The sequence below is a fragment of the Camellia sinensis genome, chromosome 2, assembly GCF_055761805.1.
Source record: "Camellia sinensis isolate YWXY chromosome 2, ASM5576180v1, whole genome shotgun sequence".
In the NCBI taxonomy this organism is placed as follows: Eukaryota; Viridiplantae; Streptophyta; class Magnoliopsida; order Ericales; family Theaceae; genus Camellia; species Camellia sinensis.
Window position 1 is genome coordinate 187,421,905 of NC_138962.1, and position 72,089 is coordinate 187,493,993.

At 38.8% G+C, this 72,089-nt stretch overlaps 1 protein-coding gene across 1 annotated transcript; it reads left to right on the plus strand.

The window, feature by feature from the left end:
• Nucleotides 1–19,189: 19,189 nt before the first annotated feature.
• Nucleotides 19,190–32,104, plus strand: LOC145819310 (uncharacterized). The gene is made up of 2 exons (XM_082913289.1): nucleotides 19,190–19,367; nucleotides 31,950–32,104. Exons 1-2 carry the CDS (start codon nucleotides 19,190–19,192, stop codon nucleotides 32,102–32,104), a joined length of 333 nt encoding a protein of 110 aa, XP_082769415.1.
• Nucleotides 32,105–72,089: the final 39,985 nt, after the last annotated feature.

The following is a 72,089-nucleotide window of genomic DNA, read 5'->3' on the forward strand; positions in this document are numbered from 1 at the left end:
TCAAATGATATCCCCTTCTGAGTCAGTTGAGTCAACGGTAAAGCAATTTTGGAGAAATCTCTGACAAATCTTCTGTAATATCCAGCCAAACCCAAAAAGCTTCGGACTTCAGTCACATTTGTTGGTCTAGGCCAGTTCACTACAGCTTCGATTTTCTGCGGATCAACGGAAATTCCATCTTTGCTAACAACATGCCCCAAAAACATAACACGGTCAAGCCAAAATTCACATTTAGACAGTTTAGCATACAGTTTCTGTTCTCTTAAGGTTTGTAGGGCAAGTCTCAGATGATGTTCATGTTCTTCTACACTCTTGGAGTAAATCAATATGTCATCAATAAATACAACAATAAAATTGTCAAGGTATGGTTTAAAGATTCTGTTCATAAGGTCCATAAATGCAGCTGGTGCGTTTGTGACTCCGAAAGGCATAACTAAAAATTCATAATGTCCATACCTCGTTCTAAAAGCAGTTTTATCAATGTCATCTGATTTAACTTTCAACTGATGGTATCCGGATCTGAGATCAATCTTCGAAAATACTTTAGCACCCTGTAACTGATCAAACAGGTCATCAATACGCGGCAATGGGTATTTATTCTTTACAGTTACCTTATTCAGTTCACGATAGTCAATGCACAGTCTCAGTGAGCCGTCTTTCTTCTTTACAAACAAAACAGGTGCACCCCATGGTGAGGTACTGGGTCTAATGAACTTTTTGTCTATTAGTTCTTGCAATTGCACCTTCAGTTCTTTCAGTTCAGTTGGAGCCATTTGGTAAGGAGCTTTAGAAACTGGCTGTGTTCCGGGAATCAGATCAACAGTAAATTCAATCTCCCTGTCAGTCAAATCTCCTGGAAGATTATCTGGAAAAACATCTGGGAATTCTCTGACTATAGGAATACAGTTCACATTAGCATTATCATCAGTAGACACAGTCAATACAGAACACAGATATCCCTTACAGCCCTTTCTAATCAATTTTATAGCTTTCACAGATGAAATCAGATACGGGGGAGGTACTGCTCCAACCCCATTTAACACAAATTCAGGTAAACCAGGTGGACGAAAAACTACTTGTTTTGTTACACAATCTATGGTGGCATGATATTTCATTAACTAGTCCATCCCCAATATTACATCAAAATGATCAATGTTCAATGGCAGTAAATCAATAAACAGATGTGCATCTCCAACAATAATTTCACAAGCAGGGTACATGTATGCAAAGGTCATAGATCCCCCAACGGGTGATGATACAGCTAAAAGATAGTTCATGGGTTCTAAGGGTCTATTCAATTTTCGAGAAAAGGCATGCGATACATAAGAATGCGTAGACCCCGAATCAATCAGTACATAAGCATTCTGAGTACAAATAGAGAGAATACCTGACACAACGGTCTCGGTATTCTGGACGTCTCCCGGTACTAGGGCGAACACTCGGCCCTGCCTCATAGGCTCTTTCCCAGTAGCTTTAGGGTTCAGTTTTGGTGGAGCGTTGGATGCTGCGCCGCTGGCTGCAGCTTTACTATTGCCCTGTGGAGCAGAGGGGCAATCTTTAACCATGTGGCCCACCTTGCCACACCTGTAACAGGCTCCAGATAATTTATAACAAACTCCCTTATGGTTTTTACCACATTCAGAACAGGGCGGTATTGTACGGTTTCCTTGACTAGAAGTAGTCGTTGACCCCGTGTTTTGCTTTTTGTTTAACGGGTTGTTCTTGCCTTTCTTGAATTTAAAATTCTACCTTTTTCCCCGCCATTCAGGCAATGGCGTTTCAGATTTCAATGCTTCAATGTTTGATTCAGCCATCAAGGCTCTGTCAAGAACATTTACATAATTCGGTAGTTTCAGAACATTTATTCGGTCAAGAATTGCAACATTAAGGCCGCCTTCAAATTTTCTGGCCTTCTTATACTCAGTATCCACCATATGCGGTGCATATCTAGCAAGCTCGGTGAACTTCATCTCATATTCAGCAACGGACATTGTGCCCTGTTTCAGCTGTTCAAATTCAGTTACTTTTCTGTCCCTAACACACTGAGGGAAGTACTTTTCAAAGAAGGCTCCTTTGAATTGAGCCCAAGTCAGAACGGTATTTTCATCACGGATGAGCATCCACCACCTTCTAGCTTCTTCTTGCAATGTAAAGGTGGCTAACAGTACCTTGTGTGCTTCAGAGCACGGGAAAACTTCAAACAATTTTTCAGTCTCCAGAACCCAAGCTTCAGCTTTTAACGGTTCAAGGCCTCCCTGAAAGGACGGCGGTTTCATTTTGCTGAACTTATGGGTGAGAGCAATTATATCCCCATCATTAGCATTCACATTCTGTTCCGGTACAACCGGAGGAGGAGGAGGATGTGGGGGCTGTTGATTCAGTCTTGCAGTAATCAGTTCCATCATTTGTTCCAGTCTGGCCATTTTGGCCTCAGAGGATGAGGTTTCAGTTTCATTTGCAGTGTTTGCATTATCCATTTCACTAATAACAGTTTTAAACATAAGCAGTCATTTGTTTAACAGTTTAACACAATAGCATATATTCAGTCAGTCATATCACAGACTTATCATGCTCATGAGATGCCCTAATTACATTTCTAGGACATCCTATAGCTCATTTGGACACGTGTGTGCGGTATAACTCGTGGTTAAGTATCGCTCTGATACCACTCTGTCACGACCCAAACCCGGCCCTATGGGTTTAGCACCGTAACCGGCCAGTAATCCAAGATTACCGAAGGCCTGCAGAACCGTAGTACAGTAATACAGAGTACAAGGCCTGGCGGAAGCCAAAACAGTAAATAAACAGTGTCCAATGAGCTGTGAAAGTCTGTATGCAAAAAGATTTTTCATACATTCATACGTAACAGTACAAAACAGTATGCACAATATTTACAATCATTCAGACTAGGGACTCAATCCCTGCATAACAGTACAGTAAACATTCAGTCTATACAGAACAGTAAGACAATACAGAAGGGGGAATTCTAAAACACCCCTAAGCCATAACACGATAGGCTCGAAACCTCGCAGTGAGGCACATAGGCTGGCTTGACAAAACTGGAGTAACCCTGACGCTCCTAGCCATGGTCTGGTGCCTGAACACCTACATATATATATAAGCAGTGAGCTAAAGTCCAGTGAATAACATAATGCGTAAAGGGATTAAGAATGAATGTCCTTACAGTAATGAAAACAGTTCATTGATTCAGTGTTTCAGTCGTTCAGTCAGTACAGTCATATGTGGTACATCCATTAGCATAACAGTACAGTAAACAGTAGGTCTTAAAAGACCGAACAGTAGTGATGGCCATCAATCAGTAAATAGTAGTGGTTCCAACAAGGGAACCGACAGAGATCTCTGTAACAGTAACAGTAAACAGTAGGTGCTAAGGATGCCACAATACAGTTCAGAATATAGGACATACATTCATTCAATTAACAGTATTCAATTCAGAAACAGTACAATTCAGTTGTTCAGAAAATAATCATTTCTTTGAACATATCTTTACACAATCGTTACTCATAGAGTTCTGGGCTACAGTATGCTAGAGCGTGCCTCCCCAGTCACCAACCCTACACAGTTAACAGATTGAACACACTAAGCTACACAGCTGGGAAAGATAATAACTTAATCCCTAATGCCTCGGTGTGTTCTACATCTATGCCCTCATGAAGATGTCTTAAACTAGGCCTAAGAATGCCTAGAATGGGATGAGGATGCAAAGATGCACTTTTAAAAGTATTTTCAGAATTTTCAGAAAACAGAGTCCCGCTCGAGCCCAGGTTTCCCCGCTCGAGCGGTCATGCAACAAAGGTACACGCTCGAGCGTCAACTTTCCCGCTCGAGCGTATTGTAAAAGTACTGGATGTGTGAAATCTCCGCTCGACGGACGCTCGACGCCCGCTCGATCATGAGACACATGCCTCCGCTCGAGCGCCCAATCCTCCGCTCGAGCAGATTGTAAAACAGTGCAGAGAAAATACTAGATGCTCGGATTCCACGCTCGAGCGCCACTTCCACGCTCGAGCGGAAGTGCAAAATCTGGAAAACCCAGATTGCATCTCCAAGCTCAAACCATGTTTTCACAATTCAAACTCGACCTCTTGGGCTGAATTTCCAGAAAACATTTGTAAACACATAGAATATCATGGTTCAAAGCTCAATTTTGAGAAATCAAAGCCCAAGGGTGTTTAATTGAAACCTAATTTCAAACCAATTTCAAGAACAATATGAACTTGCAAACGTGCATGAATTCAAATCATTTTGAAGCTCCAATTAGATGCTCTAAGGAGCCAATTGATCCAAAAACAAGTTGAAAACATGGACCATTACAAAATTATGGACATGCATGCACCATTTTACCATGAAATCAACTCACAACTCAACAATACTAACATGCATGCTTGAATTATGCTCTATTACAACATGCTAGAACTAATCCATGGCTCAATTCTAAATTTGACATGAATCATACAAGAACAAGATAAACAAGAGGGTAATTACTCTACCTTAGGTCTCCAATGCAAGACTAGGGGCTCAATTAAGCAATCTACACTTCAATTACCAAGCAATGCCACCAATGAACTCAAGCTCAACTCAATTCTCTCTCACTCTCTATTTTCCCTCTCTCTAGTCGGTGATGTGCTCAAAGGAAATAGCTGAGCAAATGTTTTGTAATGCATAAGAATGAGTCCTCAAAGTATTAAGTAAGTGACCCACTAGGATGGCAATTTGGCAATTAAGCCTAACTCTTTAATTAGCTTATTTTAATCTAGTTTAATCATACCAAATCGATTTTCAGATAAATATACCATAAAATCACATTAATTATGAGGATCATGAAACATTAATCAATTCCCAGTTCGGCCGCCGATAAGGCCTTCAATTAGCAGTTTAAACATAAAACATGAACAGATAGTCAAACAGTCAAACAGATAGAATACAAATTAACACACATACTCAGTCAATTCGATTCCATTTTTTCAGTCAGTCAGTCAGTCAGTTCAGTACTTTAATCAGTTCAATTATTAGTCATAATCAATCCAGTTATCAGTCATAATCAATCCAGTTATCAATCATAATTAGTTCAGTTTAACGGTAATCAGTGTTTATCGGTAAGCAGTGGTGAGGGTTATTACAACATGAGACCCTCGTCATCTGCATGCAGGATCATGGCTTGCTTATAATGACAGATGTGGTCTGTGGGATCTGATTTTCCGTCGTATAGGGTGAACGATGGGGCCTTGAACATTTTGGGTGGTACTGCCCTTGCGATCCGTCGCACAAAGGGGTCATGTTGGTCTTCTTCGTCTGAATCATTTCTTCTTCTCTTATTCCGTGCACGTGGACTTGCCTCAGAAGAACTGGAGACTCTGACTCCTCCCTTCTTTTTGGGGTCTGGGGATGAGGAGTCAGAATCATTGTCATTATCTCGTCTCCAAGCTGAAGGTCGTAGAATGTCCTTTCTCAGAGGTTTTTCCAGGTCTTGGCGCGCGGCCTATTGGGATTTTTCCATCTCTAAGGCCAAGTCGTGTCGAAGGCGCTCGTTTTCAGCCATCATGTTCTCCAACTTCTGCTCGTTTTGCTTCCCCTGATCCATAATCGCTTGCATTGTTTCATCAGCTGAGTCGAAGTTTAAGGCTCTTCTTGCAGTAATGTTTTCTGGTCCCAGCATGGTACTTGGAGTTGTATCAATTGGTGGCGTAAGGTTGTCAACGACTGCCAAAGGATCTTCCGTCACGCCCGCCATGGATGTGCTAGAGTATTCCCACACACGGCGCCAATTGTGGGGAAGTGGTTTGGAAATACTCTTTGGATCCAATGGGACACTCAAGATCCTCAGCTAGTAACTTGAAAAGGAATGAACACTCCGGTCGGGGCTGCCGGAATTAGCACTCCGATGGATAAGTCAGTGTATACTCTCTTGATTGCTTGTGTCTTAAGCCAAGCATACTAGTTCTCACATACCTCTCTTTGGTTGATGCCCTTCTATTTATATCTTACTTTGGGCCTCAGGGTCGGGCCCACCTTTAATGTACCGTGTAACTATTTACTCGGCTTCTTTTGTTGCAAACCACTCTTCACTCGGCTCCTCGTTCAACTGGTTATGTGGCCGATTAGGATACTTCTGAATTTGTATAAGACGGGGCCGAATACAATATATATATCTCGATTCTCTATGTTCACTTATTCGGCCTCTTTGCACCCCCTAATACTCGGCCTCCATAATGATCATCAAGTCCAAAGAGCGAAAAAGTCACTACACCGCATTGGAGAAATTCTTTCAACGGATCAGAGAATACGGATTAAGGTTGAACCCACAAAGTGCACGTTCAAGGTGACAGCAGGGAAAATGCTAGGGTTTCTAATCACATAGAGGGGAATTGAAGTAGATCTTTTTAAAATCAAGGCCAACTCAGAAATGCCACCACTAAAGACTGAAAAAGAGGTGCGCGGCTTTCTGGGTGAAGTAAAATTCATAAGACGGTCTCTTTCCAAATTGACCTTCATTTGTGAACCATTATTTTGGTCGTTTGTCGGCTCATTATCCGATTAAGAACATCGTTCCAATACAAGCAATTGCAGTTTTAAGTTTATGCGAGTGCGGTGCTCATGATGCAAACTGAATCTCTTTTCATAAAATCTGTGAGGTTTTACTCTGATCATGGGTTTTATAAAAGGTACAAATCTTTTGAAAAGAAAAAGTAAAAACTAACTAAAGCTATACAGGTGCTAAGCTACAAAATAAAAGATGCTAAGGAAAATAGTACAAAAATCTGCGCCAGTTGCCTCAGGCTCGAGATGCCCTTTTCGTCCTCTTTCTCGGAGGGGACTCAGGGACACTGTCTCCGTCAGTGCCGCTATTTGAATCAGACTCTGAGCTAGAGCCAGTATCATCTTCTTCGCTCCCTGACATAGAGCCGATCTCGGCGCCCTCCTCACTTTCAGAACCTGAACCAGCATCATCATCTCCATTCTCAGTTGACTCAGAAGGTTGGCTCACAGCCTCCTCATTATTGTTGGTCTCAACATCGTCACCACTCAAAATTGGGTCTGAGGAAGAAGAAGTCTCCTCTATCTGGGATTGACCCCGAGCAGCCCTACCTCTGCCTCGGCCTCGACGCTTATTTTGGCAGTGTACTGGGGCCTGTCTACCTCTCATCCCTGCCACTGGAGGAGGTGCCACCGGTGCTGCCACTGCCGCTGATGCCCTCGGTGCAAGTAGAATCTAAAAAACAAGTGTCGGTATATTAGATACAGTGTATGTATTGTTGCACAATGTAGTATGCAGAATGAGTGTAGCATGCAGTAAACGTAGCTTAAGAAAGCCAGATATAGTATGAGTACAGTGTGCCAGTGTAGTGTGAGGTGGTGTGAATACATGTTAGTCTACTAGTGGAAGTATGGCATGTCAATGTAGTGGGGAAAGCAATGCGATGCATGAGAGGGAGCAAAATATGCCTGAATACCATGGAGACCAAGTAGTGTCTCCCTCTTCTGCACCATGCTGACCAGAGAAGCGACCAGCTGGAGGAGGCCCTCTGTGTACTCTGTGGGCGCCAACAAGTGAATTTGAATAATCAGTATTTGAAAGGGAAAAAGTACAGGATGCATGTTGTAAAGCATGGTTCATACCTGATGTGCGCATGGGGCTCTGACATATCTCTGCCTTGCCTTTGGTGACTCTATCAGAATTTAATAGGCTGTCCTGGTCGACCGCCAATATGTAAGCACAACAAGAATCGCCGGCCAACTGGTAACTTGCACAACAGGAGGAGCCCCTCCAATACTAGCTTCAGCCTCCTGAACAGCCTCACCAGCCAAAGGAGCATCTGCTACATCACCCGTGCGAACTCCGGTCAGGGGCAGCATAAGATAAGTCTAGATGAAGGTCATGTAATCTCCGTCTCCTCGAAAGTAGTCGGCGTCCAGCCCCACCATATATTGAATAGTCGCCTTAGTTTGGAGGCTATCAGCTATCCTCATGGATATTGGGAGCAGCATAGGAACAACCGGGGCAGGCTTGCCCAAAGTCTAGCGGACAAATTGTTCTCCCAAGAACCAGGCCAGGCAGAATGGGCCCTCTAGTAAGATCCAGTACTGGGAGGTGCCCAAGCCCCGGCGTACTGGTCCCTAACTCTGGTTGACATCATCGCCCAGGGCTGCCAGGTGATCTACAAATAGAGGATGCACAAGTTGATAGTTGCTGTCAGTTGTCAGAATATGAATCAAAACAATAGCAATGAGAATCAAGTAGAAATGGTTGTAAGTTTCGGATTACCTCGCGGGCAACCACCATATCAAAGTATCAACGATAGAAGGTGAATGTGTTGTCCTCACAGCTCCAACGCCGGTATCGGCTGTCATTTCATTGCGAGTAAGGTACGGCTGGAGAAATCTCATCCATCGGCTCTAGGGCAAGGGCCGGGAAATAGGCGTAAAAACTAATAGGCATGAACAGATATCAAACAGAAAGTGCAAAGCAGAAAGCATAATGCAAGAACAAATGTAAAACAGAAATGCAAAGTAGAAAGAAAAAGTAGCAAACCGAGTTGAAAACACAGTGCATACCTCCCAGGCTCTCCAGTAGCCTCCGACCTTGTTCTCCCTCATGCGAGAACTGGAGCTCATGTAACCATAGAGTGTGGCGAGGCCAGCTCCACCCCAGTCATAAAACCAGACTCGGGGTAGGGTTACAAGGGTGCTTAACAAGTACAAACCCATGGTATTCCACCTGTTCGCAAACAAGGTGGTACCAAGAAGGTATATCAAGAAGCCCCGGGTGTACTGCTTTGTCTCCTCTTGTGTCTCGGGCTGGCTCCCGCGGAAGTGCTCAAGAAACTAGCTGTATCTGACCATAGTTGTCCTAGATAGAGGTGGGCTCACTCTGAGCAGGTAGATCTAGGCCATCTCCCACTGGCCTATGTCCATGTCAAAAAGGATCGGATCACCCCCTACTCCCAAGCCTGTGATCATGGAGAAGTCATAAGGAGTCATCGTCATCTCCCAGGTGGAAGAGAAGTGGAAGGAGTTGGTGGTATCCCACCACCTCTCCACCAACGCTCTGAGTAGGGCCCGGCTAGCCATATGTTGTGGGAGTTTGATGTAGAAAAGGCCAAAGCCCGCCTCGTTGACCAACTCACGGACCTGGGCAGGAAGCTCATGGTACCAGTCTCTAGCAGTCACGGTCCAGTAACCCCTATAGGAGTGAGAGTTCTCCTATGGCAAAGAAAGAACGAATCAGATGAAAGACAGTACTACAAGTTAGGCAGATAATGGCAGTGTCAAAATGGTTAGAAGATAGTTAGATGCAAGTGTATGAAAGTAGCGCTGTAGGAGAGGTAGGAGTTCGGCTTCCTTAGCAAAGTATCCTCTGGCACGCCATCAACGAAATCATCAAAGCACATCATGCCTCACAGTGCCATCATGTTCGTACAAGGGTGGTAAGTGGTCGGATCAAAGGGTCTCACCCTCAATGGAAGTAACTCAGGCTCAATCCCTAGAGCGAACTATGCCTCGAAATCAACAGCAATGTCCTCTGCCGCCTTGTCAGACCCACGATCGTCGGCTCCTCAACTTCAGCAGGGGGTGGAAATATAGGTGGAACCTTGGGAGGGGCATCATCATGAGGAATGTCATCTGCCATCTAGAAAGCGGGGTGAAAACTGGTGAAAAATAGAGAAAATGTGAAAAAATATGGAAAACTTAGGAAAAGTCAACCCTAGGAGAGCGAAAATGAGAGAAAAAGTCAAAACCTGGGAAAGTTAACAAAACCCAAGAGAAACTTGAGGGAAACAAGCCCAAACTGATGAAAACCCAGAAAAATCAATGAAAAAAATTATGATCGATTCAAAGTTTAGAGGATCAAAGGGGGTTTATGAAAAAAGTTTGCGTGGGGCATTGGAAAACGCGTACAAAGAACAAATCTAGAGGAAGGAAGCACCTAGAGAGAGGGAGAATGATTTCGGGTATGTGGGTGTGAGGAAATGAAGTTTGGTGGTGTGTTTATAAAGACCCATGCCGAAAAGACCCATTTGCCCCTGAATTTTCCGGCCGTACACTATTAGTGGCCAGCCGACCACTTTTTTGCCCAGTGCTGGTTTTGTGGTCCTCAGCGTATAGGAGGTCCTTTGCTGGGTCTAAGAAAAAGGATTGAGGTATTTGAAGTAGATTTGATTCCTGAGGATCTCAAACTTGGGTTCCTGTTGCATCGTTTCAAATCCCGTTGGGTCTCTGGCACGCAAATGTGCCCCGATTTCAAATCTGAACAAGTTGTTTCCTTTTGAGTATTTTGTAAAGCCTCCGAGGGGTTAAGTAGGAGGTCATCATATGCTTTCGATTACCTTGTATAGAAGTTACATGTTTTTACCTTGCATAGAAGTTACATGTTTTTACCTTGCATAGAAGTTACATGCTTTTAATTACCTTGCATAAAACATGCATAGAACCTTATTATTGTCGTCTTATGTTGCATGGAACTTGTATTGTCATCATACTAATTTTCACTTACGCCATCTTGTGTCGTGTGCATATGTGGTGCTTTCTAAAATGTCACTTTGTGCATCTATCGCACACTTTCATTACATTGTGCATTTATTGCATAATCTCGTACTCTTTGCATCTATTACAGTATCTCAGGACGTGTGAAACGCAACCCTGAGCGGTTTTTCTCCTCTTGTCATGATTTCAGCGTGGGTAGAGTATCTCAGGACGTGTGAAACATAACGCTGAGCGATTTTTCTTCTCCTCTCATGATTTTAGTGTGGGTAGAGTATCTCAGGACGCGTGAAATGGGACCCTAATCAGTTTTTCTCATCTTCTCACAATTTTAACGTGGGTAGAGTATCTTAGGACGCGTGAAACGTGACCCTGAGCAATTTTTCTCCTCTTCTCATGATTTCAGCATAGATAAAGTATCTTAGGACGCATGAAACGTGACGCTAAGCGATTTTTCTCCTCTTTTCATGATTTCAGCATGGATAGAGTATCTTAGGACGCGTGAAACGTGACCCTGACTAGTTTTTCTTCTCTTTTCAAGATTTCAGTGTGAGGAGAGTATCTCAAGACATGTGAAATACGACCCTGAACAGTTTTTCTCCTCTTCTCATGATTTCTGCATGGGTAAAGTATCTCAGGACATGTGAAACGCGACCCTGAGCAGTTTTTCTCCTATTCTCACAATTTTAGCCTGGGTAGAGTACCTCAGGATGCGTGAAACGTGACCCTAAGTGGTTTTTCTCCTCTTATCACAATTTCAGCATGGGTAGAGTATCTCAGGACGTGTGAAACGCGATCTTAAGTTGTTTTTCTCCTCTTCTCACGATTTTAGCGTGGGTAGAGTATCTCAAGACGCGTGAAACGCGATCCTGAGCAGTTTTTCTCCTCTTTCCATGATTTCGGCATGGTGAGAGTGTGTTTTTAGTTCTTTTTGCATGAAACCTATTTTGATTTAAGCCTGAGGCTCATTCATATGTTGTTATCTTGTTATTGCTTATTGCATTGTCTTGCATGATCATGATTTTTTTCAAAATAGTCGACTTCATGAAACTTGTGAGGCCAGCTTTCAATTTCTTTGTGCATATCATTTGCATTTTGCCCATAAACTACGTTAGTTTGATTCCTTACAAAGGGATATGTAGGTAACTTTTGGGCTCAACCAATTTAATTTGTGTCTTGATTGTTTGCCCAAGTCTTACAGCCTTGTCAAAATGGGTCGTCTCTAGGCTTTGACATTCACTCGCGTCATTTTATGACTTCGAGACCTGTCAAAGAGGGGCAACTATAGACATCTCATTTTTGACTGCCCATATGACTTGGGCGCCACCTGCTGATGAATTTGTATATGCTTGTCAAATGCTCGAATTCCTCAGTAGGAAGCCTCAGCTTTGAGCCTCAGAAACATGCCAACTTTGCACCATTTTTTTTTTGGACCAAAACAACAACTTTCCAAGCCTAACCATCTGAGACTTGCAGGCCCACTAGTGGTTTATGGCTAGCCCCTATTAGTGGCTTGCAGGCCACTTATACAAAAACCAAATATTTTTGGCCAACTGTCTCCACAGATGCATGCACCATACCAGCTGTATTTGTTTGGATATTTCCGAGAGTCTTTCATATATTTCTATCTATAGATGATCCTCTCTTACGATATACGATTAGAAAAATTTACTAGAGAAAAAGTTTAAAAAATATTTCTCTCTCTACATTTCTCTCTCTACATTTCTCTCTCTCTCTCTCTCTCTTTCTCTCTCTCTCTCTTGCACCTTACCTACTATTGACGTACACTCTTTAAGCCAAACTTACAGAGTTCTTTGCTGAGGTGTCTAAGCTTGCATCTTAGCTCTTGAGGGTGTGAATTGGTGGTTTATAATTCAAAAGGGATACTCCTCTTCAAGAGGTATAATTCCTAGCTTTGTTTCCCTTATTTATCTACTGTATTTATTGCTATTTTTAGGCTATTTTTCACCTATATTTTTGGGCTGAAACTTGTGGTTTAAAGCCATTAAAGGTAGAGAGGTGGACCACACTTCTTTGAAGCTTGCTTCCTAGGCTTTTGCCCTTGTGTTTCCCTTCATTTCATCAACTTTTTTTTGAACTTTTTACCACTGAATTTCAGATTTTTTTAGAGGTTAAAAATCATGTTTTGAAGTCCAAAAAATAGAGGGGGTAGCCTTCCCTCCTTGTGCTTGTTTACTAGCTTAATTGCTTTTTTTTTTAGCTTACTTTTTAAGCTATTTTTACCTTGATTCCAACACTGTTTTGAGCTAATTTAGGACCGATTTTAGGTGTTAGTTTCTTTTATGTTTTGCATAGTATGCTTGTACTGTAATGGTCCTCATAGGTTTGGTGTTTTAGGCACTAGAAACCAAGTTATTTGAGTTGATAGCATTTATTTAGTGCTTTCCATACTTGTGATCATCTTTAATCACCTCTGCATCTCTTTCATTTCTTGGTTCTTTTTATTGCCTTGAGAATTGTTTCAACCGATTGATTGTTCAAGCTTGAGATAGAGATCATTGTACTTAATGGTTTAATCTCCTCGGAGGTCCATTACCAACAGCATGACATCTCTCTCATGTCCAAAACAACCCTTTGTTTGATATTTCTCTCCATTAGTGGACTCAATCTTCATTATTGGACTTAATTGACTAATGAATGGTAAGGTAATTGAAATGGAATAATAAAATTGGGTCTAAAATGGAATAAGATGATAATATGGTTTGGGGCTAAACCGGACGTTAGTTGAACCCATTGAGTCTTAGGCAATTTCATACTTATTAGTGATGATAATTGTTTAAGAGTCAAATGTCAATCGCTTCCCTTGATCCATCTCATGATAGAGAGGAGGTTTTGTTGGTCATTTGGTTTCCCTCATTGAGCTTTTGTCCAATCGAGCCATAGATCATCATGCAACAACTTTGCAATTATTGATGATTTGTGAATCGATTTTACCCCTCCTTTGAGCAATTTCATGATAGGAAGAGGCAGAGAAGATGAATATCCCCTGGAAACACCCTGTTTCTGATCTGTTCATTTTCTATTGCAGTAAGGCCATGTAGATACCCCATTTTTGACCGTCCTCATGACTTGGACGGCATTGTTTGTGCACACGATGATTGTGATTGCATGTGTTCATTTCGAGTGCTCAGAGTCCTCGGTGGTGTACCCTACCTTTGAGCCTTGAAACCTTGTCTGTTTTGTGCCTCGTTTTGGAACAAACCCTTAGTATTTCAAACTCAAATCTCCAGTGCTTCAAACCTCAACACCTTGGGACCAGCACGCCACCTTGGGTGCCTTGTCGGCCCCCTTGTGTGCCTTACCAGCCACCACTGTGCCTTGTTGGTCAGTGGTGTGGCCTGCCGGCCACTGATGCCTTTTTTTAGATATTTTCTTGACAGTTGTTCCAGCTGTTGGCACAATGGTCTTGATCACCATACACGTGTATGGATTGATTTAACTTAGCCAAATGCATGTTTTTCTATAAATATGGGGTGTCCTCCACCATTTTTGAGGGTTAGAAATTTTGGAACAAAATTATCTCTCTCTCTCTCTCTCTCTCTCTCTCTCTCCCTCTCTTACAATTTTGTGCATACTTGCTTGGTTTCTCTACACTTTTGTCGATCAACCCTTGACCAAAGTTGCTTCTCTTTGGGCTGAGGTTACGTGAGACCCTCTTTGAGCTTTAGAAGGTGATTGTGGTTTGCTTTGTTGCCTAATTTATGGGTTGGCTTCAAGAGGTATAACAATTACTTTGTTAGCTTGTTTTACATACTTTCTTTGCCTTCTTCTTTTAATGTTTTTGGGCTGATTTTGAGCTGTAAAAAACTCTATTTTTGTGGCCTAAAAGTGGTGGTTTGAGGCCATTTTCAGTTAGGGGATGGTTCACCCTTCTTACTTCTTTGTTTGTAAAAGCTTTTGTACCTTTGTTCACCACTTTCAAACCAACTTTTTTGGGCCTTTTAAACACTTAATTTCATAGGTTTTTCAGTGGCAAAAAACTCATTTTGAAGTCCAAATTTGGAGGGGTTAGCCTCCCCTCCTGTGTCTTGTTTGTATGCTTAGTTAGCTGTATATGTTAGCATATTTTTCTAGCTTAACTTAGCTTAAGTCCAACATGTTTTAGCCTTTGAAATGACCTGCTTTAGCTCTGTTTTTGGCTGGTTAGTTCATTTGAGTCTTATTTTGCCTGGTTATAGTGTAATAGTCTTCACAAGTTAGTGTTTTAGGGTCTTAAACACCTCTTGTTTGAGTTGATAGCATCTTTTGGTGTTATTTTTCACTCCATTTTAGCGTTATAAACTCTGCAACCTCCCTCTTTGCTTCACTCTTTCATTTGCTTTTGAGGGTTGTTTCAAGCTTGGGGTCCTTTAAGCTTGAGATTGAGGTCATACTTAATGGTTTAATCCTCTTTGAGGGTTCATTATCAATGGCATGATCTCTCTCTTGCCTTACATTATCCCTTGGTTGACACTTCTTTCATCTTAGAGGACACTCACCAATGGTCAAATTGATTAGAATGATTTGGTAACTAAAATGTGTAAACAAAATTGGCAAGTAAAAGTGGCAAGATAAGCATTTCTTTGTGTTGCATTGCATGTGTTCAAATCGGACGTTAATTTGAATACAAGGAAAATGGGACATTTCATACTCAAAAGTGATGAAATGTGCTACTTTCCTAGGTCTCTGTTACCCTTGATCATGGATGATAGGGTGATGGCATTTGAGTCTTGTTTTGTATTCATTGAACTTGTACAAATTGGTCCCTTAACCATCATGCATGGAAATTGCTTGATTGATGGTTTGAGGGCCAAATGTATCACCCCTTTGAGCTTGTCTTGATGATAAAGAGGGATACAGAGTGCAAACAACCTGTGAGAATACCCTATCTTTGCCCTGTTTGCTCTTTGCTGCAGCATGGAATTGAGTATCACTAGTGGCCGGCCAGCCACTGTTACTGGCCAGCTACCCCCCAGTGTTGAACGGCAACCCCTCAATGGTGGCCAATGAACTTTGGGCAGAATGATTGTGAAACATGGTAGATTTGATCTGCAAGCAGAAACAGTGCAAAGGTTTCGAGGGTAGACAACAGGTGTTCTTCGGGTGAAAACCGAGAACGCATGGGTCTCGTTCGCTTCCCGGGACTAGCATACCTTATGTTGTAAATTTAATTAGCTTAGTCTAGTTAAATTATTCAATTGTCGTTCATTTAAATTAGCTTAGATAGCTAGCTTATCTTATGCAAGAGTTGTAATTAATTAGTTAGTTTAACTAATTATTCGATTTCATTTTGCGATTAGTTAACTAGAATAGTTAATTAATTCAAGTTTTGTAATAATTAGTTAGCTTAATTAGCGTAGCTAGTTAGTTAGCTTATTCATTCGGACTCTCCTTCATAAGAGCAAAATGATGTAATAACGTGTATGTCTTCCAACCCCATGCCTTTCTTCCTTTTATTTAATTGCTTTTGATGGTTAGATTAGGAGCATCACATTTCGATTAGCATATCGCATGCTTGCATCCATTCATCTCATATTGCATGTACCGAAGCTCGGTCCATCATTCAAACTGCATTGTCATTTCAATACTTTGTTGAATACGTGCTTAGACTGCATGTCTTGGATTAATTCATATGTCATATTAGTAGCCGAGCCTATTAATTGCATATTGCATGTGTTGCATTAGAAATTTTGCATAGTTAAGAATCATGCATATTTTTCTAACTCATATCTTCTTAGCTTGGAGTAATAGGTGAGTTTTAATACTTTAGCATACCTGCATGAGTGTGAGTGATTATCATGACTAGCATGCTTGCCATGAGGCTAAATGCTTAAATGCTATAACTGTTTGAATGCCTATGGATGAATGCTTGTTGTTTGAATTGGAACGATTCAACACATGTCCGTTTTAAGCCCACTTTGTTGAGTGGCAAATCATCTTTAAGCCCACTATGTTTGGTGGCAAATTCGCAACCTTAAGCCCACTTGAGGTGGCAAATTCAAACCATTTTCGCAAACAAACATGAAATCGAATTGTTCTAACTTAAGCAAACTAGTCTATACTTGTTTGTGCACATCACATAGTAAAGCTAGCTTAATAACCGGAACAAGAGCACATAATGTTCATAAAAATCATATCATGATTAGTAGAGGCTGATCTTTGATCGGGCGAGCAAGGGTGCTCAATTCATGACCTTCCCCCTTCGTACCCAAGTTCCCGAGCCGAGGCAACTTTGGTGATGACGGACATGTGGCCTTTGGCACGAGTCAGGATTTCCTAAATTTTCCCAAAATAAAATATTTAGGTGGCGACTCTGTATTTGGTAAAACAGTCCAATTTTGGCATTTTTGATTCTAAAATCGATTTTTCAAAATAATTTGCCAGATTTGGACTCTTTGGTGTTTATCAATTTCACATTGTACTTGTGAGATTAGATTCAGAACCACGGGAGTCCAAACTGTGAGGCTTCTTTTCAAACCTTTTGAAAGGGGGCGCGAAAGAGGCGAGCCACGGGCCATATTTACATTAGTGGCCGGTCGACAACTATTTGCAACCAGCCATCCACTATTTATGGCCTGCTGTCCACTTTTGTGTCAGGAGGTAGTGTTATTTTCTTGCAAGCAAAGCAGAAGCAGAGGCAAAACAAGAGCTTTTTCTGCAGGCAGAACAGTCCTGGAAACAAACAAAAGTGTTTCCAGGAGGATGTTCGCGTTGGCATGCACGGTTCACTACCCTGCTCGAGTTCAATTAGTTATTAATTTGTTAATTAAATTAGTTGATGCCACGTGTAATAATTTGTGAATTCCCATTTGTAACTAATTAGTTAGTGTAATTAATTAGTTAATTTCAATTTGTAATAATTAGCTAGCGTAGTTAATTTATTTAATTTGGTTTGTAATAGCTAGTTAATTAGCTTAGCTAGGCTATTTATTCGGACCCTCTTGTGCGAGGGCCAATGTGTAATAATGTATGTCTTCCAACACCCTTTCTTTCTAACTTTTATTTAATTGCTTATAGTGGGTAGCTTAGAACATCATATTTCTTTTAGCATTTCCCATATATAAAGCATTAAAACTGCATGCTAACAAATTGATTCACATACCATGTTAATAGCCGAGCCTATTGAAATTGCTTATTCCATGTGTTGTATTAGTCATGTTGCATTAGTGAGAGCATGCATTTTTTCTAATTCTTTTCTTTGGCTTGCCTTGGAGTACTAGGTGAGCACTTATTGCTTTAGAATATCGCATGCATGTGATTGTTGCCATGACAAGCATGATTACCATGAGGCTAAGTGCTTAAATGATATATCTCTTGGATGCTTGTTGATGAAGGCTAATTGCTTAAATGGGGAGAATTTTGATTAATGTACATATGAGATCACTTTTTTGAGTGGTACATATTCAAACTCTTTTCAAACAAACATAAATCAAAGTGTTCCAACTTTTACAAATTAGTCAATAATTGTGTGCAACACATAGTAAAGTTAGCCTAATAATCGGAACAAGAGCATATAATGTAAATAAGGTTCACATCATGATTAGTAGAGACCGATCTTCGATCGGGCGAGTGGGGTGCTCACTTCATGACCTTCTCCTTTCGTACCTAGGTTCCCGAGCCGAGACAATCTTTGTGATGACGGACACATGGCCTTTGGTACAAGTCTCGGATTTCCAAAATTTTCCAAAAATATTTAGGTGGCGACTCTATAATCTGGCAAAACAGTCTATTTTTGGCATTTTGATTCAAAATCGATTTTCCAAAAGAATTGTTGGATTTGGACTCATTTGTGTTTATCTATTTCACATTGCACTTGTCAAATCAGATTCAGAACCACGGGAGTCCAAACTGTAGGGCTAGTCGTATTCGAAAGGAGCACGAAAAGCAAGCAACATTCGTACAGATTGTTTGGAGTGCTACTACAATCTGTAAAGATCATTGTATCTTGAGAGATAGACGCCATTTATCCGTAAGCACCGAAGCGGGGCGAATCTGTCTTAAGGACAGAATTTCACACTCGACTTGGTCTTTTTATACTTATTCGGTTCGGTAAATAAATTTTGTAAGTAATTTATTTTTATTTGTTTCATTTGGTTTCAAGTTATTTATTTTACACAAAAGATTGTTTCAACAATCTTAAGACAGATTCAAATTATTCTATTTATATAGAATTTTTCGTTTGTTTTCTTTTCTTCCTTTCTTCTTCTTACAGAAATTATTTTCAGTAGTTTTGCAAATAATATTCTGGTTGAAAAAACAAATAGTAGTAATATACTATTTGAAAAATAGTAGTAATATATTTTTTATTTTCTTTGACAACTAGTAGTAATATACTGGTAGTCATTAACAATTCAAAATATTTATTTGGAAAGTTAGTCATAAATTAATTTTGGTTTTCAGAAATAATTTCTAAGTTTTTATTAATTAAAATTTTGTTTTAGTATTTTAATTATTAAAGTGTAACAGAAATTTAATTTTTTGTGTGTAATTAATTTGCTTAAATAAAATTTTATTTTATTTTCAAATTAATTGAAAATAAAAGTTATAATTCTTGTTTCTTTTATTTTTACAGAATTTAATTCTGTGGTTTTGGTTTAATTTTTTGTGTAGTATAGCAATTCTAATTATAATTTTGTTTTATAATTTAGAATTCATGCCTACTGAAACTAATACTCAAACAAGTACTGGTATGGTGGCCGCAATTGCTCTTACCCCTCATCCTGTTGTGATTGTACCAGTTAATCATGGTGAAAAGCCAGAGAAGTTCTTACGAATTGATTTTAAAATATGGCAGCAGAAAATGTCGTTCTATCTTACTACTCTCAACCTGGCGGGTTTCCTCCGTGAGAATGCTCCTACTATGAAAGGTGATGAAACGAACCTGCAAGTGGTTGCTGCGGTTGATGCTTGGAAATATGCTGATTTCCTTTGCCAGAACTATATCTTGAACGAATTTGATAACACACTATACATCGTCTACAATCCTATCAAGACGGCAAAGGAACTCTGGGAATCTTTGGAGAAAAAGTACAAAACAGAAGATGTGGCTCAAAGAAATTTGTGGTTGGAAATTTTTTGGATTTTGTGATGGTTGATTCTAAAACTGTGATCTGCCAAGTTAGAGATCTCTAACTCATTCTACATGACATTCATGCAGAAGACATGTCTCTCAGTGAATCCTTCCAAGTTGCTGCCTTAATTGAGAAATTACCACAAGGCTGTAAGGAATTCAAGAACTAACTCAAACATAAGTGCAAAGAAATGACTTTGGAAGAATTGATTGTGCGTTTGAGGATTGAGGAAGACAACCACAATTTTGAGAAGCGGGTTGGTAAGCATCCAATGGAGTCTAAGGAAAATGGGTGGAATATGCTTCAAAAGCGAAAAAACAGAAATATCCTGGAGAAAGTTCCGTACAAGGCTCTAAAGGAGGGGGAACTAAAAAGTACAAGTTTAATGACAAATGTTACATTTGTGACAAAAAAGGACATCGGGCCAAAGATTGCCGAAGCAAGCGCAAAGGCAAAGGAAGATCAAACAAGAAGCCTGCTCAAGCCAACATGACCAAGTGGACAAAATTTCCAATGGTGTAGATAACATAAATCTTTCTATAGTAGTTTTCGAGGCGAACCTTGTTGGAAATCCTAAAGAATGGTGGGTGGAACTGGTGCTACTCGCTACATCTGTGCCGGCAAAAAGATGTTCACATCTTACTTTGTAGTAGACAACGGTGAACAACTTTTTATGGGCAACTCCTCACTTATAAAGTTAAAGGACAAGGAAAGATTATTCTGAATACGACATCTGGATAGAAACTCACTCTTAACAATGTGCTGCATGTACCGGACATTCGCAAGAATCTAGTCTCTGGATCTCTATTGTGTAAAAATGGGTTTAGGCCAATGTTTGAAAGTGATAAATTTGTACTTACTAAGAATGAGATGTATGTAGGAAAATGTTACATGTTTGATGGCCTTTTCAAAATAAATGTAATGACTATTGTATCCTCTGTTATTAATAAAAATACATCTTCTTCTAACCTACTTGAGTCTTCAAATTTATGGCATGGTAGACTTGGACAAGTTAATTATGGATCTTTTCGTAGATTAATTAATATAAAATTTTTAACTAAATTTGAAATTGATCTGAATCATAAATGTGAAATTTGTGTTGATGCAAAATTATCCAAGACTCCTTTTCATACAATTGAAAGGAGTACGGAACCACTTGAATTAATTCATAGTGACATTTGTGATTTTAAATCAATTCAAACTAGAGGTGAGAAAAAATATTTTATCACTTTCATAGATGACTATACTAGATATAGTTATGTTTATTTAATTCGAAGCTTTAGAAACTTTCATTCAATATTAGAATGAAGTTGAAAATCAACTTGGTAAGAAAATTAAGAAACTTAGAAGTGATAGAGGTGGTGAATATTAGTCACTTTTTGATGAATTTTGTAAAGAATATAGAATAATTCATCAAACCACCGCTCCTTACTAACCTCAGCAAAATGGAATTGTTGTAAGGAAAAATAGGACTTTGAAAGAAATGATGAATGTCATGTTAATTAGTTTTGGATTACGTCAGAACTTGTGGGGGGAAACAATACTTTCTGCTAATTATATTCTTAATAAAGTACTCCAAAAGAAAGTGGAATCAAACACCTTATGAAATGTGGCATGGGAGAGTACCATCCTACAAATACTTAAAAGTGTGGGGTTGTTTGGCTAAAATGGCTATTCCTAATCCTAAAAAGACTAAGATAGGTCCTAAAACTATTGATTGCATTTTCATTGGTTATGCCAATAATAGTATTGCATATCGGTTTTTGATTCATAAGTTAGAACATTTCGAAATGTATGTAAATACTATTATTGAATCTTAGAATGCATCTTTCTTTGAACCTGTGTTTCCAAATAAGACTGGACAAGAAACTAGTACTAATAAAAGATCTTATGATGTTATTACTAGTCATAATCAAGAACAAGATCAAGTGCAAGAGCAAGAGACAAATCAAAATGAGGAAGAGGAACCTAGGCGTAATAAACGTGCTAGAACCTCAAAATCTTTTGGTCCAGATTTTTTAACATTTTTGTTAGAAAATGAGCCTTTAACTTTTAAAGAAGCTATGTCCAGTCTTGAGGCTCCTTTATGGAAAGAGGCTGTAAATAATGAAGTTAAATCCATCTTGCAAAATCACACTAGGGAATTGGTGGATTTGCCACCAGGTTGTAAACCTCTTGGGTACAAGTGGATTTTCAAGAGAAAAATGAAAGCAACTAGATTAATTGACAAATACAAGTCAAGACTTGTGGTCAAAGGATATAGACAAAAAGAAGATCTTGATTACTTTGACACATACTCACCAGTTACTAGAATAAATCCATTAGAATACTAATTGCCATTGCATCTTTGTACAGTCTAGAAATTTATCAAATGGATGTGAAAACCGCTTTCTTAAATGGTGAGTTAGATGAAAAAATTTACATGGAACAACCAGAATAATTTTCTATTCCAAGGAATGAAAAGAAAGTGTGTAAATTGGTTAAATTATTATATGGTTTAAAACAAGCACCAAAACAATGACATTAGAAATTTGACAAGGCAATGATGTCAAATGGATTTAAAATTAATGAATGTGACAAATGTGTTTATATTAAAAACACAGACAAAGGTTATGTTATAGAATGTCTTTATGTGGATGATATTCTCATCATAGGTAGTAATAATGACATGATTAAAACTACCAAGAAAATGTTGAATAAACATTTTGACATGAAGGACATGGGGATTGCTGATGTAATACTTGGTATGAAAATTACCAAAACATCAGAAGGTTATGCTTTGTCATAATCTCATTACATTGAGAAAATACTTGAAAAATTTACCAAAGATGATGATCATCTTGCTAGAACACTTGTGGATGTTAATTTGCTTCTTTCTAAGAATGTTCAAGAAAGTATTTATCAATTAAAGCATGCCTAAATTATTGGAAGCTCAATGTACTTGATGAACTGCACTTGTCCGGATATAGCTTATGCAGTAAGTAAATGAAGTAGACATATGAGTAATCCAGGAGTGGAACACTGGAAAGCTATTATAAGGGTTCTAAGATACCTCAGATTTACTCGTAACATTGGGCTAAATTATAATAGATATCCAGCAGCACTTGAAGAATACTGTGATGCAAACTGGATATCGGATACTAGAGGCTCAAAATCCACCAGTGGTATGTCTTTACTCTGGGTGGGGCGACTGTATCTTGGAAATCTTCCAAATAGACTTGCATTGCTAGGTCTACTATAGAATCAAAGTTTATAGCTTTGGATAAAGCTGGGGAGTCACATCCTTGAAGATATTCCAATGTAGCCAAAACTGGTGCCTACTATATGCATACATTGTGATAGTCAATCAGCAATAGATAGAGTACAGATTCATATGTCTAACGGTAAGTCACGACACATTCACCGTCGACATAATACCATGAGACAACTACTCTCTAATGGAATTATTTCCATCGAATATATGAAGTCTAAAGACAACATAGCAAATCCACTAACCAAAGGGTTTGCAAGAGAGTTAGTTGAAAATTCATCAAGGGGAATGAGACTTAAGCCTATTAAATAAGAGTTACCACAACGGAAACCCAACCTAGTTGACTGGAGATCCTAAGATCTAGGTTCAAAGGGACAACCGAGTTGTGTATGACTCACAAGGATCACTGGGGAGTCAAACTCTACCTATTTCTTTGATGAAATATTGATGTTTGCAACGTTTTAGGTTAAATAAAACTTCTAATGATTCTTATATCTAGGAATAACTAGTGGAGTATGACAGGATACTTTTCATAAAAAATCACCAATATGAGTGTGAACTGGGCCAGTTCTATAAGAGTTGTGAAGGGCTACCATTCTCTAGAGCACTCAGGAAAGACCAGGTGGTTCAAGGCCAAAATAAACACAATAGTGAGAACTAAATCGTGTCTGGTGATATACTGTGCGAGTTCTATTGTCTTGGTTTACACAAATGGCTAAATAGTTTAAGACATCATGTTCACTGGTTAGCTAGTAAATCTAATAGTGTCTCACAAGAGAATGTTCAAAGCCAAAAGCTACCTATCCTTTGCAGAATATCTCTGATTTCTGTACTCTCAGTAATTAGATCATGTTGTTGCATTTTCTCTCCGTCAAATTCCATTCATGTGGGGGGTTGTTGAAATTATGGTTTTTATAGGCTTATTTTGGGCCAACTTTAAGCCCCCATATTTGAGTGGGTCCCACACGTCTTTTGGGGTGGGTCCAAAGAGGTGATGTGTTCCTTGTTGCATGGCAAGTCACACAATGCAAACGGTTTTTCAAAATCATTTATGAATGAATGGGAAGTTGACGTCGTTTTCGGGGTTCGTGGAATGGACAATTAAAAAAGTAAATTGTGGGTTTCCTTGAAATAGTTATCCCACATTAGAAACTTAAGAGAACTTATGTATATATATAAGTTCTAGGTGGCAACACTTGGGTTGGGTCCCAAGGGACACCCCAAGGGCCTTGGCTCAAACCACCACAAGCGCGCAAGCTGTCGTCCTTCTGATTGGCCGGCCGAGCCGTGCCGGGCACAGGTGCAGGTTTTAGGTTGGGTTCTAACTTTAATTTTTTGGACAAAATTTGTTTGAATATTTTCCAAAAATTCTTAGGCGAAAATTATTTTTTTTGAACAAAAATTAATTCAAATTTTGCACCAAATTTGAATTCAAATTTTCTATGCAAAAATTATGCCTCTTCCAGTCCAAAATTCCCAACAAATTAATCTGTTCTAACAGATTAAAAACTGCCAACACTGGACAGAATCAATTTTGGTTCAAACAGATTCAAACTATCACAGTTTGAATTCTACATGTGTTCAAATTGAATTATGCACCTGTTCATTCAAATTATAACTGTTCGGATCTATCCAAGGGTCACCTTCTTGCCTATAACAACTGGATTATTCCAGCAGTGTTGATAATCCAGAAAAAATTGATTTGTCTTCCTGGTTTTGCTCTCTTTTTGCATTATTCTTCATTCTAGGTTTTAGAGAAATATTTGAGAGTATAGAACACAGGCGTGGTTCATCGTACAGATTGTTTGGAGTGCTACTACAATTTGTGAAGATCATTGTATCTTGGGAGGTAGACGTCATTTATCCGTTAGTACCGAAACGGGGCGAATCTGTCTTAAGGACAGAGTGTCACACACTCGACTTGGTCTTTTTATACTTATTCTCTTCGATAAATAAATTTTGTAAGTAATTTATTATTATTTGTTTGATTTGGTTTCAAGTTATTTATTTTACACAGAAGATTGTTCCAACAAGAAATACAGAGACCACTGATGATGCAATAATGTCATCGTCTTCGGACTACAATCTCTATCTCCTCATGGATATCATTTTCGACATTCTCAATCGTCTCACTGTCAAATCTCTCCACCAATTCAGGTGTGTGTGCAAAACCTTCCAGCACCTTATCTCTAACCCTACCTTCATTTCCTCCCACATCCTCTACCACCGTACCACCACTACAACTGCCACCATTGTCACCTTCAAACACTGCACCACCACCTCCATCTCTCTATTACAATATCAAAACCCTAACAATCTGTTCCACATCTTTTCTAACCACACTCGCGATCTATACCTAATTGGCTCCATCAATGGCCTCATCTGTCTCTGTCTCTCTTTCTCCCACCATCCACTCCATTCCAATCGACGCATCATCCTCCTAGCAAACCCTACTACCAAACACTTCAAATCTCTCCCCCCTTCCACCATCCAAATTCCTTGTAGGTTTTTTCACCTCTCTCTTGGGTTCGGTTTCCGATTCCTATTCCATTCTACTTTTTCTGCCACTAACTACAAGGTCATCAGGATAGTTTATTTCAAGTTATAGACTCGAGCCGAGGTCTACTTTGCAATTTCTGATTGTTAGAAAGAGATTCAGGTTAGGGATTTGCACTTTTATATCCATAAATTGTCTTGTGAGGTGATTGTCAATGGATCTCTGTATTGGTTGCTCTCAACCACTTCAAATCATTGTCTTTGTTTTACATGGTTTGATGTTCCAAATAAGGCTTTTGTTATGTTGTTGGGGCTCAATTTTTCTGGGTTCTATGACGGGACCTCTATCTATTGAAAATTAATGGATTGGAAAGATAATGCTATTGTGGTTGTGTGTGGTCCTGGCAACCCATGTGTTGATGTGTGGATGATAGAGGATTACTGTGGCGCTGAAAGCAATTGGTGTAAGTAATTTGTTATTAGACCGGTTTTGGGTGTTGAATGATTTTGGTTATTGCAATGCACGAAGAATGGTGAGATTATAGTAGAAGATGCACGGGGAAGGATATTCTTGTACAACTCCCAAAATGGAGAGACTAAGTATATTCCAATCGATAGAGTTCAGCTCAAAGCTTTTCAATATGTAGAGAGTTTGGTTTTGATCAAAGGATTCAAAACACAAGAATTGAACAATAAGCACTAATGTTCTGCAAAGGTCAATTTGTCACTCGATCAAATAAATAACTTGAGCATTTGTTTATGCTACTCACTGCAATGCATTTGGTTTTTAAGCTTTTGGTAGCATATGAATGGATAGCTTAGACAAAATAGATAGTTAAGACAATATGGATAGTTAATATTCCTTTAATTCCTCTGATTGGATAGCTTAGACAATATGGATAGTTAATATTAGCTAATTCCTCTGATTTGAGTTTCAATCCTGTTTCATTTGCTTATACTTTCCTTCAAAAAGAAGTGTTCAAGTCCTTTCCTTCAAATTTGGGTATTAGTACAAAATTTTATCCCAGTTAAGGGATGGAATGGAAATAATTGGAGTTTTGTCTGTGTAGTTTGTAGGCTGCTTTGAAATGTTTTCTATGCTTCTGCTTAAAATGATCTAATATTTGCCTCCTTTCACACTGTGTTGGTTGAGGGATTTGGAAAGGAATTTGGAAAAGGAAAGGAAAAAGGTGTGTGAAATTAGGTGAAATGTAGGTATATTTTATTCATATTTCAGCTACCTTTTTTCTTTCCTTTTCCAAATCTCTTCTCAAATTTCTCAACCAAACACAGTGTCAATGAATTGGCACAATTCTTGATGTGTCTGCCTTCATTTTTTTAGATGTTATTTTTATTAACATGGTTTTTTTTTTTTTTTGATCTTTTATTTTTGTATTGATTTATTTTTGGATAATTGTTGCGAGATCTACTAGTCCTATTGAACCTTTTGCCCTAGATGTGGGGTAAGGTCTCTTGATGAGAAGAGAAAAGTACAAAACCAAGTTAGAGGAGCAATATGTGTTGGATGAATGGATTTTTAAAAAATGCTACTACATTTTCTTTGATTTTGTATATGTTTAAGACCATTCATTCTTGGTCCACAGATGTTCTGTAAAGGTCAATTCGTCATTTGAATCAAATGAATTTTTATCCAAATTGAGCATTTGATTTCTTTATGTTACTACAATGCATTTGTGTGTGATGTTAGACTTTACTTCATGTTTTACATACTATAATTTTCATTGACACCCCTTTGCTAAGATAATTCCTTCTTTCACTGGATTGCTACCTAGTTTCTTTTGCTATGGTCATACTGAATTGATTAAACTTCCCAATGCTCTTATTGGTTTATGCAAGGCTATTGTGCTTTAAGCTGTGTTTGGATCATGGATTAGGTTAAAGATTTGGATAGGGAAAAGAAAAAGTGAGAAAATGTTAATGAAATATAAGCTAAATTTGTTCTCTATTTCTCTGACATTCTCTGTTCCCTTTTCGAATCTCTACTCAAATCGTTGATCCAAACACAGTCTTACAATCTACATAGCATTGGAAATTAATTTTTCTTGCTTTTGGTAGCATATGAATGATGTATAATTGTATTTGGTTTTCAATTTAACTAATTTTTACTCTACCATTGATTATGGTTTTGTTTCCTCTCTCTCTCTCTCTCTCTCTCTCTCTCTCTCTCTCTCTCCCTCTCTCTCTCTTTATTTGTGAACATCTGTGTTCAACTATTTTATGATGTGTATTGTTTGGGCTGGTTTCAGCAATGTGGATCCTATGACTGATGTGCAAACATTCCCCTCCCCTAAAAAATACCACGCATTATAATTTTCAATTTTTTTATTTTTTTTATTCTTATTTTTTTAGCGTACTGTTGTAGATTTTAATAAAGAAAGTCTTGAATACCGCTATGCATTAGAGAAAACAACATAGAAGTGTTGGCAGCAAACAATAAAACAATAAAGATGCCTTATAATTTCATAAAAAAAGAAGTCCTAGATAATATTTGTATATATATATATAAACAAAAACTAAAATTAAAACTAAAAGATTTCATGTTAACAACATTATTTTAGACCTCATATTTTTGGAGTTTAATTTTTTTTTTTAAGACACTAATATCGTTTGGCTTTCGTCTTGACTTGATTGAACTTTAAATTTCAAAAGCAATTCTTTTCGTCAACAAATTCTGTATTACAACATTAAATTTTTATGTCTAGCATGAGTGTGGACTCGACTTTTTTCGCGCCCCCTTTCGGAGAGCATCGAATTGGTCCTACAGTTCGGACTCCTATCACGGTTTTGAATCTAATCTCACAAAGTGCAATGTGAGACTAATAAACACCAAAGAGTCCAATCCGGCAAAGCATTTTGGAAAATCAGATCTTTAATCAAATAATGCCAAAACTGGACTGCTTTGCCAGATTACAGAGTCACCACCTAAATATTTTATTTTGGGGGTAATTTAGGAAACCATGACTCGTGCCAAAGGCCACGTGTCCGTCATCACCAAAGTTGCCTCGGCTCAGGAACTTGGGCACGAGAGGGGAACGTCCTGAAATGAGCACCCCCGCTCGTCCGATCAAAAGATCGGCCTCTACTAAACATGATATGTTGTTTTATAAACCTCATGTGTTCTTATCCGGTTATTAGATAACTTTACTATGTGACGCACACAAGCAAGTATACACTAAGTCGCGAGACTTAGAACTAATCAATTCGTGTTTGTTTTCGAAAATGGTTTGAAAATGCCATCCTCAAGTGGGCTAAAATGCCGATTTGCCATCAAACATGATGGGCTGAAACCATGATTTGCCACTTCGCAAAGTGGGCTTAAAACTTACAATCGATGGATTGTTCCAATTCAAGTAACAAAGCCTTCATCCACATGCATTCATGCAGTTAAGCATTTAAGCAAATAGCCTCATGGCAAACATGCTATCATGGAAACATGGCAATCGCACTCATGCAAGCATGCTAAAGCATAAAACTCACCGAGTACTCCAAGCCAAAACAAAAACTAGTTAGAAACAATGCATGATCCTAACTATACAAGATGCCTAATGCAACACATGCAATAATGCAATTAATAGGCTTGGCTACGAATATGGCATTTGATACAATTTGAACAACATGTGATGAACACATATTCAAAGAAGTGTATTGAAATACGATGTAGTTTGAATGATGTGCCGAGCCTCGGTGCATGCAAGACAAATGAATGATGTACACATACGAGCATAAGGTATGCTAATTGAAAATGATCCCTAATCTAACCATCAAAAGCGGTTAAGTAAAAGGGAGAAAGACATGGGGTTGGAAGACAGGCACACACGTATGCACGCTTATTACAACATTACGCCCTCGCGAATGAGGATCTAAATGAATAAGAGCTAAACTATGCTAAGCTAAGATAATTATTACAAAACAACTAATTAACTATTCTAGCTAATTAATTATTACAAACCAATTGAATAACTAGCTATGCTAAGCTAATTAAAATACAAAATGAATTAAGCTAATTAATTACAACACATGTATTAATTAACTACAACTAGCTAATAAATCAATTAAGAGGCTTCGCGGGCGAGGGAGACATGCATGCTCGGTTGGCTTCCTTTCGAAAATCCACTGCCTTGCCTTTGAATGCCTCTATTCGCATTTTGCTTTGGTCTCTGAACATTGCACCAATTTCTAGACTGCTTCTGCTCCAACAAAGGAACATTCTGAACAACTTTTCCACTGATGGCCGGTCGGCAACCATAGGTGGCTATCGGCCACTATTTGTGGCTGTCGGCCACCACTGGTGGCCAGTCGGCCACTCTTTCCCTGGAATTCTCCCTTTTGCTGCAATAGAGAGCAAACAGGGGCAAAGTAGTGTATTCTCAAACAATATATGTACTATTACCCTCCTTATCATTTCTCAAGCTCAAAGGAGTGTAATTCTCGGCTCTCAAGCCACCAACCACGCATTTTCAATGCATGATGGCCAAAGAGTCAAGCTTGTACAAGTCAATGAATGCACAAATAAGACTCAAAGGACCACCACCCTATCCTGCATGATCAAGGGTGACGGCGACCAAGAAACATGACATGTTTCATCACTTTGAGTATGAAACGTCCCACATTTCTTGTGTTTGGATTAACGTCCAATTCAAACACATGCAATGCAACACAACATGCTTAACATGCTCAAGTTTTACTTGTCGTGTTTTATTTACACATTTTAGATTACCGATTAGTCCTTTAATCGATTAAGTCCAAAGTGAGAGTCCTCTAATTGAAAGAGGGCTTAAACCATAAGTGTTTTGAGCATGAAAGAGACTTCATGCCGTTGGTAATGAACTCCTAGAGGAATTAAACCATTAAGCACAAATTCCTCAATTTCACACTTCAAAACAACAAAGGGTTCAAAGTCACTTTCAAAACAAAGTAAAAAGTGAAGAATGTTGGGAGGTTGCAGACTTTTTAGTGCTAAAATGGCATGAAAAATAGTGCTAAAGCATGCGAACAACACATGCACAACATGTTCAAAAGTCGAAAGCATTAAACTAGTAAAGAGCATTACACTAGAAGCATGCAATATCAAGCTTAAATGACCAAACCAACTCTGGACAGAGCTCAAACATGCCAAATTAGTGGCTAAAACATGCTGAGTTTGAAGCATAATAGGCAAGAAAAACATGTGCACATGATAGCTCACAAATAAGGCTCAATGCACAACTCTCAAAAGCAATGAAAGGGTGAAATAAGCAAGAGTGTGACAGAGGTATATGTACTGAAATCACATGTTAAATGATGCTACAACATGCAATCATCTCAAGCAAGACATGTTCAAGGGCCTAAAACACTAAGCTAGTGAAGGCATTTGCACTATAGCTATACAAAACATGAGCCATATGAATAAAGAAACCTAAAATAGAGCTAAAGTGGGCCAAATTAGTAGCTAAAACATGCTAAGATCAAGTCACAAAAAAGTAGAAAAACATGCTCACATGTTAAGCTATCTACACTTGCAAACAAGACACAAGGAGGGGAGGCCACCCCCTCCTATTTTGGACCTCAAAACCAAGTTTTTGCCACTGAAATTCCCCTGGAATTCAATGGTTAAAAAGGCCCAAAAAGTTGTTTCAAAAGGCTTTGAAAAGTAGCACAAAAGGCTTCACAAGCCAAAGAGCAAAAGAGGAGACAACCCCCCCAACTCAACAAGGCTTAAACCATCATTTTAAAACCTTAAAAACATAGTTTTTTACAGTTGAAAAACCAGGTCAAAATAGTATAAAAAGATGGCCAAGCAATCAATTAAAATAAATCTTAAAAGAGGATTTGTTTTCACCTTTGAAGCACAACACTAAATCAGCCAAAATTCTAAGCCAAAACCAAGCTTAAGACCTCAAACCAAGCCTCAAAGAACCTCAGCTCCAAGGTGAAGTGTTTGGTTAAGGGTCTCTTCGCAAGAGTGCAAAGAATTCTCACTTTCAAGCATAATATATATAGAGATAGAGAGAGCGAGAGAGAGAGAGAGAGAGAGAGAGAGAGAAAATTTGCTCACAAATTTTTGTAACCTCAAAAATGGGGCAGAGATGTCCCCTTATATAGAAAATCAAGCCAAAGGCCTGCTTTCATCCTGTATGGAGGATGCATTCAGTGAACAACAGCTGGCACAACTACTGGCTAAGAAAATATCTGAAAAAGGAGAAAAATGGCCTTCGGCCATCATTAGTGCCCGACCGGCCATCAATGTAGCTGACCGGCCATCAACATAGCCGACCGACCGCCACTGGTGGCTGGCAGGCACAAGTCATGGGCGGCAGGCTAAAGGGATGGCCGACAGGTCACCCTCTCCTCTAGAGGTGAAGCAACAAGCTCTTGGTCCACAACCAAGCATAAAACAGATAAGTTTCAAAGGCTCAAAGGCAAGGCACTCCGCCAAGAACTTCAGACATTCAAAACGAACACAAACAGGGATGATCATCAAGTATTCAAACGATGACGTCCAAGTCATGAGGACGGTCAAAAATGGGGTGTCTACACTGAGATTCTCCTAACCTGGTGTTAGTTATCTCTGGCTTGACCTGTACCGTGTGGAGATGTTATTGGAATTACAACTCATTTGCCTTTATCTGCAGGTAACGTGACTCCTAATGTCCATTTTCAAAAGGATTCGGGATTGGATAGCTTCGACAATGTGGAGATTGTATTGGCTCTAGAAGTGGAGTTCGAGCTAGAGATTCCAAATAAAGAAATTCATAAGATTCACTCTTGTTTTCTTGCAATTGAGTAAATCTATAACCATCCAATGGCTAGTTAATATTAGCGAATTCCACTGATTTGAGTTCCAATCCTGTTTCATTTGTTTATACTATACTTTAAAAACAATTGTTCTAGTCCTTTCTTTTTTTGATTTAGGTGTTAGTACATAATTTTATCCCAGTTAAGGGATGGAATGGAGATAATTGGAGTTTTGTTTGTGTAGTTTGTAGGCTGCTTTGCTATGCTTCTGCTTAACTATATCTAATATTTCCTTCCTGTCATTGAATTGGCATAATTCTTGATGTGTCTGCTTTGTTTTTGGAGATGGTATTTCTGTTCAAATGGGTTTTTTAAACCTTGTATTTTTTGTTGCATTGATTTATTTTTGGGTAATTGTGGTGGGATCTAGTCTTGTTGGACCTTTGCCCTAGATGTGAGGTGACATTATTATGTGGTTAGGTCTCTTGATGAGAAAAGAAAAGTGCAAAACTAAGCGGAGCAATATGTGTTCAACAAATGGATTCTTAAAAATTGCTACTACATTTGTATATGTTAATAACATTCACTCTTGACCCACAGTAACTATCTATTCAAATATTCAAAATTGCTTTAACGTAGAATTCATCTATTATATTCAGAAGAATGAGATAATTTGGGATTGTTGTGCCACACGTCCAGGATTTGTTGAAATTTGACATGTGTGAGAATCAATTTTTTTTATATCTATGTATAATGTTAGTTTTGCTAAATTTTGTTACGTCTCTAGATGATTATGCTTCTGCTTAACAAGATCTAATATTTCTTCTCTCTTAATGAATTGGCATGATATTTTGTAGTGTCTGCTTTTGTTTTTGGAGATGTTATTTTCATTTACATGGTTTTTGTAAAGAACATAGTCCAAGACTATACGTTTTGGGTAGCCACATGGAATGTAGAAACTTTAACTAGTAAGAGTATGGAATTGGTAGATATCATGATTAGGAGGAGGGTTAGTATAGCTTGCATGCAAGAAACTAAGTGGATGGGTGAGAAAGGGCAATAGAGAATATCGGTTTTAAACTATATTATAATGACAAAGATAAACAAATGAATAGGGTAAGAATAATAGTTGCCAAGGGTCTTATAGAAAATGTAGTTTCGTTCATTAGGAAAGGTAATAGGATTATATTAGTTAAACTAGTTATTGGGGAGAATATAGTAAATGTTATTAGTGCATATGCTCCTCAAGAAGGATTAGATTATCAGACTAAGAGATTTTTGGGACCAAATGGATGATGTATTACAAGAGATACTCGTACGAGAGACCTTTGTTATAGGTGGAGATTTCAACAGCAGGAATAGATAAATTAGATTATGAGAGGATGCATGGTGGGTATGTTTTTGGGGATAGAAATGATGCTAGAGAGAGTATTTTAGATTTTGCGTTGGCTTCTGACCTGGTGGTGGCCAATACTATGTATAAGAAGAAAATGAGCATTTGATAACTTTTAAAAGTGGGTCGATTAGGAGTCAAATAGATTACTTTCTAGTAAGAAAAGTGAACCGTCTAAAATGCACTGACTGTAAAGTGATTCTTGGAGAGAGCCTGACGTCTCAACATAAGATTTTGGTGCTAGATTTATGATTTAAAGGCAACACAAAGCTAGAAAAGATAGTGGGCGCCGTAGGACAAGATAGTGAAACCTAAAAGGGGGTAAACTAGAAATATTTAATAATAGAATGGATGAAGAAGGTACTTAGGACTTGGAAGATGATTCTAACACTATGTGGAACTCGATGACCAATTGTATGAGGAGAATCTGAAGGGAAGTCCTTGGAGAGTCAAAAGGAAAAGAACCCAACTCGAAACTTGGTGGTTGAGGGATGAGGTTCAAGCGGTAGTAAGACGAAAAAAGAGTGCTTTAAAAATGGCTGAAAGATTGAATTGAGGAAAACCTTAAGAATTATAGATTGACTAATAAGGAGGTCAAAAAAGTAGTGCGAAAGGCTAAATTGAAAGCCTATGATGACCTATACGTTAGATTAGATAGTAAGGAGAGAAAGAAGAGAATATACAAACTTACTAAGACGAAAGAGGAAAACAAGAGATTTTTATTAGGAGAAGTGCATTAAGAGTGAGGACTCTAAGGTGTTGGTGAATGATGAAGAGATTAAGGAGAGGTAAAAGAAAAATTTGGAAAAGTTGTTAAATGAGGAACATGGAGGAAGGTCAAAAGGTGAGGAAGTAGTAGTAATACGGAAAACTAAGACTACAGGTTCTATCATAGGATTAAGAACTTTAAAGTGGAGATTACACTTAAGAAGATGAAATCGAATAAGGTTTTAGGACCCGATGGTATCCTTATTAAAGCTTGGAAATGTTTGGATAAGAAGGGGATTACTTGGTTGATTATTTAGTAAGATTATGTTGATTAGAAAAATGCTACAGGAGTGGAGAAAGAGTATTTTAGTGCCAATCTATAAGAATAAAGGAGATGTCTATAATTGCAACAACTATAGATAAATCAAGCTGATATGGCATATAATGAAAGTGTGGGAGAGAGTAATGGAACGTCGATTATGAGATATAACAGATGTGTCAGAGAATCAATTTGAATTTATGCCCTATAGGTCAACAATGAAAACAATTTATCTTTTGAGGAGAGAAATGGAGAAGTATAGAGAGAAGAAAAGAGATATTCATATGGTCTTTATCGATATTGAGAAAGCATATGATAGAGTGCATCAAGATATAATATTGTGGGTGTTAAAAAAGAAAAGGGTGACAAAATGCTATATTGATTATGAGGGACATGTATAAAGATGTGGTGACCACTATTAGATCGTCGGCTGGAGAGACAAGTAAATTTTCAATTACTGTGGGGTTACAATGAGGATCAACTTTAAGTTCTTATCTTTTTGCTTTAGTTATGGATGAGTTAACGAGTAATATTTAGGATAATGTACCATAGTGTATTCTTTTTGCAGATGATATCGTATTAGTGGATGAGACTAGAAAATGAGTTAACACTAAGTTGGAGACTTGGAGAGAAACACTTGAATCTAAAGGATTTAGGATAAGTAGAACTAAGGCAGAGTACATGGAATGTAATTTTAGTAATAGTAACAATGGAAACAAAGGAGAAGTGAAGATTGAGAACCAAAAACTACCTAAGGTTGAATTTTTTTCATTATTTAGGATTGATTATAACAACGACTGGAGAGATTGGAGCAGATGTGGTCCATATAATTAAAGTGAAGTGGTTTAAGTGGATGAATGCATGTGGGGTATTGTGCGATAAACGAGTGCCAACTAGATTACAATGAAAGTTATTTGGAATAATCATTAGACTAACAATATTGTATGGGACGGAATGTTGGGCAACTAAGAAACAACATATAGATAAGATAAGTGTTGCTGATATGAGAATACTAAGGTAAATGTGTGGCAAGACTACAAAAAACAGAGTTAGAAATGAGTATATTCGTGAATGGATAAAAGTAATACCGATAGAAGATCCGTTGAGAGAGAATAGATTAAGATGGTTTGGTCATATACAACGAAGACCAACAGAGGCAGTAATGAAGAGATGCAATACAGTGACGGTAGAGGGATATAGCGATCCCAGGTTTACCCTTGTTGTATAGTGATCCGGACATGTGTCCGTGGATGTTGGTAGTTGTTTATTATCTTGTTTACATCCTTTCTTACGTTGTATTTGAGTTATAGGATGTGTTGAGCGGGTTTGTTACAGGTTGGTTGAGTTTAGAAACCAAAACTAGTTGCCCAGATTTTTGACCTGTACGCTCGAGCGGAGGTGTTGGCGCTCGAGCGTAGATTACGTCCATCCAGTATCTTGTTGTGCAGTGTTGTGAGCTCGAGCGTAGGGTTGGGAGCTCGAGCGGAGGCCTGGTTCTGCAAATGTGCTGGGCGAGTGCATTCTGCGCTCGAGCGGGAGGTTGGCCGCTCGAGCGGAAGTCTGTGAGTGGCCGCTCGAGCGGGGTGTTTTACGCTCGAGCGGAGACCTGGGTTAAAGTCCCGAAATTGTGACTTTTCAAATCACTTTTTCACTTTCTCTTCTCTCTCTTACTTTTCCAAAATCACCATTGTTGAGCCTCTCACTCTAGACTCTACCTTCTCTCTAGGTTTTGATCTAGTAGGAGTGATTTACTCACCTTTGGCCTTTACAAAAAAGTTGTTGATCGTCGAGGGCTTCATTTTAATCTGAAAATCTCGGGTTTTGGAGCACGTTGGGTTTTGTCGTCTTCTCCTTTGGAACTCCGAATTTGAGGTAGGGATAACCTACTCCTCTCTATGGGTTTTGTCTTTAAATTTTGGTAATTTGAGATGTTGGGCTTGGTTTGGTAATTTGGTGAAAGTTTGGGACTTTTGCGTAATTTTACAAAAGTTGGGGTTTTATTCATAATAAACCTAGATGCATGTTTGGCAAGGAAAATGGAATTAATGTTGAATCATTGATGAAAATGGGACCTAAGGGTTGAAATGTTAATTATGGGAATTGACCTAATTACATTGTTTAATTAATTGGGATAATTAATTGAGAGGAATGAAGGAATGAAATGTTGATTGAATATCCATTGTGCATTTATTTTCTGTTTAGAAATAACTGCTTTGGGCTATCGGTGGAGGATAGTCGTGATTGTTGTAGACAATGCTTGATGATTAAGTAAACGGAAACTAATCAATGGAATGTGTCATGGAACTTGACGGTTGATAGTATACATTAATTGTATGTATTGTGTGATTGTATATAGAACCAATGTGTTTATATACGTTATGTGTAGAGGAGGAGATAGGGGATGTACTCCGCGGTTTAGGGGAAGATAGGGGATGTACCTCTAAACCGGATAGGTATTGGGAGGAGATAGGGGATGAACTCCGTAGACAGAGCTCATATGCTTGTCTAGAGAAGTGAAGATAGAGCTCATATGCTTATCTTTGTGAAGTGTGGATACAGCTTGTATGCTTATCTGTGGATATTGTTGATATACATATCTGTTGTAGAGTGTGGATACAGCTTGTATGCTTATCTGTGGATATTGTTGATATACATATCTGTTGAGAATGTGGGTATAGCTTTTATGCTTATCTGAATGTGAGATATAGTTTTTATACATATCTGTGGAAATGATGATAGAGCTAGCATGCTTATCTGTTGAAAAAGGGAAAATGAAAAGTAATTGGGACTTGTAAGTCGTTGACATAAATATGTAATTTATGTGATTGTATCAGTGTTGACCAACTATCAGTTGCTAATGTTTTAGTCATTGTCCATGGTTGGTTTAGTGTATTTCTACTGGGCTGTGGCTCACCCTATATGGGAATATCATTTTCAGGTGCAGGAAGCATGCCACCTCCAAGGACATAGCTGGGAGGCTAGTGGCGGGCATAGTTTTGTCGTTTTACTTTTGATGTATTACATGTAATTTCAAGCCAAGGGCTTAATGTGTAAACGAGTTAGAACTCTTCGTTGTAACCAAGTGTTAACTTGGAAAGCTGTAAGCCCGTAGGGCATTTTGTTATGAGGTTAACATGTAATACTTATGTAATGAAACTCAATCAAATAAAGGAATGTGGTTAGTTTATATGTAAATGCTTGTCTTATTTTGAGGGCGTTACAACTTGGTATCAGAGCGTACCGGGTTCGAATACTTTGAGTACGTGGGAAGTGATTAGTATCACAATGGGTTTGTCTCGCTTGATAGAGACGTAGAAGTAGTACCATATGCTATGTGTTTATTTGATAACATGCTTATGTGACTATGTGGGTATGGGATTTAATTTCTAGGATGTTGATTGGATCCTTGAGTTTCTGGGAGTCTTGTTGGAAAAGCACTTGATCAACGCTGTTTCTAACCGGAACTCTAGTAACGTCTCGGGACTATCATTATCCGGAAATGAAATTCGTAAGTGCTTATGTATTTATGTGCTTATGTGGAGTGAATTACAGTTGTCCATGCATTAGGACGTGAGTGTTTAGTTTCGGCACATTCGTGAATGTGCTAATGTTCTGTGTTGCCTTTATTAGGATGTCAGGACGAGGAAGAGGAGCTAGGCGTGGTAGACCTGCGAGGCAGGAAGTACCGTTACCGGGTGAGATTCCGGCAGTACAGGAGGGAGTTGGTCAGGCCACTGTGGCTGAGCCAGTAGGTCAGCAGGCTATGGGTGCCTTGGCCAGAGAGTTAGCAGGAGCTTTGGGTATTCTTAGGGCTGAGAATCAGGCAGCTGAGGCAGGGCCGTCCTTCTTGAAGAGGGAGTTCTTTCGGTGTAATCCGGACGAGTTTATCGGGGATCCTAAAGAGCCGCTTAAGGCAGATGAATGGCTCGAACAGACAACGAAGACGTTTGAGATGCTTGGCATCGAGGACGGAGCACTGAAAGTGACCTTGGCATCCTTCCAACTGAAGGGAGATGCGGGTCAATGGTGGAAGTACGAGAAGGCTCGTGTTGGTGGTACTTGGGAGGCATTTGTGAATGCTTTTCAGGAGAGGTTTTTGTCTGCAGTAGCTAGGGAGAAGCTGAGGGATCAGTTTAGCCGGCTTAATCAGCAGGGCTTGTCAGTGGCCGAGTTTGAGGCTACTTTTACCAGTCTGTCTAGGTTTGTACCTGAACTGGTGGCGTCTGAGGAACGCCGTTGCTATGAGTTTGAGCGGAAGTTGAGGCGGGGCCTCAAGTTGAGAATTGGTGGATCTTATATTCGAGAGTATAGACACCTAGTGGACGCTGCAGCTCATATGGACCTTATGATGCAGGAGGAGGATGAGGGTCAGAGAGGCTCCAAGAGGAGCCAAGATAGTCAGGGTGATGGCAGGAGGCAGAGGGGTTCTAACCCTCAGCAGTCGCAGGGTGGTGTTGCTAGATCGACCTTCCCAGTGCCGAGTGCAGGCTCCGGGAGAGGTGGTCAGGGGGATTTCACCTGTTACAAGTGTGGCCAGCTGGGTCACAAGGTATCTGTTTGCCCGCAGAAGGGTGGGGGTCAGAAAGCTGCTTCTTCTTCAGCTAGACCGCAGAGTCAGAGTTTGGGCAGGGGGCAGCTCTTGACTTGTTATCAGTGTGGACAACCTGGGCACATGAAGAGGTTTTGCCCACAGTTGAGTGCCACTTCGGGAGCGTCTGGTTCTAGGCAGACGCAGGGTTTTCAGCCAGCTCAGTCTGTGCAGGCCTCGAGGGCCAATCCGGGAGCTTCGTCATCCCAGTCTGTGCAGCAGTCTTTTGCTCCGAGAGGTGAGCAGGTAGACCAGGGGCCTACGGGGCGCGTGTATGCTGTTACCGCGCAGGACTTAGTACCGGCTCCATCGGTGGTGAGAGGTACTTTTCTGTTTTGCAACTCAGTTGCTAATGTGTTGATAGACACGGGTGCATCTCATTCTTTTGTATCTGCTGCATTTGCATCTGTTTTGGAATTGGAGTTAGCACAGTTAGCATCTCCTATTTGTGTGGTATCGCCTTTGGGTGGTGAGTTGATTCTAAAACAGGGTGTTAGAGGATGTGATATTGAGGTCGCCGATTATAGGCTTCCTTTTCTGTTTGTTGTCATGCCCATGAAGGGTTTTGATGTTATTTTGGGTATGGACTGGCTATCGTCATACCGGGCTGTTATTGATTGCTACCGCCAGAGGGTTACGTTATGTACCTTGAGCGGGGAGTGGTTCCATTTCTTGGGAGACCGGGTTGGTAGTGTTTTGCCACTGGGGTATGATTCGCGAGGGCGAAGTGAGCTTAGTAGTCTACTTGCTAGCTTTGAGAGTGGTGAGAGTGGTGAGACCCAGCATGTATTGCCGAGGGTGGTTTGTGAGTATTCGGATGTTTTTCCCGAAGATCTTGTTAGTTTGCCACCTCACCGAGAGATAGAGTTCTCTATTGATTTAGTGCCTGGTACGGCGCCGATTTCTATGGCACCTTACCGTTTTGCTCCAGCAGAGTTGGTTGAGTTGAAAGTTCAGCTCCAGGAATTGCTCGATAAGAGCTTTGTTCGCCCTAGTGTTTCGCCGTGGGGAGCACCGGCCCTCTTTGTTAAAAAGAAAGATGGTGCCTTGAGATTGTGTATAGACTACCGGAAGTTGAATCGGGCTACGGTTAAAAATAAGTACCCTATGCCCCGTATAGATGATTTGTTTGACCAGTTGAAGGGTTCCCGTTGTTTCTCTAAGATAGACTTGAGATCGGGTTACCATCAGTTGAGGGTCAGGGAGGAAGATATTCCTAAGACGGCATTCCGTACGCGGTATGGCCATTATGAGTTTTTGGTGATGCCATTCGGACTTACCAATGCACCGGCAGTCTTTATGGACTTGATGAACCGGATTTTCCGGGAGTTCTTAGACCGATTTGTGGTTGTTTTCGTGGACGATATCCTTATCTATTCGTCTTCTGAGGAGGAGCACGAGGCACACTTGAGAGTGGTGCTTGAGTTACTTAGAGCCCATAGGCTGTATGCCAAGTTTGGGAAGTGTGAGTTCTGGCTGAGGGAAGTCAAATTCTTAGGCCACGTGGTATCCGGGGAAGGGGTGTCTGTTGATACATCCAAGGTTGAGGCAGTGCAAGATTGGGCACAGCCTAAGAGTGTGTTTGAGATCCGCAGTTTTCTGGGATTGGCTGGGTATTACCGTCGGTTTGTGAAAGATTTCTCCAGGTTAGCGTCACCGTTGACTAGACTGACTCAGAAGGGAGTCAAGTTTGTGTGGAGTGAGACTTGTGAAAGGTCGTTCCAAGAGTTGAAAATTAGATTGACCACCGCTCCGGTGTTGATTATTCCGGAGAGAGGGTTGGGTTATGCGGTTTATTGTGATGCTTCACGAGAGGGTTTGGGTTGTGTGTTGATGCAAGAGGGAAAAGTGGTAGCTTATGGCTCACGTCAGTTGAAAATACACGAGAAGAATTACCCCACACACGACCTAGAGTTAGCAGCTGTGATTTTTGCCTTGAAAATCTGGAGGCACTACCTTTATGGTGAGAGGTTCGAGGTATTCTCGGATCATAAGAGTTTGAAGTATCTGTTTACACAGAGAGACTTGAATCTGAGGCAGAGGAGATGGATGGAGTTCATCGAAGACTATGATTTTGAGTTACATTATCATCCGGGAAAGGCCAATGTTGTGGCCGATGCCCTTAGTAGGAAAATCATTAGTGATGTAGCTTGTATAGCCATCCGGGAATGGGTGATGTTGGGAGCACTTGGCGAGTTTGATTTGCTACTGGGCGAATCTGTTGAGGCTGCGGCCTTGTTTTCTGTCGTGGTGCAGCCTACACTTGTGACTAGAGTGTTAGAGGCACAGAGAGGTGACCTTGAGGTAGAATCCCTCCGAGAGAAGATCTCCAGTGGGAAAGTTGAGAAGGGTTTGACGGTGTATCCCGACCTGAGTGTGAGATACCGAGACCGTTTGTTTGTACCGGAGGCTTGCCGTGAGGAAGTACTCCGAGAGTTTCACCATTCGCGCCTTGCGGTGCATCCGGGAGGTACTAAGATGTATCAGGATTTGGGTCGCCAGTTTTGGTGGCGGGGTATGAAAAGAGATGTGGCTGTTTTCGTATCGAAGTGCCTTACTTGCCAGCAAGTGAAGGCCGAGCATCAGAGGCCAGCGGGTTTGTTGCAACCCTTGCCTATTGCCGAGTGGAAGTGGGAGCATGTCACTATGGACTTCGTTGTAGGTCTTCCGAAGACTCAGCGGGGTAGTGATGCTATTTGGGTGGTTGTAGACCGGTTGACTAAGTCGGCGCACTTTATTCCTATGCGCGTGAGAGATTCGGTAGATCATCTTGCCGCTTTGTATATTCGGGACGTAGTGAGATTGCACGGGGTCCCAGTGACGATCGTCTCAGATAGAGATCCTCGTTTTACTGCTAGGTTGTGGCAGAGTTTGCAGAGTGCCCTGGGCACTAAGTTGACCTTTAGTACGGCTTATCATCCTCAGACTGACGGGCAGTCCGAGCATACTATTCAGATCCTCGAGGATATGCTTCGGGGTTGTGTCCTGGACTTCAGTGGGACGTGGGAGAGGCACTTGCCATTGGTAGAATTTGCCTACAACAATAGTTTTCAGTCTAGCATCGGTATGGCACCGTTTGAGGCCTTGTATGGCCGACCGTGTAGGTCTCCAGTTTGTTGGGCCGAGGTGGGTGATGCACCTTTGTTGGGTCCGGAGTTGGTTAGGGAGACGACGGAGAAAGTTGAGCTTATCCGTAGGAGGCTTGTTACAGCCCAGAGTCGACAAAAGAGTTATGCCGACCGTAGGAGGAGGCCTTTGGCGTTTGAGGTAGGTGATCATGTCTTTCTGAAGATATCACCTAGACGAGGCCTGACGAGGTTTGGGAAGAGTGGGAAGTTATCCCCTCGGTTTATTGGTCCTTTTGAGATCCTTGAGAGGATTGGTGAGGTTGCTTATCGGTTAGCCTTACCGCCGCAGTGTGCCGGAGTGCATGACGTGTTTCATGTGAGTATGCTTCGGAAGTATGAGCCAGATCCATCACATGTGCTGGATTGGAGCGATTTAGAGGTAGATGAGGATGCCTCGTATGAGGAGAGACCGGTTCGGGTCTTGGATAGGCGGGATCAGGTCCTGCGTGGCAAGACCATTCCTTTGGTGAAAGTCTTGTGGAAACATCACGGAGTGGAGGAAGCCACTTGGGAACGTGAGTTGGAAGTCCGTGAGAAATATCCGGACTTGTTTGTTGATGTGTGATCTTGTATTTAAATTTTACGTTTTGTTGAACTTAAGAGCTTTGATATATGTCTTAAGTTGTGAAACATTGAAAATGTTTTGGTTATTGGAAGTATGTTTTGAAACTTGCCTAATATGGAAGTTGAAAGTGACATTATATGTGTTAAATATATTGTTGAAATTGGAAGGATAGTGCATAATGTTGATGCATGTTGAAAGTACATATGTTGTTTACATATTGTGATATGTCTCTTGTTAAAGGGATGGGATGACCGGTAATGGGTCGAATTGTTGAATGTTAAAATGTAACATTGTTTAAAATGGAGGAAAACTTGTTTTTGAAAACTTGTGTTTAATTTCGGGGACGAAATTCTTTAAAGGGGGGAGGTTATAGCGATCCCAAGTTTACCCTTGTTGTATAGTGATCCGGACATGTGTCCGTGGATGTTGGTAGTTGTTTATTATCTTGTTTACATCCTTTCTTACGTTGTATTTGAGTTATAGGATGTGTTGAGCGGGTTTGTTACAGGTTGGTTGAGTTTAGAAACCAAAACTAGTTGCCCAGATTTTTGACCTGTACGCTCGAGCGGAGGTGTTGGCGCTCGAGCGTAGATTACGTCCATCCAGTATCTTGTTGTGCAGTGTTGTGAGCTCGAGCGTAGGGTTGGGAGCTCGAGCGGAGGCCTGGTTCTGCAAATGTGCTGGGCGAGTGCATTCTGCGCTCGAGCGGGAGGTTGGCCGCTCGAGCGGAAGTCTGTGAGTGGCCGCTCGAGCGGGGTGTTTTACGCTCGAGCGGAGACCTGGGTTAAAGTCCCGAAATTGTGACTTTTCAAATCACTTTTTCACTTTCTCTTCTCTCTCTTACTTTTCCAAAATCACCATTGTTGAGCCTCTCACTCTAGACTCTACCTTCTCTCTAGGTTTTGATCTAGTAGGAGTGATTTACTCACCTTTGGCCTTTACAAAAAAGTTGTTGATCGTCGAGGGCTTCATTTTAATCTGAAAATCTCGGGTTTTGGAGCACGTTGGGTTTTGTCGTCTTCTCCTTTGGAACTCCGAATTTGAGGTAGGGATAACCTACTCCTCTCTATGGGTTTTGTCTTTAAATTTTGGTAATTTGAGATGTTGGGCTTGGTTTGGTAATTTGGTGAAAGTTTGGGACTTTTGCGTAATTTTACAAAAGTTGGGGTTTTATTCATAATAAACCTAGATGCATGTTTGGCAAGGAAAATGGAATTAATGTTGAATCATTGATGAAAATGGGACCTAAGGGTTGAAATGTTAATTATGGGAATTGACCTAATTACATTGTTTAATTAATTGGGATAATTAATTGAGAGGAATGAAGGAATGAAATGTTGATTGAATATCCATTGTGCATTTATTTTCTGTTTAGAAATAACTGCTTTGGGCTATCGGTGGAGGATAGTCGTGATTGTTGTAGACAATGCTTGATGATTAAGTAAACGGAAACTAATCAATGGAATGTGTCATGGAACTTGACGGTTGATAGTATACATTAATTGTATGTATTGTGTGATTGTATATAGAACCAATGTGTTTATATACGTTATGTGTAGAGGAGGAGATAGGGGATGTACTCCGCGGTTTAGGGGAAGATAGGGGATGTACCTCTAAACCGGATAGGTATTGGGAGGAGATAGGGGATGAACTCCGTAGACAGAGCTCATATGCTTGTCTAGAGAAGTGAAGATAGAGCTCATATGCTTATCTTTGTGAAGTGTGGATACAGCTTGTATGCTTATCTGTGGATATTGTTGATATACATATCTGTTGTAGAGTGTGGATACAGCTTGTATGCTTATCTGTGGATATTGTTGATATACATATCTGTTGAGAATGTGGGTATAGCTTTTATGCTTATCTGAATGTGAGATATAGTTTTTATACATATCTGTGGAAATGATGATAGAGCTAGCATGCTTATCTGTTGAAAAAGGGAAAATGAAAAGTAATTGGGACTTGTAAGTCGTTGACATAAATATGTAATTTATGTGATTGTATCAGTGTTGACCAACTATCAGTTGCTAATGTTTTAGTCATTGTCCATGGTTGGTTTAGTGTATTTCTACTGGGCTGTGGCTCACCCTATATGGGAATATCATTTTCAGGTGCAGGAAGCATGCCACCTCCAAGGACATAGCTGGGAGGCTAGTGGCGGGCATAGTTTTGTCGTTTTACTTTTGATGTATTACATGTAATTTCAAGCCAAGGGCTTAATGTGTAAACGAGTTAGAACTCTTCGTTGTAACCAAGTGTTAACTTGGAAAGCTGTAAGCCCGTAGGGCATTTTGTTATGAGGTTAACATGTAATACTTATGTTATGAAACTCAATCAAATAAAGGAATGTGGTTAGTTTATATGTAAATGCTTGTCTTATTTTGAGGGCGTTACAAGGGAAGTCTTCAGGGAAGGGATAGATCTAGATTGACGTGGGTTAGGGTAGTAAATAGAGATATGAATCTCTTTAATTTGACTAATCAAATGGCCTTTGATAGAGTTGAGTAGAGAAGAAGGATTTATGTAGCCGATCTCATTTGATGGGATTTAAAACTTAGTTTGGTTTGGTATGATTTTTATAATCCTCTTATTTTTGTTGAATTGATTTATTTTTTGGGTAATTGTTGTGAAGTCTAGTCCTGCTGGGACCTTTTACCCAAGATATGGAAAATAAAAAATAAAAAAAAAATCAATGTAACAATGATACCACGCTATGAATATATGTAATTTTATATTTAAATTTTTGGACAATTGTTGGATGAGAAATATGGATTGACTTTAAAAAGTGATTAATAGTTTTCTAAATTTCATGGGCAATTTGGGAAACCAAAATTGTCTGGCACATTTATTTTTATTTTTTTATTTTTTTTCAAAAGGTACTTAGTCCATAAGTTGATTTGTGAATTTTTTTTTTTGGGTCAATATGTTTAAACTTAAATCTCTTTGGGCCAAAACGACATTGGTCTGTCCAAATGTCACATGTTCAAATATCACCTTTGTATACATGCCATTTATCTATACACATGTCATATATTTGTGTAATGTCACATATTTGTTCACCTTGTTGCCACCAGCCATCATTGACTTTCTAAGAATTTTTTTGGCCAATTTTCTTTGTGAAATTTCGGCACCTTTTCAACTCTTGTTTTTATCACAAAAAAATATTAAATCCTTAATTAAATAACATATGGTCTCATAACTGTATGATTTTCACCGATTAACCTTTTTTCAAAAGTAGCATTGTAAAATCAACTTATATTTTTCATTTACCGACTGCCTATTTTAAATATAAATTTGTGCATACTTAGCAAGTGCACTCATCCCTAATACATATATATACTAGTGTATACCTGTGCCTAAAAGCACAGTGTAAATAATGTTAAGATTAAAATATAATTTCAATTTATACGTATCATATTTGAAATTTATGTAGTTTGTGTCCTTTTTTGATAAAGATACTTTAAAATATATATATATATATATATATAATTCTTCTTAAAGAGCTTGTAACAATTTTTCTTGTACCACACGCTGTACAGAACTCAAATAACAACTCTCCCTAGCCTTAATGCAAATTAAGAAACAAACAAATAAGTTTTATTATATTCGCCAATATTGCAAATTACAATATAAGAGCAAGTTAAAAAAAATTATAAACACTAAACAAAATACAGAAGTCAAAGCTATTGTATACTCGTTAACGTTCTATAATAAAAAGAAAAAAATTACTAAACACCACATAAAGCACACTAGCAAATGCTCTATAATCTCAACATATTAAATTGAAAATTAAATATCAAACAGTGCATACCAGCATGTACTCTGCAATTCCAAACAAATCAAATATAAAAAATAAAAAATTTAAATTAAATACCAAACAATGCACACCAGCCAGTGCTCTGCAATCTAAAAAAAAAATAAATTAAAATTAAAATGCACACCAGCTAGTACTACTGCTGCCAATCAAATTATAACCATATAAGAAAAACAAACATTATATTGCCATACACCTAAGCCGATAGTATATGTATGCTTTACAAAAGAGTGGAAAAAAAGCTTTACAAAAGATATGTATGCTTCACAAAAAGTGGATGTATGCTTTACAAAAGATGTGTTAATAACATGTCTTTAAACATGTGTTTACCCAAATTTCATCCTTATTCTTTTCCAAATAGTCTTTGTATCAACTTGTATGTATCCCAAATGAGGAACATGCACAACAATCTGGTAATTTATGGAAGCAAAAAAATCTAGATTAGTACATTTGTTGAAAAAATATATATCAAAACACTTTGAGATTGAAATTACCTTATTACTTTGAGATTGAAAAAATATCTATATAATTGGTGCATAATTTCAACAATATTTTCACCCGTGCCTAAAGGCACTTTCCTTCCAACCACTCGTACAGTTTGTGAAACTCTAAACCTAAAAGGCATATATAGTATACATTCAAACCTAAGTCGAGTAAATCCATTCTTTGATCCAACTTACCCAAATAAGTTGTCAACAAAAATCATCGCATTCATCTAATGGTTGAATGTGGCTAAACCAAAGAGTTATTGCAAAGATGATTAATGTAAAAAGTCATCAATTACATTAACTAAGACAACTTTAAAAATGAAATTGTTGCCCTAAAAATTGGCCAAAGTTAAAAGGATTTGAAAGTCGTTCAATAGCCATTCTAGTATTGATACCTGAAATTAAAAAAAAAAAAAAGAAAAGAAAAATAACAATAAAGTTAGATTAGATGGATTAAAGCAAAAGAATCTAATTAAGAAAAAAAATGCCTAATGTTCAGTATTTTCAAATCAACGTGACATAGTATGTAATAAACTTTCTAACTTCTCAAAAGCATCCATCATTTATCAGACATCACTTGCAATCACACACAATCCAACTCACTTTCTTCACATGTTTCCTGGTTTAATTTTACTATCTTTACTATGTACTTGACAAAAAATGAACACACATGTTTTCCTTTACTAACTAAACCAGGCAAGAATAAACAAAAGCTCTACACCACTATTTTATTGTCCTCATATTCCAAGAGGTTAAAAAAGAGAAGACAGAAATAAAGAGGAAAAAAGAACCTACAACTTTAGTTTTCTCTTAAATAAAATGTAAATTTATAAATCCTGAAAATATATGAGCAAAAAAACCAATTAAAGAGACAATTATACATCAATTTTGATTTTGACAATAGGGGATTCCAAAACTTAGCACAAAGTTATTCCCAAAGTAACTCAAAATTTACCAACATATATTGTCTTAAGTAAGGCATTTATTTTGTTACTACAATTAGTCTGCATGTTCACCCAAAAAAAAGCAAAAAGATTTATCTACGTTTATCTTCCCTTTTTTTTTTCTTCAATTTTTTCAATCCTCATTATGCACATTTTCTTTTTGGTTTAAATCTTCAATACATACTCCCAACAATCACCAAGATATATAATGGCCAAGCCAACACTTTCTTATGGGGGGGAAAGAAATCTAGTGTATAGTGCAAGAGTCATTCAAATAAGCCATTATATTAGGTTTCTCATAGGTCATACCAATCCATTCTATTTCATTCCACTACTTTAACATTCACCAAAACCACTTATAGAAAAGCTACAAAGACTACTACAACACCATTTACTAAGCTCCATAAGAAAGAAAGAAAGATTAAGAAAAATAATGTAGGGGAAAAAGCAAATGAAAGCAAAAAGTGAAAGCCATACTGTTTTTGTTTTTATTTTTATCATGGTTTATTGTTCATTAATACCATTTTGCTTCCAGCTTTTATGCAAATGGAAAGGGAGCTTTGTTTAAAACATAACTACAAAATGGGGGAGGGAGAAATTTTTTATAAACCCAATAAGTAACAGACCAAAAAATTTAACTTTTATCAAAATTATATGAGTAATGAAACAGACGTAATAAAGAAAAATTGTGTGAAAGGGTTTATACCTTTGATTATATCTAGAACCTAGAAGTTGATAACCACCAGCAAAAAACATAGCACAATATGAAAACAGCAGAAGTAACAAATTAAAACTTGGAAGAAAACTAATGATTAGAGGGAGAAAGGAAATGACATATTTATCAAAACTTTAATGAAAAATATTATCAAAGAAATCAAAAAAATAAATACCTTTCATTATAGAACTGATGAATTGCGTCAAAAATTGATGAACTGCTGCAAGAATAAATCAGATGTTAAAAATTGATTTATAGAAATATAGCAATCAAAACAAAGGAAAGAAAATAATTAATCAAAATACCATTAATGTTTGTAAACAGTGGAAGGGAAAATATACATGGACGTCCATTATACACGAAGTAAATAAAAGAAAATAACGGTATCTTAGGTGACTTTGTCACGGCTCGAATCACTTTCATAGTTCATTATCATCAACATGGATGTCCATACTCTACAGAGTATAGCGTTTTCAAAATAAAAAAAATCACACCTAAAACACTAACTAAAGAAAAAAAATCATTTTTTTACAAAGATGAATGGAGTGATTGACAGCAAAAAAAAAAAAAAAAAAACCGCCATTCAAATGTAAAGCATTACCCAAATCAAATTGATTCATTAAAATCCCAATTCAACTGAAACACATGCATAACAAAACAAATGAGAAAAAATGTAATTGCTTGAGCTTTAAGCACTGCTTGAGTTGTTGAGTCTAAAAAGAAGGGGGGGGGGGGGGGAAATTAAAAAACAAAGCTCGAAGTATAGTTTCTATCACAACATACCAATCCATATTCCCAAATAATAATAAAAAATTAGGCTTCTTACATAGTTGTACTTTAATGGAGGCTCCAATTACAGTCATTGGCCGAGTCTCATATTCTACAGGATTTAACCACTGTCATCAACATCTATAAGTAAACCTGAAATAATAGCAAAGTCATGCCACTTGAGGAATAATCAAACCAAGCAACCATATGGATTGAGAAACATACAGTTAGTTGATAAAGTAAAAACTAGACGATGTAAATGTTGGACAATCTTCACTGTATTTCAAATATAGATATATATTTTGTTTTTGTACTTAACAACAAACGGAATATAAAAGAAATAAAGGAAATGAGAGAGTTTGTTTCATTACAAAAATCAAACCATAAAATAAAATAAAATAAATTGATTTTTATTTTGTTACAAAAACAAAATCAAATTCTGAAACAGAAAAATAATAAAACAGAAAAGTAAATTAATTACTTACCAAATTAATTTGTTGAATCAATTTTCTAATCAAGTCCAGTGTTTAACACAGTGTCCATAAGATAGATACGTCCTCTCCATGGTGCTTTCAGAATGTGGACGTCTATCTTCCAAGATAAAATGATCAACAGCAAACAATAGCACCACTACAAATTATTTGCACGAGGATCACACTAAGTGTTTACACTCTTTCTCACAGAAATTTAATGCAGCAAAATGCAGAGATTTATTGCAGAGAATAAGATGGAAATTTTGAATGAAAAATCCAAATCAGAGCATGTCTTATTTATAGATGATTTCATGGCTGTACATGTTTGAATGAACAGGTATGGTACCTGTTCGGTTTGAATAAATAGATACAAATCTATTGGGTTCAAATTTTGACAGATAAAACCTGTATTGAACAGGTTTGAATCTGCCCGGGTAGGGAAAATAAAACCGGAGCCAATTTTGAAATTAATTTTCAAAATTCAAATTCCAAAAAATTAGAATTTAATTTTAGAAAATAAAATTCAAATGTTTTTAGCCCAAAAAGATAGGTATGAGGCCGGACAAGCCCAACCCAACCACACACCACCACCCGACCGACAAGATGGACGGCGGCGGCAGCGCGCGCGTGTTTGTTTATTTTGGGTCCAATGGGTCTAGCCCACTTTGCTCATAACCTCCTTCTTTACAAAACTTGGGTTCCCCTTGGGGCCTACCCCAAGTTCCAAACTCAAGCCTTATAAACCCACTCAAAGTATGCCCACCAAATCTGTCACGATCCCATTCCGGCCCTAGTAGAATGGTGCCGTGATGGCCAGTAATCCAAGATTTACCGAAGGCCAACTTTCAAAATTCACACACAATCAGAGTATAAATATATGGGGCTCACAAGCGCGGAAGCAATATATACAAATCTAGTTAGTCTATAAGAGCTGGGCATAAGTCAAATGGAATGGCATACAACTTTACATAACTTTACAACTTGAATACAAACAAAACGAAGTACAAAAAAAATACATTACATCTTGATCAAAAGGCTTCTCAAGCCAACATGTGCAAATTACAAGTATTACAAGCCGAGAAGCATAATTTTCAAGACTGCCGACGTGAATACAAGTCAAGCCGACATAACAAAAATCCAAAACAAGCTCGCGAATCACATCTAGGCGTCACCGCCTTCTTGCTCATCACCTACATATATATAGAGATGGTAAGCTTGGATACTCAGTGAATGGTATAAGTAATAAAGGGGTTTGCATGACTGGTATTCAAGATCTTTATCAAACGATACATAACATAATTAGTGCAAGTCAAAGGATGAACCAAGTCCATCTAGCAAATCTGTCAAGTTTCAAAGGATGCTTATTAGCATCATTATAACACAAGTGATGACATCTCGGCAAACAAACCCACGCGGTAAACCGTCAGTGGCAAACAAGGCAAGACAAGACAAGACAAGGGAGATATCTCAATTCAATGGTACAGTTGCATTATAGTCCCCTGGCACTAAGGACTTGTGCTACAATTGCTTAGAGTCCCCTAGCACGTAAGGACTTTCCAAACTTTGTGCTGCAAATGCTTAGAGTCCTCCAGCACGTAAGGACTTTCCAAACTTTGTGCTGCAAATGCTTAGAGTCCTCCAGCACGTAAGGACTTTCCAAGAATGTCATCAAAACAAGATAGTACATATTTTCCAACTAGGAATAACCATTCATGCTTACAAATACTTTTCAAAACAAAGCGAAACAAGGCTTTTGTCAAAGCATTATAACATAGCTTTATTAAAAATACCACTCACTTAGCTCTTCAAACGTCGGGGTCAAGGCAAGTCCAAGTCCTACAAACACATGGTAAAGTCTATTGAATGCACTTTCAAACAAGTTTCACATGCATGCAAATGATCTCGGCATTCCTCAAAACTAAGTCAACTCAAAACAAAACACAGTTTCTTATCTCGGAAAAACATGCTGGGCAACTACCAGGTCTAGGCCGAGGTCCCACACCTCCTTGCCAAGGTGTGGCCTCGATGGCCATATTCAAGGAAATGAAGTCGGGAAAATTTGGGTTCCCTCTACTGAAGAATATGAAGAACATGAAGAACACGAACATGAGCAAGATGAATGCAAAGATCATAATTTGCTATTACAAAATCTAAGATTTCATGCTATGAATTCAAAAACATGGACCTGGGTACCCATATTCAAGGATCTTGTGAGAACAAACACAAAAACTTGAATCTTAATACGAACTTTCGGATCAAACAAGACTTTTTCTTCAAGAACACATGAACACTATTTTTTCTTTCTAAAACCAACTTTAAATCAATGCATGACGTGCGGTACAGGTTCGATCGTGCAATGCAGCTAGATAAACATAAAGAACAACATGAGTAAATCAAGAATCTAACGTCAATACACGAATCTAACGGTTTGATCTCTAGGAATCAAGCTCGAAGCCTACTCTCTCACTCTAAAACTTCTTCTCCTTCCTAGAGCTTCTCTCTCTCTACAAGGCAAAGATATAATACGAAAATGTATATTTTTCTGGATCTGTCGGCTGACTTAACCCTCTGCAGGGGCACGTGGTAGCGGCTGGTTGGTTCTTCTCAAAAAGGTGACTGAGTGAAAAGACAAGACTATGACAAAATGTACTCAACAAGCTAGGCAACAAGAGCACTCCGACAAGTAACGACATCAGCTAACAACAAGACTTCGGCAAGCAAGGGGCAAGAACATCGGCTAGAAAGGACAACACTTGACCTAGCTGTGCCACACCTTGGCCTAGATGTGCCACACCTCGGTCTAGGTCGTACCAATCCAGGAGTGAGGTCACTGGGTTCAAGGGTAACATCTCGGCCTAGATAATGCACATCTCAGCCTCGGCGATGAACACCTCGGCCAACATGTCAGAGCAAAGGTGGAGTCAACCAAAGTAAATTCCAAGATGGTCTTAGATGCAAGAGGTTCAAGACAAACCTAGGCTCAGGGCGACCTCGGCTAGATCCACACCCAGTAAGGTACAAAGCATGCTGTAACACTTAAGTGAACAAGGACAAGACTTGAAATGCAAGCTTAACAAGACAAAATCATATGAATGCATATGAGTATGATTAGGACAGTGTGAGGGTTATTACAAAATCAATGTGGGACAAGCCATTATTCAAACCTTAAGGAATTTCCACCAAAAACTCCATTTCCATAGAGCTCACTTTGGCTTCAATTTCCCATTCACCTGATAATGGTTTTGAGCAACCAAATATACCACGTGAATCACAACGTGGCATAGAACGCGTTACCACTTAGACCCGCCAACTTTGGCACATGGGTCCCACCTAAAAATTAGACCAAAGTTATGAAAAAATCTGATTTTCCAAAACTTCCAAAACCATTTCTAACAATCCCCCACTTGAATGGAATTTGATGACAACGGAAATGCAACAATATGCAAAATTTGTCGAAAGAGTATAAATCAAAAATATCTTGCATCAGGATAGGTAGCTTTCGGCCTTGAACCTTACCTAGTGATAACCTATCGGACTTACTAGCTAACCAATGGATGCGATGCCTTGATTTGTTCAGCCATTTGTGTAAGCCAAGACAATAGATTTCACACAAAATATCTTCTGACACATCGTGGTTCTCATAGTTGTGTTCACTTTGGCCTTGAATGCTGCTTGTTGTTCGTGAGTGCTTCTAGAGAATTTAGCCTCTTCATTCTCATAGAATCGGCCCCAGTTTGACACTCATATAGGTGATTCTTATTGTCAGTATCTCTGATACTCGTCTTGTTTTTTATGCCTAAATCAAGATATAAGTAATCATTAAAAGCAAAGCTAATCCTAAAACCCCTGCATATAACACATGTTGCAGATATCACTCTCACCATAGGAATGGGTAGGGAATTTTAATCCCTTGGTGATTTCTGGCGAGCCACACATAACTTAGTTGTCCCTCTGAACTTAGTTCTTGGGATCTTCAGTCATATAAGTAGGGTTACCATTATGATGACTCTTATGTAATAGGCTTTAATCCCATCCCCTTTGATGAACTATACAATTGCTCTTTTGTCAAACCTTTTTTTAATAGATCCGCAATATTCTCTTTAGATTTTATATAATCTATTGAGATTATTCCATTTGAGAGAAATTTCCTTACAGTATTATGTCGACGACGAATATGTCGTGACTTACCATTATACATATGATTCTGTGCCCTACCTATTGCTGATTCACTATCACAATGAATGCAAATAGCTGGCATAGGTTTTGGCCATATTGGAATGTCTTCTAAGAAGTGACGAAGCCATTTTGCTTCTTCTCCTGCATTGTCTAAAGCAATGAACTCAGATTCCATTGTGGATCATGCGTGGATTTCCAAGAAACAACAGCGCCTCCCAAAGTAAAGACATATCCACTAGTGGATTTTGAATCTTTAGTATCCGATATCCAATTGGCATCACAATAACCTTCGAGTACTGTTGGATATCGAGTAAAGTTCAAACTATGATCACGGGTAAATCTTAGATATCTAAGAACCTGAATGATCGCTTTCCAGTGGTCTTCTCCGGGGTTACTAGTGTACCTACTCAATTTACTGACTACATAAGATATGTCAGGACGAGTACAATTCATTAGGTACATTAGGCTTCCAATGATTTGGGAGTATTTTAACTGAGACATCGCATCACCTTTATTTTTCGATAAATAAAGACGAATGTCTACAGGTGTTCTAGCTACATTCATATCATCCTTGAGAAATTTATCAAGAATTTTCTCAATATAAGGTGATTGAGATAATGCATATCTGTCAGATGTTTTAGTAATTTTCATTCCTAATATTACATCTACGACCCCCATATCTTTTATATCAAATCTTCTATTCAGCATTTGCTTAGTTGATTTGATCATATTTTGACTGCTTCCAATGATAAGCATGTCATCCATATAAAGACAAACTATGACATATCCTTGGTCCGTGTTTTTAACATAGATGCACTTGTCACATTCATTTATCTTAAACCCATTAGTAAGCATAGCATGATCAAATTTTTCATGCCCTTGCTTCGGTGCTTGTTTTAATCCATAAAGAGATTTTACAAGCCGACAACTTTCTTTTCTTGCCCTGGCACTACAACCCTTCAAGTTGCTCCATATAGATCTCTTCATTTAGATCACCATTTAAAAAAGTCGTCTTAACATCCATTTGATGTATCTCTAAATTATACAACGCTGTTATGGCAATAAGCATGTGGATGGATCTTATTCTTATCATAGGAGAATATGTGTCAAAATAGTCTAGACCTTCCTTTTGTCTGTAACCTTTTACCACAAGTCTTGCTTTATACTTGTCTATTGAACCATCTGCTTTCATTTTTCACTTGAATATCCATTTATATCCAAGTGGTTTAGAACCAAGTGGAAGATCCACCAATTCCCAAGTATGATTTTGCATAATAGATTCAATTTCATTAGTAACAGCCTCTTTCTACAAAAATGCTTCAGGACCTGTCATTGCTTCCTTAAACCTTTAAGGTTCATTTTCCAACAGGTATGTTAGAAAATCTGGACCAAAGGATTTTGATGTTCTTGCTCTCTTACGTCGTCTCGGTTTATCATCAATTAAATCTTGTTGGTTGAAACCATTACTAGTCTTTGTGTTTGATTGTTGAAAATCCTACGTGATTTGTAATTAGATCAAGATTAACTTATTCCAAATCCCAATTAATTCAAAACACTCAACCTAAAATCATCAAACACTTACGAGAGTGATTTTAGTTTGTTTGTTTTTGAGAATAAACAATAAATCGACACAAACGATTTTTTACGTAGAAAAAACCACAATTGAAGAACCTTCAATTGTAATCAAAAACCACGGGCGAACCGCCACTATCAATCCACTACTGAAGAACGAAAAGATCACAAAGATACCATACAAATTACCCAACCCAGTCAATTTGTCTCTGAATCTTCTGTAACTCTTTCACCACGCCTTCGTCACAGAATTGATCCTGAAGTTGATTCCACACCACAACTTCACTTGTCGAATTAACGACTGCGTAGAATCAAACGCCTTTTGGATTCTACGCTTTAATCTTCGGAATCCACCAAAGAGAACTTACTTGAAACTTAAGAAGCAACCTCCTTGATGTATGAATCTCAATGCATAAGTTCAGAACTCTCTCAAGAACATCAAGGAAAACTATGAAAAATCTCCAAAGAAAACTTTAAACACAACCCTAGTGCTTGTAGATCAGATCTAGAAAAAAACTCCCTCAAAAAAACATCCTTAACAGCTTTAAATAGGAATCTAGATCCGCGATCTCCGCTCGAGCTCAACACAGCCCGCTCGAGCGGACTGACCAAAAACTGCGTGCGAACAAACTGAGATGCGCTCGAGCGTAGGAGAATCCGCTCGAGCGTAAAATCACACCCACCAGTATTTTTTGCTTGCCCTGACAAAATACTGAGACCTGCTAATCTACGCTCGAGCTCACAAGGATCCGCTCGAGCGGACAGAACAAAAACACAAAAAATTACATTTGAATCAACACAATGTTTTGTCTCCGGATTTGACAACATAGGGACCTAACAATCTCCCCCTTTGTTAATTCCCGAACAAAACCTTTCTAACCATTGTTCCTTACACACACGCACTATAAAAGTTTCAAAACAAATAAACAAAACATTCTTTTAAAACCCGAAAACACACAACTTGGGAAAGAATTCATTCATTCAACTTCATCCACTTATGCGCTTGTTTCATGAGCCTGAAAAAGAACACCCAAACACAAGCCAACCAAAAACAGGTGGAACTGAATTAAATAATAAACCATTAAGCCAATCATAAGCAACCAGTATCCATCCATCCACAAACATATATCCATCCATCCATAAACATATATCCAAAATAGAACAAAAAACTATATAAAATCCAACTGTACCAAGGAAGGATAACCAGAGAACAACTGTACCAAAAAAAGTGGAATCAAAAGCTGTGTACCCAACATCCAACATCACTCCCCCTTTTTGGTCAGGGATCAGAAATCAAGCATCGGGTGACCGTGGAGACTGAATGAGACGGGCGAGATGGGTGAGAGTCTCCTCAATCTGACCAAGACGACCATCAAAGGCATCGAAGCGAGCATCCAAAAAATCCAAGCGTCTGAGCATGGCCTCCGCGAACTGCTGAAACAGAGCAGGAAGATCCGGAGGAGGAACAGTAGCCTCATCATCATCACCGGCTACGGTGGCATCAAACTCGGCTTCTTCAGTAAGACCAGCAGCAACTCCTGCAGAAGGACCAACCCGGGATGACTCCCCCTTAATATGAGCCCGACTTTGAGACACAGTTTTCTTGGTAAAAGGGCGAGAAGGAGAGGCGAACTCATCATATTCTAGGATAGGGGTCCCAAGGTCAGACAAAATTTGGTTGATCAAGCAACTGTAGGGAAGGCCAAGCTTTTTATGCCCATGAGCACCGATCATCTTTTTTATAATAAGGGAGGCGAGATCAATGGACCGGTGATGGGCAATACAAGACAAAATGAATCCTTGGTCTTGTTTGACCTCGGATGAGTGTGTGGTGACAATGATGTTGGTGCAGACAATCAGATTAAGCAGTCTGAACTCCGGAAGAAGTTCAAACTGTTTAATCAAACCTCCTTTAGGCCAATGACGGGCAACACCACACAGCTCCAAAGCCACATCATCAAAGTTACAAGTAGGACGGTCAGGAACAGGGAAAGGATAGTATTGGGGAAAGACTTGCTCAATCTTAAGAAGTTGGCGAATCGATACAGGGGTGACGGAAATGGATTTTGACCGAACCCATGTAGTGAAAGATGGCTCATAATCACGAATACCCTCCATATTACAATAGAATTCTCGAACCCAATCGAGATTCTGACGCCCAGAAAACAATAAAACAAGGTCACCACCAAGAGGGTCAAACAAAGAACGAATGTGGATGGACTCAAATGTATCAGGTTGAACATTCCATTCTAAATGAACTGTGCGAGTCACAAAAGATTTGTGGAAGGACTTGGATTGTGTGGCCGACTAAAACCTAACAGGGTTATAGGTAGGGCGAGAGACGGTGGCCTTTTGGCGTTTAGGAGCAGGAGCAGACATGCCGAAAAAGACACTATAACACCCAACAAACCCAAAACCCAAACCACACCAAAACAAAACAAAAGAAAATCATTAGTTCAATAACCAAATTAAAAAAAAACAGGGCATGAAATCCTCAATGTGCAATGCAAAAGATCAAGCATGAACAAAGAGGAGCATGGTATTGAAGAACTCATGACTAATACACCCAATATGAGAGAAATTACAAAGTATAAGTATGAATCATGAGAAAATCAAAGCAATGTATTCAAGACCAGACCCATACGCACGCACAGTGACCTCAACAGCCCATAAAGACATGAAAGCAGGAACACAGATAAACCCGAATACCACAGACACAATAAAGAAAACACACATAAAAATCAGACAATAGGACGAGGAAAAGGTGTGGGAGAGAGAGAATCACAAAAACGACACACAAAACCCACAAAATCACAAACCCAACACCCACTATAACCAAATAGAACAAAAATCAACGAAAATAAAAGAGGGTAAAACTTACCAAAGAGCAAATCGGCAGGCAGGATGGAGGAAGAGAGGGAAAATCGACCACAATGCAGCCACAAAACAAACCCCTAGATCGAAAGAATGAAAAAGGGAAAAAAAATGACTCGAAGAGTCGAGAGAGGGAGTTAAGTATGAAAATGGTCCGCTCGAGCGTACATATAACCGCTCGAGCGTAAAACAATGCAAGCAGACTCCCGCGCGAGCGTGCATAGGGCCGCTCGAGCTCAAAAACCCATCTCTCAGAACTGCCAAATCACGAACAAACTGCTGCAAGAGTGAAAAACGCGCCCGAGTGTAAAACATTCCGCTCGAGCGGAAATTTTTTATTTTTTTTTTTAAATAAAAAACACACCTAGAAAGTCCTGTAACAAGCAAGAAGAGCAAGTGTAGACTAAACCACAAAGACAAGAAAATCCATCAAATTATGAGTCCTGCAAATTTTGAGAAAAGAGATGAAACACCAGCTCATGAACAACACAGATAGTATTAAATCAAAGCCACACGCATCATGAGAATGCATAACTCAAAAACACACATGAGAGCTCATGTAAAAAATGTGTGTGTGTGCAATCCTTGAGAGCCACAAAGCTAGAGTTAATCCTAGTAGTAATCGGATGGCTGGACCTCCGACACGAGTAACTGACTATCATAGAGAAAAGTCAAACCACTAGGAATCACGGGGTATTTGTTACGTAAATGCGGAAGCTCCCCCTCAGACACTGTTTTTTTTTTTTTTTTAATTTTTTTTTCTTGTGAGCACTCACTGGTGGCATGCACGCTCAAGAGTATGGATTCCAACCAGAGAAGAATGAATTCAAAATGATGGCCTGGTTGGTGCCTCTGAGGTAGCCTTTTCCTAATGCCCGGAGATCATGTACTGAGGGAGAAACCATGGAAGTGAACTAAGGCGGTAGGTGGTTAAGAGACTTAACATCACCCATGATATACTAGTATAGGTCAATTTCTCCGCAAAAGTACAAGAAATGCTGTCAGTGGTCCATAGAGAACTTTGATCACTTATGCGGAAACCCCTGCAACAGTTTAGCTCAAGAATGTGTACAGAATGACATCACGAAGTAAATGAGTATGGGCATTCAGAATGAGCTATGAACAAAGATGTAAAACAAATCCTGTAAGAAACATGAGCAGTGTTCATTTAATATTTTGATGCAAAAGTTACCAGGACTCAATCACAATGAGATTAACACATCTAAGAACAGTAAGTCAGCCACTCACACTCACCTCACGAGCACAGGAAACAACCTAGTTACTGAGCATTACACCCAAGGTCTTTCTAAGAAACTCAAATCGAAGAAGATCAAGGGATTTTGTAAAAATATCAGCTTTTTGATGCTCAGTAGGGATATGTTCCAAAACAACAAGGCCTTCATCCACTAACTCTCGAATAAAATGATGACGGATGTCAATATGTTTGGTGCGAGAGTGTTGGACTGGATTTTTTGAAATGTTTATGGCACTTGTGTTATCACAAAAAAGAGTGAGGGTATTCTGTTCTATTCCATAATCATGAAGCATTTGCTTCATCCACAACATTTGTACACAACAACTCCCTGCAGCAATGTACTCAGCCTCAGTAGTGGAAAGAGAGATGGCATTCTGCTTTTTACTATGCCAAGAAACCAAATTATTCCCAAGGTAAAAGCACCCCCCGGAGGTACTTTTCCTATCATCAGCACACCCTGCCCAATCGGCATCAGAAAAGCCAGTAATTTCGGCTGTAGTATCAGTGGAAAACCAAACCCCATACCCCAAGGTCCCATTAACATACTTGATGATGCGTTTTACCGTAAGAAGGTGAGACTCTTTGGGACTGGCTTGGTAACGAGCACAAACACCGACACTGAAAGAAATATCAGGACGACTGGCTGTGAGATACAAAAGACTCCCTATCATACTCCTATAAAGGGTAGGATCAACATCAATACCAGAGGAATCTTTGGAGAGGTGAAGACTGGTGCTCATGGGAGGGCGTGCATGCTTGGAAGACTCAAGACCAAACTTAGACACAAGATTTTTCGCATACTTAGACTGAGACACAAATATACCTGAAGGAGACTGTTTAATTTGAAGACCCAAAAAATAAGACAACTCTCCCATCATGCTCATCTCAAACTCATGTGTCATGCAATCCGAAAAATATTTCACAAGATGATCAGCAGTGGATCCAAACACAATATCATCAACATAAATCTGAGCAACAAGAATATGAGACTTAGTATGTTTTACAAATAAAGTCTTATCCACACTACCCCTTTGAAAATCATTGTCAAGGAGAAAGGTAGTAAGCCTATCATACCAAGCTCGAGGAGCTTGTTTCAATCCATACAAAGCCTTGTCTAACTTGTAGACATGATTAGGACATTTAGGGTCCTCAAACCCTTTTGGTTGCTCAACATATGCCTCTTCTTTTAAGTACCCATTCAGAAAAGCACTTTTCACATCCATTTGAAACAATTTAAAGCCAAGAAAACATGCAACACCAAGCAAAATACGAATGGATTCGAGACGTGCAACTGGGGCAAACGTCTCATCATAGTCAATACCCTCTACTTGTGTGTAGCCTTGAGCAACCAACCTGGCTTTATTTCTCACTACAGTACCATTCTCATCAGATTTATTTTTAAAGATCCACTTGGTACCTATCATATTCATGTTTCTAGGTCTGGGAACAAGAGTCCAAACTTTGTTACGCTCAAATTGACCTAATTCTTCATGCATAGGATTGACCCAACTATCATCTAGCAAGGCCTCTTTAATATTCTTAGGTTCAATTAAAGAAACATAACACATGTGTGATACCTCATCCCGAATCTGTCTTCGGGTTTTCATTCGATCCGAAACACTTCCAATCACCTGTTGAACTGGATGATTCAGTTTCACCCTTGCTGATGGTTTTAGTTCAGGACTTGCGGTGATAGAAGCATCAGGAGTGATGTTCTTTTGAGCACTCTTGGGACTTGAACTTACCTGTGAGGATGGTGCTGTAACTTTTTATTGTGATTGAACCTCAGCTTCTCCTAGATTTTGTGGTTGAGTATCCAAGATTGGAAACTCACCAATGTCATCCTCATTTGTTGCTGGAGTAGGAGAACCTGTATCATCTATAACCACATTGATAGATTCCATTATTGATGAAGTTCGCAGGTTATAGACACGAAAAGCCCTACTGTTGGTTGAATACCCTAGAAAAATACCTTCATCACTTCGGGAGTCAAATTTGCCCAAAGGCTCTCTATCTTTAAAGATGTAACACTTACTCCCAAAAGTTTTGAAGTATTTTACATTAGGTTTCAAGCCCTTCCACAATTCATATGGAGTTTGTAAAGTGCCGGGCCTTGAATACACGCGATTTATGACATAAACAGCAGTATTTATGGCTTCGGCCCAAAATTTTGGAGGAAGTTTCTTACTAAGGAGCATGACCCTAGCCATTTCTTGAACAACCCTATTCTTCCTCTCAACAACTCCATTTTTTTGTGGAGTAATGGGTGCAGAAAATTCATGCTTAATTCCATGTATATCACAAAAATCCGAAAACGAACTATTTTCAAACTCACGACCATGATCGGTTCGGATTCTTATGATACGATCAATGGAAATACCTTGTTCATTCTGGATTTTAAAGACTAAGGCCTGGAAAGCATCAAACGTATCAGATTTTTCCTTTAAAAAATTTACCCATGAAAATCGAGTAAAATCATCAACAGTTAAAAAAATGTATCTTTTACCTCCGATGCTTTCAGTGCGAGTAGGACCCATTAAATCCATGTGAACCAATTCGAGAGGACGTTTGGTTGTAAAGCTATTCACCTTTTGATAAGGGGCACGGGTTTGCTTTCCAAGTTGACATGGTCCACACACATGGCTCAAATTCTTACCCAGTTTAGGTATTCCCCTCACAAGCTCTTTGTTGGCTATCTTAGTTAGGTCATTGAAATTCATGTGACCTAATCTTTGATGCCACAGGTCAATGTTACTAATGATGGCAGAGTGACAAGTGAGATCATTAGTAGTAACAATCCCATAGCAGTTATCAGATGTGCGAACCCCATGTAAGACAGTATTTCCCTTTTTATCCAAAATTTCACATTTATTTTTTGAAAACAATACTTCATGATGGGAATCACACATTTGACTAATGCTTAAAAGATTTGCTTTAAGACCATCAACTAGTAGAACATTATCTAGCTTGGGAAGACCAGCAACACTTATAGAGCCCTTACCAATGACTCTCGAAGTGCCGCCATCTCCAAAGGTAACAATTCCTCCTTCATATTTTTCAAGGGAGGTGAAGTAGGATTTGTTACCGGACATATGACGAGAACACCCACTATCAAGATACCACATGTGTGAATCACGTGCTTTTAGAGCAGTGTGAGCAACAAAACAAGTCAAATCCTCTTTTTAGTCTTGGTGTTCTGTCTAGACATGTAAGGTTGTCTCCTAACCCAAAAAGTATTAGAATTTCTACCCTTTTGAGACACCTTACCAAACAGTTCAAAACAGTAAGGACGAATGTGGCCATACCTACCACAGTGATGGCAAATAAAAACAGGTTTTACCTCCTTTTTGTTGATCTTACCTACTTTTGCTTGATGAAGTGATGGATCAACCTGGTCTATCTTCAGTTTTCCTTTTGCTTGAGTCTTCAGGTTCTGAGAGGTAGAGGCCTGTCCTTTGTGAGCCGTCGCACCATAGCCTAGCCCTCTTTTGTCAGAACCCATTTGTTGAGACCCGAGTATGTCTTCTAGAGATCTGGAACCTTTGTTCCACATGGCAATTGTTGCTCTAGCAATACGGAGTTCTTCATCTTTCTGACTGACTTTCTCTTCCAATGCAGCTTGTGACAACTCAAGACTTTCAAGCTTTTCTTCATATGTGGAATACACCTTCAGAAGTTCATTCCTTTTAGTTTCACAGGATAGAAGTTTTTCACATAAGTCTTGCCTGTCACTCGAGATCTTGATGACATTCTGTTTTGCTGTCAAGAGTTCTCCTTTGAGCCGGACATTCTCACTCTCACATATTTTGAGCTTGAGAGAGAGTTTGTCATTGGTTTTAGACAAATTCAGAGATTCCTCGTACAGCTTCTCGTAGGCTTGTTGTAGTTCTTCGCCATTGATCTCATCCATGTCTTCAGATGTTTCATCATCCTCTCTTTGCTCCTCATTCTCCTTGACCTCATCCAATTTAGCAACCAAGGCAGACAAGTTGCTGGATGGAGGTGGAGGTGAATCTCTTCTTTCATGGAATTGGCTCAGAATTTCCCATGCATCTTTAGCCTTTGTGCAGTGAACAACTCGTTGTTGTTCTTCATTAGAGATTGCTCCACGAATAATGATCAGGGCTCTCAGATTGCCCGGATTATCTGCACTTTCTGTATCTTCTTCAATGGCTTGCCAACCTTCTGGTTCAAAAGCTCTGAGAAACGCCCTCATTCTGATTTTCCAATACAGATAGTTAGCCCCATCAAAGGTGGGAGCATGATGCAGGTTCTGGCCACGAGCTGATTCCAAAGGCTTTGGAAGAGGTTGAGAAACCGTGGCCCAAAATGCCATGAATGCACTATCCCCATCTTCACCGGATTCAGGTTCTTCGGGTTCTTGCTCCGACCTGCTTTCATCATCCCAAGTTACGGTGTAGACTTTCTTCTGATTCTTTTTCGAAGGGCATTCAAGAGACATATGGCCAAACCCTTGACATTCATAACACTTGACCCCTGGTCCCCTTACAATCTTTTTTTCAGTAGTTTGAGCAAATTTTGGTGGAACAGTTTTGGGTTTGTCATTACTCTTATCTTTTGAAATAGGGGCTCTGAAATTCGACTTCTTTTTCAAAAAAATTTTAAACTGTTTTGTAAGCATAGCCGTCATCTCAGACTCTAAATCAAATTCAGTCTCCGGAGGTTTTGCAGTCTCATGGGCACTCGTGAAAGCCATATTTTCTTTTTGCTTTTTCTTAGAAATTTGGTGGGCTTCATAAGTCTACAAATTTTCAACCAATTGATCGAGCTTGAGGGTATCAACATTCTGAGCCTCCTCAATGGCTGTCACCTTTGGTTGGAACCTCTCGGGAAGGGACCTCAAAATTTTTCCAACAACTTTTGCTTCCGGGATTTTTTCACCGAGAGTGAAACAGGAATTCACGATATCACTGAGTTTTGCATAAAATTCATCGAACGTCTCATCGTCGCGCATAAAAAGGGTTTCAAAGGCGGACGTGAGACGTTAAAGTTTTGACCTTTTAACAGAGGTAGTACCTTCGTGAATCGTTTCAAGAATATCCCACGCCTCTTTTGCTATTTCACACGTGCAAATTTGACGGAATTCTTCAGGTGTGACAGAGCAGAAGAGGGAGTTGAGAGCTTTGCTGTTCCAACTCGAATTCTGGTAATCGGTTGTGTCCCATTTATCAAGGGGTTTAGGAATATCAATCCCATCAATGGTGATTGTAGGTTCACTCCACCCAAAGATTACGGAGTGCCAAACTTTCTCATCGATGGATTTTAAAAATGCTCTCATACGAGCTTTCCAATAAGAATAGTTTGTACCGTCAAGTAATGGGGGTCTATGAGTCGAGTTACCTTCATGAATAGAATCCATGATACTAATCACACAAAATCACACTCCTATAGTTTTGAAAAAACAAAGAGTGACCTGCTCTGATACCAATTGAAAATCCTACGTGATTTGTAATTAGATCAAGATTAACTTATTCCAAATCCCAATTAATTCAAAACACTCAACCTAAAATCATCAAACACTTACGAGAGTGATTTTAGTTTGTTTGTTTTTGAGAATAAACAATAAATCGACACAAACAATTTTTTACGTGGAAAAAACCACAATTGAAGAACCTTCAATTGTAATAAAAAACCACGGGCGAACCGCCACTATCATTCCACTACTGAAGAACGAAAAGATTACAAAGATACCATACAAATTACCCAACCCAGTCAATTTGTCTCTGAATCTTCTGTAACTCTTTCACCACGCCTTCGTCACGGAATTGATCCTGAAGTTGATTCCACACCACAACTTCACTTGTCGAATTAACGACTGCGTAGAATCAAACGCCTTTTGGATTCTACGCTTTAATCTTCGGAATCCACCAAAGAGAACTTACTTGAAACTTAAGAAGCAACCTCCTTGATGTATGAATCTCAATGCATAAGTTCAGAACTCTCTCAAGAACATCAAGGAAAACTATGAAAAATCTCCAAAGAAAACTTTAAACACAACCCTAGTGCTTGTAGATCAGATCTAGAAAAAAACTCCCTCAAAAAAACATCCTTAACAGCTTTAAATAGGAATCTGGATCCGCGATCTCCGCTCGAGCTCAACACAGCCCGCTCGAGCGGACTGACCAAAAACTGCGTGCGAACAAACTGAGATGCGCTCGAGCGTAGGAGAATCCGCTCGAGCGTAAAATCACACCCACCAGTATTTTTTGCTTGCCCTGACAAAATACTGAGACCTGCTAATCTATGCTCGAGCTCACAAGGATCCGCTCGAGCGGACAGAACAAAAACACAAAAAATTACATTTGAATCAACACAATGTTTTGTCTCCGGATTTGACAACATAGGGACCTAACAATTGTCATTAGTCTCTTGACTTTGTGTACAATCATAAGTTCTTTTCTATGAACTTAATTCCTATCCTTTCTTGTAAGGAAAAAAATGTTCAAAAAACATAGCATTCCTTGACTCTATAATAGTGTTCACATTTATATCAGGTATTTCTGATTTATAAGTCAGAAACCGATATGCACTACTATTCTGCACATAACCAATAAACACATAATCCACTATTTTTGGTCCTATCTTAGTCTTTTTAGGAACAGGAACTCCTACCTTTGCCAAACATCCCCATACTTTTAAGTATTTGTAGGAAGATGGTCAACCTTTCCATAATTCATAAGGAGTGCTATTGATTTTCTTGTGGGGTATTCTGTTAAGAACATAATTAGTAGACAATATTGCTTCCCCCCACATGTTGTGCGGTAAGCCTGAACTTAGTAACATGGCATTCATCATTTCTTTAAGGGTTCTATTCTTTCTTTCAGCAATTCCATTTTGCTATGGAAAATAGGGTGCTGTAGTTTGGTGAATAATGCCATGTTATGCACAAAATTCATTTAATGATGCATCATATTTACCACTCCTATCACTTCTAACTATTTTAATGGTTTTTCCAAGTTGATTTTCAACTTCAGTTTTGTACAGTCTAAACATTTCTAAGGCTTCATCTTTACTTCTAAGTAAGTATACATAATAATATCTTGTGCAATCATTGATAAATGTTATGAAATACTTTTTGCCTCCTCTAGTTTGAACAAATTTAAGATCACATACATCTATATAAATTAATTCTAGAGGTTCGGTTTTTCTTTCAACCGATTTAAATGGAGCCTTAGTTAGTTTCGCTTCTACACAAATCTCACATTTGTGATTAAGATCAATTTCAAACTTTGGTATATAATCCAAACCAATTAATCTACACAAAGCATCAAAATTTACATGTCCTAATCTACCATGCCATAAATTCGACTCAAGAATATAAGCAAAAGATGTGTTATTCTCATTAATAGCAAATTTTGGTACAACCGTCATTACATTCAACTTGAAGAGACCATCACTCATGTATCCCTTACCAACATACATACCACTCTTTGTTAATACAAATTTATCAGACTCAAATACAAGCCTAAAACCATTTTTACTTAACATAGAACCAGAAACTAAATTCTTTCGGATGTCTAGTATATGCAGTACGTTGTTGAGGGTAAGTTCCTTCCCTGATGTCATCTTCAAGATCACTTTTCCTTGTCTAGCCATAGTAGAAGTAGAAGTAGAAGAATTTCCCATGCAAAGTTGTTCACCATTTGCAGCCTCATTGTAGGTAGTGAACATCTTCTTGTCCGCACAAATGTGACGAGTTGCTCCAGTGTCAACCCACCATTCCTTGGGATTTCCAACCAAATTAGGCTCAGACACCATAGCAGAGAGATTGATTTCATTTATCTCGTTAGAGATGTAATCTAATTCTGTCACATTGGCCTGATTGGTGGTCTTCTTGCTTGTACTTCCATGATCCTTCTTAGGGCGACGGCAGTCAGAAGCTCGATATCCGGTCTTGCCACAATTATAGCATTTTCCTTTCAACTTCTTATTGCCATTGTTGTCGCCTTGTTTAGGACCATCTCCAGTAAACTTTCTCTTTTTGTTATGTGGTTTGTGCACTTGTTCAACCACATTAGCCTTGGACTCAATGGGATTTTTACCATTCCACTTTTCAGCCTTTCGGTTATCTTCCTCAATTCTTAGTCTTACAATCAATTCATTCATGGTCATCTCTTTGCGTTTATGTTTTAAATAATTTTTCAAATCTTTCCAAGCCGGTGGTAACTTTTCCACTAAAGCAGCGACTTGGAAAGACTCACTAAAATACATACCTTCAGAATGAATATCATACAAAATTAACTGAAAATTTTGAACTTGAGAAATTACCGTTTGGGAGTCTACCATAACGAAGTCTAGAAATTTACCGACATCAAATTTCTTTGTGTCGGCATCCTCTGTCTTGTATTTTTTCTCCAAAGAATCCCATAATTCTTTTGCTATTTTTAGAGGGCTGTAAACATTATACAGCATGTTGTCAAGGCCATTCAGGATGTAGTTTTTACACAGGAAATCAGAATGCTTCCAAGCGTTTACAGTGGCAACAACTTGCCAATCACTTTCATCCTCTCTAAGTACTGGAGCCTCTTCACGGAGAAACCTGGCCAACTTTAGAGTTGTAAGATAGAACAGCATTTTCTGTTGCCATCTCTTAAACTCAGTGCCATTAAATTTTTCCTATTTTTCTCCATGATTTATCGGAACTTGAACATGGTTCTAGATAGGGACCAAAGTCATTGTAACGATCGGATTTGAAGTATTACTTTCAGCAGCCCTAATATCTTATTACAAAAATCAGAAAAAACCAAAACACAAATTAATTTTCTAGTTACTAAAATCAGAAAATAAATTATAACACAAAATAATTTTATTTTCCTTGTTACTAAAACTAGAAAAATAAAATACCATAATAATTTTATGTAACACAAATTAATATTCTACAATTATTAATGACACCAGTATATTACTACTAGTTGTCAAAAGAAAATAAACAGTATATTACTACTATTTGTCAAATAGTATATTACTACTATTTGTATTTTCCAACCAGAATATCACTTTGTGAAAGCACAGAAAATTAAATACAATGAAGATACCAAAAAATAATTTGTCTTAAGATTGTTGGACAATCTTCACTGTATTTAAAAAAAATAAATTTTGTTTGTGTACTTAACAACAAACGAAATATAAAAGAAATAAAGGAAATAAGAGAGTTTGTTTGATTACAAAAATCAAACCAGAAAATAAAATAAAATAAATCAAATCAAATCAAAATCTGAAACAGAAACAGAAAAATAATAAAACAAAAAACTAAATTAATTACTTACCAAATTAATTTGTTGAATAAATTTTATGATCAAGTCCAGTGTTTAACACAGTGTCCTTAAGATAGATTCATCCTCTCCACGATGCTTTCAGAATGTGGACGTCTATCTCCCAAGATAAAATGATCAACCGCAAATAATAGTAGCACTACAAATTATTTGCACAACGAACACACTAAGTGTTTACACTCTTTCTCACATAAATTGAATGCAACAAAATACAGAGATTTATTGTGGAAGAGAAGAATGAAATTGTGAATGAAAAATCTAAATGAGGGCATGTCTTATTTATAGATGATTTCGTGGCTATACAAATTTGAATGAACAGGTATGGTACCTGTTCGGTTTGAATAAACAGACACAAATCTGTTGGGTTCAAATTTTGAATAGATAAAACTTGTATTGAACAGATTTGAATCTGTCCAAGTAGGGAAAATAAAATCGAAGCCAATTTTGAAATTAATTTTCGAAATTCAAATTCCAAAAAATTAGAATTTAATTTTAGAAAATAAAATTCAATTGTTTTTGGGGCCCAAAAGATAAGTATTAGACTGGACAAGCCCAACCCAACCACATACCACCGCCCGATTGACTGGACAGATGGTGGCAGCGGCATGCGCGTGTTTATTTTGGGCCCAATGGGTCTAGCCCACTTTGTCCATAACCTCTCTCTCTACAAAACTTGGGTGCCCCTTGTGGCCTACCCCAAGTTCCAAACTCAAGCCTTATAAACCCACTCAAAATATGCCCACCAAATCAATGTGGGACAAGGCATTATTCAAACCTTAAGGAATTTTCACCAAAAACTTCATTTCCATGGAGCTCAATTTGGCTTCAATTTTCCATTCACCCGATAATGGTTTTGAGCAACCAAATATACCACGTGAATCACAACGCAGTATAGAATGCGTTACCACTTAGACCCACCAACTTTGGCTCATGGGTCCTACCTAAAAATTAGACCAAAGTTAAGGAAAAATTTGATTTTTCCAAAACTTCCAAAACCATTTCTAACCGTAAATATCACAAATAAATGGCTTGATTTGTGGTTTTTTTTTTTCAAACAGAGAATAAGTGGATGACACATGCCTATGGCACTCCTCAACATACTTGAATTCAAAAGTGAAACAATAAAATTAAGGATTAAGAATTCAAGCACAAAAAAAATGATATGCCCAGATTCAACTCTTAAAAATAAGAAGATTTTCATTCTCACAAAGAGAATAAAAACTAAGGTACATTGCAAAACAAAAAGATGGCATGCTCACAAAAACAATACAAACTAAGATACAGTCACCCACAACCTGTAGAACATTGTAAAACAAAAAGATTGTATGCTCACAGAGAGAAAACAAACTAAGGTACACACACCCACAGCTCAAGAACATTGTAAAACCTGACATGCATTTGGTAGTGGGTCTAATTTGTGGACAATTTTTTTTTTTATTTTTTTCCTTGATTATTAAACCCCAAGGGAAATAAACAAGAAATTTTTAAAAAAATGTGAAACAATAAAATTAAGGATTAAGAATTCAAACACAAAAAAAATGATATGTCCATATTCCACTCTTAAAAATAAAAGGATTTTCATGCTCACAAAGAGAATAAAAACTAAGGCACATTGTAGAACAAAAGGATGGCATGCTCACCAAAAAGAGTACAAACTAAGATACACTCACCCACAACCTCTAGAACATTGTAAAACAAAAGGATTGCATGCTCACAAAGAGATAACAAACTAAAGTACACACACCCATAGCTCGGGAACATTGTAAAACCTGACATGCATTTGGTGATGGGTCTAATTTGTGGTTACTTTTTTAATTTTTTTTCTCTAGATTATTAAATTCCAAGGGAAACAAAGAAGAATTTTTTTATAAAAAAAAAAAAAAAAGTGAAACTAAACCAATTGGAGTAAAAAATAATGAAAACAAAAAGGAAACTTGAGAGGGTAATTTATGAGCAAATTGGGCCGAGCTAAGAAAGGGCCATCTTTGTAAGTTGGGCTGCACAAATGGGCCGAGGTAAAGGGTTGACATAGCTCGGTCTTAGAACTAATGAGTCGGACCCAGGTGAAGTTGGACCGGGATATGCATTGCGCATAGTAGCTCTGAGCTAAGGTCGTTATTGGCCATGGTTCGATCAATCTCAAGCAAATAGCTTGGTTGGAGTATGCCAAACCGAGGTACAAGCAATGAAAGGAAGGCCTGAGATAGGCATAGCTCGGTCTAAACTCTCACTTGAGCATGGCAATACTAGCTCCATCGTTTGGTCATACCACCGAGCTGGGACCATCTCACTTGGTTTATGCAGTGAGGGGGGTGTGAAAGGATAAGCATTATCTTTCAGGAGTGTGATTCCTAGGAGGACTCTATATGGAAGAATAAGAGTCCTACTAGGATTGTGCTACGCAGAACCTATAAAAGCTCACAACATAACCTATGTAGGGGTAACACAACTTTGATTCTCGAATACACAGAGCTTTTGTCTATTTGTCTATCTTGCTAACTTAGGCATTGGAGAGGTATCCGGCACACACCGGCCGCTAGCTCACGTTTGTGTTTTCAGGGAGTCAAGCGACGACGTTTGGAGGAGTGCAAACTTGATCAATAGGATCATACGAGAAGAATTATTTCATGCTCGTACAATTGGCGCCGTCTGTGGGAAGTCCAGAAAGAACAAAACCTCTTGATCGAGTTTTCCTCTCTAGTTAGAAGCAATAGCGCACAATGAAGACTTGCCGCAATCAGCCATTGATGGGCAAACCCCGGAGGGGGGCGGAAGGCGCGAAGGCTTGCCTTCTAGCCCTCCGATGGCGGATTTAGAACCCCAGCGACAGAACCCTAGAGGGATGCAAGGGGAGGCGGGCTAACAGCCCCCGTTGCTCTCAAAGTCTTGAAAAACAGAGGCGGAGGATGGACCCTCAAGTCCTGGAAGATCGCGTGAAGGAGCAGGACGAGTTGATACGAAGGA

What these genes read in the sequence shown, in the direction of transcription:
- LOC145819310 (XM_082913289.1), top strand. Translation starts at nt 19,190, where the DNA reads ATGGTGGCCGCAATTGCTCTTACCCCTCATCCTGTTGTGATTGTACCA. An exon ending in GAATGCTCCTACTATGAAAG is followed by an intron (nt 19,368 to 31,949) that starts GTGATGAAACGA and finishes CTTTATCTGCAG; the next exon opens with GTAACGTGACTCCTAATGTC.